At 37.3% G+C, this 54,949-nt stretch overlaps 3 protein-coding genes across 3 annotated transcripts; 1 reads left to right on the plus strand and 2 right to left on the minus strand.

The window, feature by feature from the left end:
- Positions 1-1,824: 1,824 nt before the first annotated feature.
- On the plus strand, positions 1,825-27,724 carry tlcd3a (TLC domain containing 3A). The gene is made up of 5 exons (XM_066657418.1): positions 1,825-2,382; positions 15,472-15,558; positions 17,104-17,323; positions 22,531-22,626; positions 23,868-27,724. The coding sequence occupies exons 1-5, from the start codon at positions 2,261-2,263 to the stop codon at positions 24,177-24,179; spliced, it is 837 nt and encodes a 278-aa protein (XP_066513515.1). The 5' UTR covers positions 1,825-2,260; the 3' UTR covers positions 24,180-27,724.
- Positions 27,725-30,500: 2,776 nt separating this feature from the next.
- Positions 30,501-37,528, minus strand: timm22 (translocase of inner mitochondrial membrane 22 homolog (yeast)). Its single transcript, XM_066657429.1, has 4 exons — positions 37,251-37,528; positions 36,700-36,896; positions 33,426-33,498; positions 30,501-32,520 (listed from the first exon to the last, which is right to left on the minus strand). Exons 1-4 carry the CDS (start codon positions 37,477-37,479, stop codon positions 32,444-32,446), a joined length of 576 nt encoding a protein of 191 aa, XP_066513526.1. The 5' UTR covers positions 37,480-37,528; the 3' UTR covers positions 30,501-32,443.
- Positions 37,529-40,880: 3,352 nt separating this feature from the next.
- ptges (prostaglandin E synthase) lies at positions 40,881-50,028 on the minus strand. The gene is made up of 3 exons (XM_066661200.1): positions 49,849-50,028; positions 49,611-49,693; positions 40,881-42,559 (listed from the first exon to the last, which is right to left on the minus strand). Exons 1-3 carry the CDS (start codon positions 49,954-49,956, stop codon positions 42,310-42,312), a joined length of 441 nt encoding a protein of 146 aa, XP_066517297.1. The 5' UTR covers positions 49,957-50,028; the 3' UTR covers positions 40,881-42,309.
- Positions 50,029-54,949: the final 4,921 nt, after the last annotated feature.

Genomic DNA, 54,949 nt, shown 5'->3' on the forward strand with positions numbered 1-54,949 from the left:
ATAATAGGAAATAAGACAGGAACACGCTCAGTTTGTGTGTGTTTCTGTGGTTGTGTTTGGCTCTACATTAGTTACGTTTCTCTGCTGTTCACAAGCTCAGCATGACGGCTTGGAACTCTGCAACATTTACACACATTATATCTCACAGAGTGAGGAGGACTGCTGAATTTGTCTTATGTAACGTGAGTGTGTGTCTTTGTAGTGGGGAGACATTTTGTGGCGTTAGGGTGTTTATAAAACTTCATATAGCTGCTCACAGCCACATTAAACTTCACATACATTACTTTAACCAGTTACATTACAAAAATAAGTAATTGTAATTCTTAAAATCAACAAAAAGTTCTTGGTCTTCTTTGTTTTTTTGGTGGTATATCGTCTAGTATTTATCTTTAAATGAAATTAAAAAGAAAAACACTAATGCCTGTGTTATATATTATGAACAAATCTTTGTGCTCCTTTTTTCATTTCTGCATTTATTAGCTGCCCTTCTTATTTTCTGTAAAACACACCCACATAATAAAAACCACATGTACGCAGGCTTGCGTAGTTTGACTATAATCTTTTTTTTTTTTTTTTTTTTGTTGTTATTACAGAAAGTAGGCAGATTAATGTGATTATCAACAGTCATGCATGAAGATGAGGATGTTTACAACATTCATTATAACACAGAGCTCAAACTCAGAAACCCCTTATTGCCACCAAAAAGTTATTTATTAACACATTAATTAAATTTCCGTCATTTAAAGCTCACCAATCCTTAACAGCTTTTAACTAGTGTTCACATTAAGTTTATAATATGTAATTAGTTAGGACTTATTTTCTTTATAAGTGTTTGTATTCTACTGTAATTGACTATGCCCTGTGAAGGACTGGCGCCCCCTCCAGGGTGTATTCCCGCCTTGCGCCCAATGATTAGCGGTTACAGATAATGAATGAATGAATGAATGTAATTGACTATACATATTGCTTCAAAATGGCAACATGAATATAGATAGATAGATAGATAGATCATTTACAAATAAAATATGATTGAAAATGATCATTTTAAACATGGTCTGAAATGTACAATTCATTCATTGTCTGTAACCGCTTAACCAGTCCAGGGTCACAGTGGTTCTGGAGCTTTCCTGAAATCACTGGGCACAAGGCACGAACACACTGAGGAGGGAGTGCCGGTCTCGCAGGGCGACACACACTCACACATTCACTAACACCTAGGGACACTTTTGAGTCACTAATCCACCTACCAACGTGTGTTTTTGGAACGTGGGAGGAAACCCACACAGACACAGAGAGATCACACCAAACTCCTCAAAGACAGTCACCTTGAGCAGGATTGAACCCACAACTTCAGGACCCTGGAACTGTGCGACTGCAACACCACCTGCTTCTCATCATTTTATTTAACTGACTTGAACATTTTGGGAACAAATTAAGTAAAATTGTGACCACAAATAAAATAATAGGAGCATATTATATAAAGACAACAAGAGAATGTTTTTTAAATTGTGAAACAGAAATTGTGCACACAAATTTAGAACATTTGTGCAGATTGCTATTTGTTTCCTAAAATGTATGTTTGAAGAGTGCAGAGAACTGACTGAGGGTACTTTCCCAGGCCTTCAGATTTTTCATAACAAAATAGCCTGTGTAAGGTGCCTCGGCCCAAGGTCTGGTCCAAAGGCCCAAAATTCGGTAAGGCCTAAAAGAGGTGGTCTCTGTACGGATGAAAATGAGCCAAGGTATATAGCGTAAAAACAGAGTCCAAGCTGTTTTCCCTATATTTGTGGAGGGCCCTGTATTCTACTTTTTGGGTCATAGATGGTGCTGTCGAGTTAGAACAGTTTCCATTCAATTCGATACAACTCTTTAGAGGAGCCCACAGCAGCTTACGCTCGCTGTTTTCAGTGTACTATTCATCGCTTGCGCCGGCGTGGAAAACAAGTCTCATGTTGCAGCCGGCGTTTAAACCAGCTGTACTCTGCCGGGCCGCGGTTATATCAGTTAAGAGATAGGATGGGTAGCCGGCCGAGGCTTCAATCCGATATTATTTAAAGACAAACTAATCGATCCAACCGATTGTTTTTTGCTAAGAGTGGCGTGATTCTAAGGTAAAATAGGTGAGAGCTTGGAGGCTCTAATGCGCTCTGCTGTGGTGAAACGGCAAGCTCAGGCAAGATAACCACAGATAAACCGACGCTAGCTAACGTTAGGTGAATCACAAGGCTGTCTAACGGGACTCTGCCTCTCGAAGCCTAAGATGTGGCGCTTGCTGGTCTCCGGTGTCGTGCTGTTTCCCGGTTTATTTCTCGCTTTTCGGAAGGTCCTGCCGCGCGCTTTTAAAAGCTGGACCGAGGCGGACGTTGTGCTGGTCAGTGAGAGGTGAGTGTGAACAGTTTTAAAGTTCTTTTCGAGAGGATCTTTATTGAGTTGTATCCGCAAACTCCGTCATGGTATAACCGACGATGTGAGAACAGATTCAGAATCTTTAAAGAGATATAGATAATACAAATAACCTTTTATTGTTTCCCCATCTGAACTGTTCATGGTCAAACCGCTAAGGCGAAGTTAGCTTCTCATTCGATATTTCCCCGTTCCACCTTAAATAGAGTTCTAGTTACATCCATTTAAGGTGGAATGGGAACGCTAAATACCCCTTCGTGGTTTCATAATAACGTTAGTTTATTCAGTCTGTGAACGTTTATCTGGACTGAAAATGCGTCCCCAATACGCTACTCACGAAATAAAATGTTAAATCGCAGTGACACATCTAATCGATTTTTCCCCCCCGATGTCTCGTGATGCTCATGTTATCCATTCAGGTGATAATCTCTCGCTTAAACTCCCCCACTTTCAAATGCACTAAATACCCATTGAGAAACAATGCGATGCCCAAACATGAAATAGTAGTGGTTATTTTTTGGCCTTAATAGTACATAACTGACGCCCCATGTAGAGCTCCCGTACTCAATTGAATGCACCATAGTTTTGTCAGTCGTTTGAATTGGGGTTCTGCTTGTTTGCTAGGTAAATGTGCTTACATAAAAATGTTATCTTGCAGACATTTAAAATATCTCAGTACGTTACACGCCCCTCTCCCATTCAGCGACCACTGAACATGCTGGTGTCTGATTGGTTGAATGTGGTCGAATGACTGTGAGGCGTAAACCAAACGTTCACCCATCGATGATAGTCAACTTCCGAACCAGCGTCCTTATGTAAGTGTGGTCCAGTGACTAGAAAACATGGACAGCACAACGTCTCTAAAAAATGAAGCCATTACAGGTCCCTCGCCTGTGCTGAATGATGGCAGTATGATCTGTAGCTCCGCCTACAACCCCCCCCCCCCCCCCCAAAAAAAAAAAAAAAACATTTTTCTGTTGTAAAGCAGCCCAATTTCAATCTCATTTTTATCCTGTCTTTCCATTATCAATGTTTAATTCCAACAGTCATTTGTCCTTGTGCTGTCATTGGCGCATTTTTTTCTCCTCGAGGATCAGTTTTTAAATATTATTCTGTTATATCATGAGAAGTTGGGGTTACACTCAGAAATTAATTGTTTGACAGCCCTAGTCTGAGACCACTTGCAGGACCCCGCCCCCTTTTTCTAGACGTTTCTGTTCAGAAAGGGAAGTTAGTTGTAGTGGAGTCAGGCACCTAGTTAGTTAATTGTAATGTTATTTATCTTTCGTTATAGCTATTAAATTGAGACATTGACAGCCATGTCATGTTCTGCTTTTAGTTTCATTAAACAAGCTCTGTGTTAGAAATTGCTATTCCATGATAATACCATGCTCATGGGCATATAGGCTTCAGACACAGTACTTTTTAGAACCCTCCTTTCCACCTTAAAAGTTGCAGTAATGACTGGTGTTTGGCAGCTTTCCATTCCAGATTAAATGGGTCAGCAGTGAATTTCTGGCATTGGCAGCAGAATTGTTCTGTTGACTGCAGAATATTCAGTTCCACCTTAAATGCAGCCACATTCTGGCATCTACAGAACTTTTCATTCTACCTTAAATAAAGCAGAAAGGACTGTGGCCCAGGTAGACTTATTCCACCTTTAATGGCTCAAATGATTCTCGCCCCCTGCAGGACATTACATTCGATCTTAAATGGGGCTGAAATTACTGTGGCCCTGTTAGACGTATATGAAAATAATGAGAAATTGTAGTTGTTTAGCATCTGCTCTGCTCCAGCTCTGCTAACATGGCAGTCTGAAACTTAAAGCTCTGTAAGAAAGGGGGCTACCCAAATGAGGAAGTGTCTGTTACTGTCTCTGCTGCTCAGACTCTGCTATTCAATTTGACAACATGGTGGACAATTCTGGCTTAATTAACAGGCACACTGTCAATGTGTTATACAATATGGTAAATATATCATGCATCAATATGTGCGTCGTTATCCTTTTTATAGTACTTGCTGTAGTTTATGTACAACAAACCATTTCATAAAACCATTTTAAAGGACTTTGCTCTCATTTGAAAGATCTACTTATTCAGGAGTACTGAAATACCAGGGGCTGTGATGTCTAGAACTGAAATACAGCCATACTATTGACTACACAAATTATGAGTAACCTATGCTTTTTGTTTTGGTTTTCATTTGAAATGTTGATAATGTTAAAAAAAAAAACTGTTTGAACACAGACTCTTTTGCCTTAAAGCACATTGCATAAACGTCCTCATTACATAAAAACAGAAAATATGCAAAAGTTTCATGCTTCAACTTGTCAGAGCGCTTATAGCACTTCAGATGTCTTGTTTCTATCAACAAAAATGAGAAGAATCTATGGCGTAGATTTATGCAGACACCTTGGAAAATCAGCCGAATGACCCTTTTAAATTTACTTCAAATCTAAAAAAATAAAACAAGTGAACACTGATGTTATTTAACATTTCAGAGACTGCACATGACCTAACCCAGATAAACAGGACTAATTATAGTGATTATATTTATAATGTTATGAAACATGCAGTTGTTTTGTTCAAGTACAAATGATATCCACAATATGCTAAAATTATAATTTATTGTTATCTCTATAATGGCTTTAACATTTTACATTTTCATTGCTTTACTCTGCACTTTATGGTGTAGATTTTAAGTCTGGATTAAATTTTTCTAATAAAGGGATACATATACATTAAAATGGATCAAATGTGTAGTAGTGCACAAATGTTCTGCTCGTCTTACATTACAAAAATATTGTAAGCAAAATTTTGTATTGTTACTGTGAGTGCAGTACCTTGCCCCTTCCTTGTGCTTTCTCTTTTCATGTACTTGGCTTGGATTTGTAACCTTGCAGGGGTGAGCTCTGTGGCTATTGTTAAACCAATTACCACTCACCTTGTGAAAGGCTGTGCTAATACTGTTTCTTGATAGGCAGTTGAATTCTGACTTCCATAACATCCCCACTTTTAACCACGGCTCAGCTGGTAGTGCTTTGGTTTGGAAAGTGTTATAAGTTTCATTTCAGCCTTGCTCAGTCGTCCACAAACTTGCAAGCTTTGCATTTGTTTCACTTTGTGATTTTTAATCTGACACACATCCCATGCACTTTTTCTACTGAAAAACTTCACTTTCTCTAATTGGCTGCAGTTCTGGTTCAGTTGATGAAAATACAAAATGCCAGTGGCTGCTGGGATTGCACAGATATTAAGGATATAAAAAGCACCGATGCATTGATGTGAAGCAGGTGATCCAGCTGTACAGATTTAGAAATATAGAAATGATTTCAATTATATATAAAAAATACCAAACTAAATTCTCCGGGTATATTCCACAAATGTGTATATTCATTTATTTACAAAACAATCTCTAAAATACTAATAGAATTTATACAAGCTGGCATGGTGGTGCAGCAGGTAGTGTCGCAGTCACACAGCTCCAGGGACCTGGAGGTTGTGGGTTCAAGTCCCATTTCAGGTGACTGTCTGTGAGGAGTTTAGTGTGTTCTCCCCGTGTCTGCGTGGGTTTCCTCTGGGTGCTTCCTCCAATGGTCCAAAAACACATGTTGGCAGGTGGTTTGGTGACTCAAAAGTGTCCTTAGGTGTGAGTGTGTGTGTGTGTATAAATGTCTGAGTGTGTGTGTCGCACTGTGAAGGACTGGCGCCCCCTCCTTCATAAAGTGAAACCTCCTTTTCGGTTTATGTTAAAAACAAACAAAAAAAAATGTTTTTGCTTACCCTAGTTTAGTGTATTCTCTCTAGTGACTGTGCAAATAAGGAACTCCTTTTCCAACTGTACATTTTACATGTTACACTTTGGCTGAATTTCCTGCATGGATTTGTCCAAATTTTGTGACTAATCTTGACAACATAGCGCACAAATTTTACCAGGGTTGCTAAGTTATGTGCATTTCTTTGGCCCCTGAAGGCACATGGTGAACACCAGGATTCAAATATCTAATTTAAGCCTCCTATTGGCCTAAGACTAATTTTGAAAGCTTAATTCTTTCTGATTCTGTTTTCTTTACTTACTGGTTGCTCATTCTCCCTAACAGTTTTTTAAATTAAATGTCTTTCCGCTTAGTTCTGTAGGTTTATTGAAAATAAGCCTTCTCTTAAAATTCCACTTTGCCATAAAGTCATTTTTTATTTGAAATCTATAAATGTAATTAATACAGTAGCTTTTTATCAAGAGACCCATTTTCCTATTGCAGAATGAGGCAGGGGAAATTTCTTTATGCATTTGTTGTATGCAAAGTTGATTACTGACTGCTCCTTTAACAGTGCTACCTAAGAACTTTACGTCCTCTGCACTTTGGCTGGACCTATCTTGTTTAACTGAATGTCTGGTCTCTTTGTCACTCCCAGTGGTTTACGACCTATTTTACTGATGCTGCCTGCGGATTGTATACTCTGTTATCAGAGGATTGTTCACCGTTTGTTGTACAGCTCTTCATTCAGGTGCTTGCTTTTAGACATCTGATCTGCTGCGTTCGCATGCTGACCGACTAAATCATTGGTTTTGGGTTGTGGTGTCTGTCTAAAATAGAACTAGCTTTGCGTTGGTGTCTGAGACTTGATGGTAAATATGTGCCCCAGGCTTTCGGCCGGAAATTTGCTGGTTCAATGCCTTAAGCAACTGGGGGTTGGCTGCCCGCTGTGCGTGCTGGTGTGTATGCACTCATTGCCATGTATGGGTTAAATGAAGAGGTCATGTTTTGTTGTACTCTTGTACAATGACCATAAAGCATGATTTCACCTTTAATGTTTTTCACTTGAGCTAAATTCTGTATTTAACTCTTGTTGTAGCCTCGAATCCTCTACCTACAACTACTTCCTCTCCATTGGGATCACTCCTTCCATGAGCTGATGCCCTGCTACAGTCTTCTGGTTCACCAACATTGGCCTCACCCTGCTTGCTTAACTTAGCACTAGTTAACTGCTGTTCACTTACTGATAAAGCCATGCTGCTCAGTGACCTTATCGGACTGAAACATCTGGATTTACTGTTTTTAACTGAAACCTGGCCAGTGCTAGGGGAGTTTATGCATCTAAATGCAGCTGCTTCACCCAGTTTTAAATATCTCCTTGGTTAACTGGTAAGGATGGTGGCCTGGCTGTCATCTTTTGTGAAGGTGTGAGAGTCAGCCTATTTAAATTACACAAGGTTTTCTGAATTGAATATATGGCGTTAATGTTTTCTAGCTTCATTTCCACAATAATTTTACTTGTGTTGCATACAAAAACGTTCATCCTCTGAATTTTGGTTGCGTGACATGCTAAATATCACTAATTCTATGCCTACATCCCTGCAAGTGCTTAGTAATTTTAACATTCACTTTTACTCAGTATTCTCCTTATTTTTACATTTTTTAAAAATTCCTTTGTCATTGCTAATTTGTTTTGGTTTAATGCAAGATGTTTATATTCCTACCAATGATCAGGGACATGTTCTGGATCTAATCAGCACTATTTGTTATATAGTAAATGCTGTGTCAAGGCTAAGTATCGGTATTTTAGACCACAAATGTATTATATCTCTCTCTCTTACTCTAAATTTGGTTCCAATACTTCACTCTCCTTCTGTAACGTCTCTGATGTTGAACCTATGTCCTTCTCTGCCCATCTAAAATCATTCTCTGTCTAAAGTTAATGTTCTTGCATCTTCATACCATCTAACTTTACAGTCAGTCTCTTTCTGCTATCCTTGATACTTTAGCTCCTCTGAAGACCAAGTCTTCTGTCCACTCATCTCCCTGAGCTTTATGCTCTGAAAACAGAGGCAAGAGTGTTTGTGTGTATATATATATATATATATATATATAAAACTCTATTACACATGCATTCCCTTCTTTCTCAGATCATATGGTTAAATATAAAGCTATATTAAATGCAGCTGCTTCTTCCTGTATCTCAAATATAATTAACAATTCAGGTCACAATCCCAAGCAACGTTTTTCCACTATTAGAAAACTTCTTCATCCTTTGACTGAAGTAGTTGCTAGCTTGGTCATGACAACTTGACCCTGCCCCCACCTCATGCTTAGAGCACTGTCTCTCTGATATTGCCTCACCTACCACAACAATCTTTCCTTTACATCTGGTTCCGCTCCCCCTCCTATGAATGCAGAGGCTTTTATACCCCTCCTCCAAATTCTCAAGAAACCAGGTCTTGACTGTTCACTTATAGAAATGTTTACACCTAATTCTAACCTGCATTTTGTCTCCAAATTCTTTGAAAGTGTTGTTGCTCCCAGTTTGAGACCTTTCACTCAGGCTTTCACTCCCATTATATCATTGAGACAGCTCTTCTCTCTTTTCTTATCAACCTCTTACTCTCCTCTCATTCTGATTTGCTTGTATTCCACTTGCTTCTATTCTCAGCCTCACCACAGCCACACTATCATAAGTCTAATCTCATGACTTTCTAATATCTGGCTCAGTGGTACCATTCTGTACTGGTTCATATACCATAAATTAAGACATATTGTAAAAATAGATTATTTATTTGCTTTTTTATAAAATCCTGCTACATTTAAGTTAATGTTGAAGTTTATATTGGGTAGGACATCAAATGTTTGTGGTAAAACTGATCCCTTACTCTTTAACCTTGGTAAACTTGACACTTGACTACAGTGCATCTGTTTCAGTTTCAGCTAGAATGCAGCATTTCTAAAATCATCTACAACAGGGTTTTTAAAAAAAGGGTCACAGAAGAAAATAATAATAATTAGGATAAATAACTGAAATTTAACAGGCATATAAATACAAAATGAGCATATACGCAAATGCCCCCTTGTGCAAACTTTTGCCATTTCTTATATTTACACCTTGTAGTGGTACTCTACAAAAAGGTTTGGCTCTTCAAGAGCTTAATCCTCAGACCACAAATGAAAAAACAACAGCACTTTACTCCCAGGCTACTAGCAGCACTCTTAAGGTAGCTCTGCAACGGTTTTCCACAATATCAGAGTACAGCTGAACTTTAGGTAAATTTAAGGCATCATACGCCTTCAGAATTTTCAACAGTCCTATATTATCAGCCACTCCTCCTCTAACTTTATATCTCTTTTAACCATAAATGTTGCAGTAGTAATATCAAGGCAGTTTGTTTCCTCATGTGATTGTTCGTGCTGTTTCATCCATAGTCTGGGGCTTTTGGACTTCTTTATATGTGGGAAATCTGTGGGCACTGCATTACGTTTTAGCAGTTGTGGTCTAATGAATGATTCAAATGCATCAGGAATAAAGTGACGAGAGCAAAGCCGCAGGTCATTTGGTAGCTGTGTTCGCACACACACTGCTTCCCAAATTTATCTCCTGTTTTATCTTTGGGAAAGCTGTGAAGACTAATATCAGTCTTTCAGTGTCCTTTGACTGGAAATAACCAACAGCAGCACAGTGTGGTCTGGTGTTCTTTAAGGTATCTTCACTGCTTCTGAGATGATGACTGCATCCATATGTCAGATATGTAGAATATAGCCACTATTTTTCAAATAAACAAAATAGAATTGTTCATTCTTCATCTGCTTCAGAGGGTTGTTTATTAATTCAGCTCCTCATACAATCATGTATTATTGCCATAATATACCACTGTACACTCATATAACACTATTATTCTTCATTTGTTCTGGTCTCTGTTTATAAAATATAAAAATGTTGTTGTATAAATATTATTATTATTATTATTATTATTATTATTTTCTAAATAATTTTGAAACATGTTAAACATGACTTTCTTAGTGGAAACTAATTTATGGTTAAAAGTGGTTCTGTTGAATTACTTGAATATCTAGATTCATCAAATCACCCAAAGAAAAACCCTCCTGGCACTGTAATTGGTCAGGATGCACTTGCTGGTTGGTTGGGTATATTGAATGCACAAGGTAGTATCAGCATTGCAAAGAACAGTATTGTGAATATGGTTAACAAATTATATATCAGTCAGTCCTGTAACAGATCCTATAAGTGGTCTAAAATCCAACCTTAATGATTATTGTTCTTGAATGTATGTTTAATATTAATGCTGTATGCAGTACTCCTTGTTTTTTCCCCCCTCCTCTGAAGATGTCTGTGCATTAGCAGGGTTCAGAGGAAGGCTGTACTTTCCTGCTTTTATTCAGGAGGCAATAACCAGGAATTATGGAGCTTATTTAGTGCCAAATCTGCAAAGAAAGATTTGGATGAGTTGAGGGGCAGACAACTCTCCCAACTGTTTTGAATTTGGGCTGCAGTACCCACATTAAACGCTTGCTGTCAATATCACACATTAAGCTCCATTAAGTCTTTACTTTGTTAAATGAAATACAATTGGTGCTTTAGGTGATGTTCTGTTTGCTGCAATGGAAAATTCAAGATTAATAGTTATATAACAAGAGAAACAACAGGAATCACATGCATAATCTGTTGTGTGACACACATGCAGGCAAATGGGAGACAGAATTGGGCAAAACAGGCCATTTACTGTTGAGGAATTATGCGTTTTTTACACTACAGTGTGTATTTGTTAGAATATTGCGAAACAATTTTGTATAATAAAAGTGTGCAGAGAGTCACATGACTCACAAAGGGCAAGGTTGTCCCTATGTGCAAATCATGACACATCATGAATATTTAATAATTAGCTGCACGTTATTATAAAAGTGATGTGGAGAGAAGGATTATTGTCTGGGCATTGACAGAAATGTGCTTTCTGGACTGTCTGTGTATGAGGGGATATTTTGGGAGTCTTCTAAATCATTCAAGCTAAAGTGGTTGTGTTATTTTCCTGTGTGTGTGTGTGTGCTCCACTCCATTAGCCAGAGAGAGGCCGTCAAGATCTGTGAGGTCAGCTTCTTCCAACTTTCAGTCGTACTGAAAGAGAAATGAAGAAACAGAATTCTTGTCAATGTTGAGTTAAATTGATAATGTAAGTTTGTAAAAACAATGAAGACTATAGTCAAGTTTATGCTCATGTTACATGGGCTTTGAAGCTGGTGGAGATATTTTTGGATTTTCACTGTATGCCATATTTGTTGTTCAAACAATATAATGGTATTATTTGGCATAATTAATGGCATGTTAAATCTGCATCCTGTCATAGCCCAGTTTTGCATTACAGCGATGCATTGCTACACTGTTATGGTGAAACAAACCTGCCAAAATTTAAATTAAATAATTAATAATAGTGGAATTAAAGAAAAAAGAGGAATGTAAAACCAGATAAAAAATAAATAAAGGATATGAAATATAAAACCAAAAATAAAAAAAATGGATTTATAATTTGTATATTTATGCACATATACAAATTATAATATAATAATATACAATATAATTTATATATATATATATTTATTTTGTGCTTTTCTGTATTATTTACTCTTTTTATTAATTTCTATATACATTTTTATATATTTTATTCTCTGTTTACATTTTTAACTTTTGTTTGATTTACTTATTTAGTTATAATTTTTTTCATTTATTTATTTCTATTTCCACCTCAATGTATGCTAATGAAGGAGGCATGTTTTTCACGTTCATGCTCAAGTCCAGAACCGAGCAGTTGATTCTAATAAAAGTGTCAGAGAGCACAAATGTCGGAGCCAAGGTTGGTGTCGTATCTGCTCAGAGAAGCAGCTGCTCGCCTCAATGAAATGGAGCAATGAATGTATCCGATTGTTAAGTGTGCTGCCACACCATTTCAGTCCTGTCGCATTTTCAGTCCTGTGTCATATATTCATAAACATGTTTACTGTTTGCATAAAGCTGAATGCCTTAATTAATTATGTGATCTCAGTTCAGTAGTTCAGAAAAAAGGGGTAACCTCAATGTAAAAGGAAGCAAACATGTCTTTGGCAGCACTTTTTGCACATTCACAGTTCATTCTGATGTGTTTGAGCTGCTGGGCAGACTGACAGTGCTGCTCCATCTCTGGAAACAGAAGAACCACGTAGGGAGACCAGTGTCTCCCGCAGCTCCATCCTTGGAGCAGAGGGGCTGCATGGAGAGACATGTCTCCCGCAGTTCCATTTCTGGGAGCAGAATAACTGCTGTCTCTCCCACACACGGTCAATACTGGTGTTCCCTCGAGTTGTGCTATGGGTATATCAAGGCAGTCATTACTATACCGCTGATGGAGCAAGACATGTACAGGTGATCTATGGCGTCAGGCAGCAGTTAACTAAATGTTTAGACTCTGTGACATCATTGATGGACAGCTCCCTTATTATCATATAAGAGCAAAGAAAAACTGGAAAAAACAAATCAGGAAATAAATGAATGCAAAAAAATAAATAGTTAGAAACAAATTAATAAACGTCAAAAATTAATACAAAAAAGTGGAAAAAAATAAATAATAAAAATATATAAACATTTTTTGAAAATAAATCGAAAGACAGCAAATTAAATACACAAACATGTAAGCAACTTTTCACACAACTTTTCCTTTCCTCCCTTTCTCACCCCTCCACTCCGAACTAGCTATGAGAGTAAGAGAGAACGAGAACACAAAGAATGGATTGTGGAAATCTGGGTCTTGTGACAGTGTTCAGTCTGCAAGTTTCCATGGACTGATGGTTATTGTGGTGTGTGTGTGTGTGTGTTTGAGGAAGGGGACGCTTATCCGGTGGCTAACTCAAGCGTAAGCTGGCAGGCCCAGGTTATGTGGCTGGCATTGTCAGGGCGGACAAATGTCACCCCTTTCAGAAGCCTCAGCCACTGAGGTTTTGATAACCAGTCAGGAGGCCTTATGCCGACATCTAACCTAATTCACACTGACAGTTTTATAATGGAACAGTTTTGTGATTAATTTACTAATATGGAATGCAGCATAGGGTTTGGTGCTGTTCACATTACATACTTTTTCAATGGGAAATAAAATCTGTATTTTAATGCCAACGGAAGTGGCCATAAACAGCCCCAACGCAGGCGGACAGCTGACAAAATTGTATGCATAATTGTTATGCACTGCTTGACATACAATTTTATAGTCATAGTTATATAATATTATGGAGTTCCACGTTACAAATGTATACATAATGTGTTTTAATCCATAGTATGGTTTAAAGCAGTGTGCACAGTTTATAAGTTACTGAGTAAGTGAAGGTTTCTTACACTAAGGTAGAGTTAGTCTACAATTATAATGTGACTGTGGTACTGTCTGGTCAATGTTCTGCAGAACACTGTATGGCACATGACTCTATAGCATTGTGTGTGTGTGCGTGCGTGCGTGTATAGTGTAAAGTTTCAAAAGAGTGTTATTTGAATATCCTATAAATTTTTACACTTATATCACCCCATTCAAACCTCTTTAAGCTTGTTGCAGGCATCAAATTTTAAGTGTATTTATATGATTAAAAAATAAATAAATGGTAATTTCAAGTTGATCAATAAAGAGAATTGACAAATCAAATACTTTTGATGGCATTTTACAAAAAAATAGGGGTTGTTACTTGCAGCTCCATGACTCTTTTTCTCTCTGTTGCTGTTCTTTTCAAGAATTATTCACAATTTATGTGGCAATAATAAATGCAGAGCTTTGTGTAGGGCTGCTGGTGGTCAAAAGAGACACACACACACACACACACACACACACTGACTGTGTTTCCCTTGGAACTTCAAGAAGGGACATGACTTAGTTTCCTGGTTGACTTTAACGTTAACCCCATTAACCTAGACGTCAGTGAGACTTCTGATTAACACTCAGTTCCACTGAGTTCCTCTACTGTTCCACTGTGCTGAGTCAACTTCACACAACCAGCATCAGTTTTTCTTGAGTCACTCTCTAACAAATATCTCACTTAGAATTCTTAATGGAAAACTTGTATTTTAGTAACATTTAAGAGCTACAGCAGTTATTTGGATTTTACTTAAACACTCTTCAATAGCCCACTGGGTTTATCCAGAGTGCAGAAATGTGCACTGACAACCTGGATTTGAAAATTCAGACTTCTTTCCATAGTATTGAATTTCCTGTCATACAGTGCACTGCAGACATTTTAGGCACCTGAGAAAATGTGATATTAACAAAGCTATTTATATGAGCAATAAGAGTTGACCCCATATTTTTTCAACTCATGAAATCACAACATAGGTGGCCAGAGAACAGCACAGTTAATTGGTGAATTTCAATCTTGGCCAGTGCCGATCCAGCAATGCTAGGTTAGGCTAAACTTTTAGGTAGTGATGATTCAAGATGGCTTGATGCTCCCTTTTTTTCTGATACCAACTATGAAACATTGAGTATCCGCTGATATCCATGTAATTTTTTTTCTCCTTCACTTGATAATATCATGCCAAAACTACTCAACCGTACTAAATAGAAAATTAAATAGAACAACCCCACAACTAACTTTAATATAATAAATAATGTGATAATTTGCAGATACGTACATGAAAATGTACATATGAAATGTGTCTTCCACATTTAACCCATCTGTGGCAGTGAACACACACACACACACACACACACACACACACACACACACACACTTGGGGCTATGCACACTCACCCAGTGCGGCGGGCAGCCATCCCCGGCTCCCAGGGTACATTTAGTCATTACACTGTGTAAAGTCTGGTAAATAATGATATATTTGCTATAGAATTGGATCAGATTCATTTGTTGATATCCATTCTAGAATTTCCTGCTAATGTTAACCTAATAATATTTCTATCAGACCAGTAATGTTCTTAACATCTGTTGATTTATTGCAATTTAATTCCTAGTAATTTTGCATTATGTCCAAGAATCTCACATTTAACAGGTAAAAGCTATTTTTTTTAAATGGTTTTCAAAATCAAAAGACAAAAAGATGTCCACAGTTAGCACGTTTTATTGCATAATTGTATCTTCTGTCCTAACATTAAAAAATGTATGCAGACCTAAGGCAATGCACCTTCATCCCTTTCAAACTTCTACTTGGTAATGCAGAACGTGCACTGTTAAAAAAAAAATAAATAAAAAAAAAAATAATAAATTAAAAAAAAAACACACACATCTGCTTTAAAGAGCCATGTGTTTAAATGTTCTTTTTCTCTTTCTTTCAGGCTGGTCTCCTCTATTCATGCCATTATGGCCACTACAGTCGGAATCATTGTGGTGTCCTCTTGCAGAGGCAATGTGATAATAGACAGGTAAGTCATCCAATACCACACTCCACCTCCATGCACGCCAACTTCAGTCGTGCTGGAGGGTCCAGTAATCTGCTTGTGTTGAAGCAACAAAACCGAATTCAGATATCAAAACCTTAACACGTATCCAATGAATGTTACTCTAAATTGTATTATCAGTAATTCATCAGAAAATCCATTAATCCATATCCATTCTGTAGATTCATGTTTTTTCCCCTCAAGTCCAAATGTTGGTCAGTTCTTTAGTTTTGCCACTTTTGACACGAGTACTGCAAATATTAGAGTAATGCTGATTTCATACTGATCTCATTTGAGAAAACATCCTTCGTTTGTGCCGTTAACTTCTGATTTCACCGTTCTTTTATGAACGAGGTACTTGTTTTGCCATATGAGGTGCGTTATTCTCACAAGCAGATATAGCAATCTTCCAGACTCTGTTTTGAAGACTCTTGAAACACAGCGTACTACACAAAGGAAGGTGTGTGTGTGTGTTGAGAGTTGGTTATATACAAAAAAGCCAGAGTCTCACAGCTGTTACCAATCAGTTATATGCATCACCTTTTGAAACCAAAGAGGCACATCCTCAGTGTTACTTGCCACCTGTCTGGCCTAGAGGGGGCATTTTGTGTGCACGTGTGCTTATGTGTGGTGTAATAGAGAGTAATCCAGCAGGCAAGCGAAAGCTCCCAGCTGCCCCGGTAATCCACTTGAGGGCTTAATCGGGTGCGTGAACAGAAGCGATTTTGTGTGTGTGTGTGTGTCCTTCTTTATGTGCATACTCAGACATGTGTATCACTAGCAAATAATCAAGTATTGTACTTACGATAGTTATTTAACTTGAATACCCTTTTTCCAACTAAAGTCCAGTGCAGCCAACTGTAACTTCACCTAGTCAGTCATTAAAGAGTTTGTCACTTACCACATGTGTGTGTGTGTGTGCATGAATGTTTATTTGAGTAGCAGACAGGCATACAGAAATACCGGACTAGACCTGTGTGTGTGTGTGTGTGTGCTCTCACGCAGGGATCTGTCTGCATAATTAACCTGTGCAGTCGGCTTTTATAAGGGTGTACTCTTCTCATGACCAAGAGCATTATTTCTGTTGCATAAGCCTCCTGTTAAATCCTGTGTTTTAAATTTATTTGTATAGTTAACTCATTAATTATTATTTTATAGTTCAAATAATCAGGCCTTATAAAAATAACTAATAAAAGTTAGGGAATACATTGTTTTAAAGTTCTGAAATCCCCAGACGAAGATAGCTTTACTGTCTCAAATCTATAATGAATATACGATATTATATAATGCCAGTTTCAGAGGCGAAGTGGCTTTTAATGATTTTTATTTATTTAAAGTATCTATGCATAGCAACACATTTACACACATTTTTCTTATAAAATTTATTAGTTTTGTGTTTTCCCATTGTGTAGTTTTAAAGGATTCTGTAAACTGTATTAAAATATTGATCATAATATTTCACAGAATATAAAGGACAGTTTATTTATTTATCTGAATAAATCTGACTGTTGTATGTATTTCTCATTTTAGGCACTGGCTGGCCACTTCTTTTGTCATCTGGTACGGAGTTCCCTACATGTCATATGACATCTTTGCAATGTACCTCAGCCACTACTCCCGTTTCTGGGTCAAAGGCCATGAGGACTACAAAGGCCACTCTCTAAGGACTTTCAACTCATTTGTGAGGAAAGAGTTCCTGCTGGTCCTTCATCACATTGCACTCCTCACCATCCTGCTGCCTATTACACTGGTGAGAGAAGCATGAGTAGACAGGAGAATAAATGTAATGAGGGAAAAGAAAATGACAGTTTGAATTAACAGAAACATTTTTTTTAACTCAAGCTGTTTATTTTTGTAGCATTGTTGGTCGGTATTTGCTTTAATGCAGTAAGTATCAGGACAAATAGCGGGGCACAGATTTTTATTGACAGGGGAAGTGCATCTACCTTATGCACAGCTTCAAATTATGCTAAGAACAAGTATGAGTTTGAAAAGACCACTGTATTCCTGTAAAATGCTGTTTGTGTTTCTTATTGTGTAGCCAGTTCATGACTGTACGTGAAGGGATTATATGATCTACCATAGGTTATGCTCAGCAGCTGCAGTAATGTGTTTGTAAAAACGAGACTGTAGTGGTGAATAGGGAGCTGAACAATAAAGCAACTCTCTCAATTCACCGGTTGATCTACATCCCCACCCTCAGCTAGGATTATGAGCGCTGGGTAATGACTTGAAAAATGTGATTATGGATACAAGCAGCCAAAATGTGTTTTCCCTGGCAGGTTTTGGGCACACACTCCATGATCAGGTGAGGAGCTCTAATTCATGGGGTGGTCAGAATAAAGCCAGTGCTCCTTTCTTTCGAAATAAGCTAGTTGAGGTGGTTTGGGCATCTCAACTGGAAGGAAGTAGACTCAGGAATCACTGGTGAGACTATGTCTGGCTGGTTTGGGACCATGGGTTAAAGCTAGATGTTGTTGTGATGGACAACTTGTTTTCTCTCTCTCTCATGCACTCAAAGTCAGGAATCTAATATTGCTTTAGAGAGCAGAGTGGTGTGGAGGAAACCTGGTCTTTTGTTTTGGGGAAAGCTGTGTTGTCAGTAGTGATATGAGATCACTTTACCTTCGCTTCCATTATTCACATGCAGCTGCTGCTGTAATTCCCTCTCTCACACACACACACACACACACACACACACTCTCTCTCTGTCACACACACACATAGATCTACACATCTATTCTTGTTAGGACTTTCATTAGTCATAAGGTTAAATGCTGTTACTCTTAGTTTTTGGGATGAAAACATATTTGATATAAAAATTTCCACTTTTTACTGACATGTCACCAAAAGTCATGAGAAATTAGTGTGTTTTCTGGAATTTTGTCCTGATATTTCACATAAACCCCAGATGAACAAGCCAAAGTGTTGGATTGAGGTGATGGTTGAGGTTGTCGAGAATGAATTAGACAGAGTCACACACATGTGAAGAGAGTAAAGATGTTTAATTTTAAAGTAGAGATGGAAAAGTTTACAGAGATGTTTCTTGGTCGCAACTTGGTTACTCTCTCTCACCGTCAGTGGGAGCAAACACATATTATAGAAACTCATATCACCCTCAATTGTTCCATAAACAATCCCCCCAAGCATCAAGGTTATAAACCAATGATACACAGGCAGAGGAGAGACAAACAACTCCGAAAGAGTTCACAGTAACAGCGGGAAGGACAAACTCCCTCAAAGCTGGAGGAAGAAACCTTGAGAGGAACCAGAATATCATAATAAATAAAGTTTTTTTTGTTCCTTGTTTCTCTGTCCATTTCTCGCCGCCTTTTGTTGGCCACCAATCCAAGGTACAATTTGTACCTCTTTAAACGGCCATAGCATAATTTTCTGAGCTGCTGTTTTGTGATTGGTAAGAACAAGTAGCTTGGATATTATACAAACTGTGTCTAAACACAAGCAGAGCCATTTCATACAGCCAGACATTGCATAGTCATTATGTGCTTTCTTGCTGGTTAGAATATGATGTATTTAAAAGAAACTATTGAATACTCTGTCGAACATTTTTCTTGTCATTATCAATGACGTGTTTATTGTGATTCATTTTGCTGTCATTTAATTTTTTTAATTTTAGCTTTTATTTTCCCCCCGTCCCACCCTTTTGAGTGTGCTGCATGCATGAAATATAGAATTTGTTTATATTAACCAAACACAATCAAGCTGGTCAATACATTTGTCTTTTTTTTTTTTTTGTCAGTTTAAAGAAAAGAATTTCAAGACAATAAACCAAATCAGATTCGTTGTTTTAATTATGTTTTACAAAATGCCCCAACATTTCTGCAAAAAGGGGTTTGTGTTTATAAACTGATTTTAATTTTGTTAGCCCTACTTACAATTTGTATGTACTTTGTAGTTATATAATTACAGCCTATAGTTTGTTGCTCTGCATATTTTGTTAGCCCCTTTAACCCTGCTCTTTAATGGTCAGAACCTCCAAAGGACCACTAAGGAGCAGATGATTTTTGGATGGTGTGCCATTGTCATCTTTACATTTATACTGATGTAGTGGTGGTTTGTTAGTATGTGTGGCACATGTACAGGTGAATCAGACACACTAGTCCTGCAGGAGCTTTTTGAATATCTGTAGAGAGAATAGTCCACCCACAAAAAATATCCATCAATTAGGGTCCTGTGGACAAAGTCCTGTAACCACTGATGAAAAACTAGTGGGTCTCTAACACAAACTATACAGCTACAGATAATTTTACATTTATAAAGTAGATTAACAATGTAGGCTGAGGCTGGCCCTCCACATGAATAATACCTGCTGTGTGGGGTTCCTGGCCTGAAGAACAGGATGAAATAGGGATTGCAAATTATGCAGCAACAGATTTACTAAAGTCTGTAGATGTAAAACTAATGTTCATCTGTAAGTTAAGTGCACATAATAAAATGGACAAGGGGGTAATTTTAATGTTATGGCTGATTGGTGTTTGCGCTGTATAGGGTGGTGTTTGGACTATGCAGTCTGGTGTTATAAGGTTTCATTGTGGGTGGCCACTATGTGTTCCAGTGACGGCTCCAGCTCCTATTTTATTCATCATCCCTTCTTTGCTACTGGCAGACAAGTGCATGAACTGTCTATTCACAGATGAGTTCTGTCTTAATCTGTTGTAACATTTATTGGTCATTTAGAACAAAGGAAACATTCAAACTGTTTGTCTACATATGTTTAATGAAAAACAGCTGTAAATTTGGAAATTTATGCAGATATCTTGATGTTCCTCATGCTGATAAACTTATAAAATGTAACTAAATCCATAAAAATTATGAATCTAACCAGTATAGGAAGCCTGTTTCCACATCAATTTAAAATCCAACAAACGGCACTGTTTCCACATGGCAAATGTGGAGAGAAAAGAACAAAAATAGAAAGGCCTTCAAAAATCATGGGTTGGTACTTAAAATAATTAATTATCAAGAAAGATAAATGGTGCAAATATGCAGGGATACCAAGTACAAGTTAAACCCTCTTGAAAACTGTGTCCTAGTATCGACTTTAATTTTTAAATCAGTATTGGTGGCACTTTTCTCCAGTAACCTGTTTAAAATTGACAAGAATTTGAACCCAAAAAAAAGCTGCTGTGTTTACAAACATTGTTAATTTGGCTAATTTAAGGTAATTTCAGGTATTTTGGAAAAAGGCAAACAATTGCGTATGCACCTCTTGACTAATTTCCAAAGAAAATCATGAGATAAAATGTTACACTCTGCAGCAGCTGCACATGAGCTGTTGTGGTGGTGATGCGTTAGGTTGTGTTGGTATGAGAGGATCAGACACAGCATGGCTGCTAGAGATACTCAAAATAAGACAATGAGTATTTTAAATTTTCAATGATAATTGAAATCAAATTGTTAAATTATATTATAATGTCTATATAATAATAATAATAATAATAATAATAATAATATTACTAGTAGTAGTAATAATACCAGGATAATGTAAGCTGCTCATGGCAACTAAAATATGCAAATGTGTTCACATCACATTTTACTTTATATAAAGAAAAATAACTTTCACTATAGAATGCTGAAATAGCTTAAAACAAACAGACCTTTAACAGAATTGGAAGGGAATGTTCCTGGGCTGTTTTGTGTTGTCAGTCTAAAATTTCTCATGTGGAGAGATTTTAGACTGACAGACAAAGACCAGTAAACTGTGTGTGTAAACTTCAGTACAATTAGCTTTATCACCAATTATTGTCATTTAATGAATTTGAAGCCAACTGTTCTCATTTATATTTAATTCAAAACAGTTCATGCCAACTTCCACAAATTTTATGTTTTCTCATTAATGAGTGAAAAGAACCCGAATTTACAAATTTCAAATATTTTTAATTTCCAATTATTTTTAGAAAACAAAAAATGTTTTTGTTCCATCTGCTAAACACCTCAGATGTAAACCTTCAAAAGCATCCTGAGCAGCCGCATCACTGCCTGGGGAATTGCACCATTTAGAATCGCAAGTCCTTGCAGGGGATAGTGAAAACAGCTGAGAAGATCATTGAATCCATAAAGCAACAGCATTAAGAACAATCTCACACCTCACAAACGGACATACTTCACACTCCTACTGTATTGAAAACGATATCATTTGGACCCTCACATCCAGGCAATTCAACAGCTTCTCCCCCAAGTTATCAGACTCTTCAGTTAGAGACTGGACTGAATTTCTTCATTTATTCATTTTAAATTTACTTATTTTAACTAAATAGCTAACTAAATAACTGTCAAAACTGAGCCACTGTGTTCCATATTTTACATTTCTGTTCCCCTCCAACAATATCATTATAGTATAACGCACTTCATTTCACCTACATCACCTCCCATGTGATGGGAAATGTGACTGGTCAGACTACATTGTCTCCCATCCTTATTGGACCTGTCTTGCATGATTGCACGTTTGCACTCATGCTTCTTATGTAGTCTTGTGTGAGTTGTTTTATATAGGATCTAGTTCCTAGAGGAATGTTGATTTGTTTCACTGTGTACTGGTGAAATGACAGTAAATCCACTTTAACCTGTATTTGTTTCCATGGGAAATGACAGGGATGTCCACAGACTGCTGTAAGAGTGGCTTGAAATCTGATTTTGGCTGTTCAGTTTGAAATCATATTCAATGGGTAAATAATGTCTAGAATTATATCCCTGTGGTTTGTATATAGCCCCTGGAGTGGAACTCATTACAATTACAGAGCTCAGGGTTTTTTGTTTTGTTTTTTTATTTCCTGTCAGAAAATCCACTGCATTTGCCAAAAAAAAGTATAATTATTTGTGAGAAAATGTTAAGCTTTTAGCTTGTTCAAATTAATTTATCCAGAATAATTGTAACAACAAATTCTTCTGTTTTTAGGCATTGTTTTCTTATGAGGTGTTTTTCCCTGTGTTTTTCAGTTTTTTAGGAAGGATCAGGGGGATTACTTCATTGGTTGTCTCTTCCTCACAGAGTTCAGCACACCTTTTGTCTCCTTGGGCAAAATCCTCATTCAGGTAACACACAAACACATATCCATAATGACTTGCTTAACAGCTTACAGATTTGCTGACCTTTGTGGAAATCTCAGTCATTAATGGATTACTGTTCTTACAGCAGTTGCAGTGGAACGAACACACACACACACACACACACACACACACACACAAGGACTGCATCCCAGGATGCTCTTTCTGCACGTGTGAAAGTGTTTTTTTTTTTTCCTGACAACTAACAATGTAGTTGGGTTGTGTGCAATCCAGCACTTTCTTTTCACACTTGGCTTGTTTTTGTCTCATTCCTTGTGATCCCTCTTTTCCTCTTCCTTCCACTCCTGTTTTCTCAATGTTTTAATCCATGTTTTTCCTTTAGCATTTGACACATTAACGTCTATATTTACCTCTTGTGGCTCTTCTCAGCGGTTTGGCCAGTGCTAACTTCTACTGAATATTGTAATAAAGTATTTATTCATCTCTGTCTCTTCTCACTTAAGTCATAGCTACACTTGAAAGACAGGACAAGTTTTACAGATCATTGACAAAAAATGTAGGGCACTTTTTTTTAAAGAAGTGATATACTATCTTAGCTAATTGAAACTAAAGAAGTTGGCAACAATGCTAAATTACTCCCAATTCTGATGCAAACCTACTGTTAAAAATATATCTTTGCTGTCCATCCCTCTGCAATTCCCAAATCCCCCTTTCCATAAAGTAGACTGGAAAAATGTTAAAAACAGCAGTGTAACTGTATCTGACAACTTTTTGTGTGTGTAATAGAGAGAGCACACAATGCCTTTCTACTAGTAAGAAACGGAACAGCATATTATTATTGTGTGAAATAAACTGCCAAACCCACAATATTAAAATGAGTATATACTTTATAGTATTAGTGTGTAGTGCACAGTTGGGACATAACATATTTTGACTTTACACTTTTAGTCAGTTTTTCAAATTCATAATTACACTTACATTACATAAATGACTATTTGGCAGACACTCTAAGCTAGAGCAGCTTACGGTTTTATTCATGTCAGAGATATAGGCTACTCTAGGGTTATATATAAATATATAGGTTTAATATGGTGTGGTTACCTGGGTTGAGAAGTGAATACCAGCCTTTTCTCATCAAAAGCAGCAGCATGAAAATAATCTATACTACCCTACACTACCCCAAACAATTGAATATTTACATATTAGTAGTTAGCAAACATTGAATAATAAGCATGCATTTTAAGACATTTCTCTCTTTCCCTCTCTAGCTGAGCATGCAGGACGGCTGGCTACACAAGGTGAATGGAGGCATGGTGCTGCTCAGCTTCTTCCTGTGTCGCATTGTGCTTTTCCCCTACATGTACTGGGTGTACGGCACTCACTACGGCATCCCTGTCTACAGCGTGCCCTTCCACATCCCACTCTCAACCAATCTGGGAAGCCTCTGCATCCTTGCGCCTCAAGTCTATTGGTTTATTCTGCTCTGCCGAAAGGGCTATAGGCTTTACAAGCGTCAGCGCAGTGCCAAGGGCCAGGAGTCACCCTTGTCTTCAACAGAGCCACTCTACAAAGCAGAGTAGAGCAAGCAGAGCTTGCAAGGCTAGGAGAAAACAACCCATGTCAACACAAATCACTCATCTAGTACTGCAACCGCTTCCACTATCACTTATACTATGAAAGAACTACTGGTATTTTTCTCTAGTCTGCTCATACATGTATTACAGTTACTGTTACAGTGCTGCTCTCTTTCAATTTATCTGAGCAGGCACACAGGTCGACCTCTCACCCTATGCGCAGCTCCTTTATGCCCAACAGTGGGTGTGATCTGAAGCTCTGCCCATTTTATCTGCCTTTGAAAGACAGCTATGTGGATGCAAGGGGCTAAAATGCAGCAGTGATAGTGAAATCAGAGTCTACCCGAATAAGCGATATAGGTCAAAAGGCATGTGCCCTCTCATTGCTGTTACATACTGAAGGCTGGAAGATTGTTCACAGTTTGGAGTGATGTTAATAGAACTGCATTCTGGTTTTTTTTTTTGGTTTTTTTTCCCTCTTCTTTTTTTTAAACCTTCCTTTGTTTTTGAAGTCATTAGGTCATATTCCACTCTCCTCAGATATTCTTAAGGGGTCTGTTTACGTATTATTGAATTGCGTGTGGATGCTAGAGTTTAGGTTTATGAGTGAATTTAATTTCAACTTTTACTAATCCTTTTGCACCAGCACTGATTTCCATGGGGAAAATGATCTCAGATCACTCCTTTCTTTGCAATATATTACATTTCCTGTCCCCATCTTCATTCAGCACTGCTTGGCCATAACACTCCAGTTACATTCTTAAAGCCTCAGCAGTTCCAACAGTAAGCATATCCTCACCTAACCGTGTACTGTTTTCGTCTTTGCAGCTTATCGCTGTAGTCAGTCTTAAACTGCTGCATCATACCTGCTGCCCCATATTTTGAAGGGCTTCCTAAAAATGTAGCACTTCTTGAGTCGGCAATTGGGCAGTAGAATATCGGGCCGCATGTTTACATTACGGACTACAAGAGCCCACAACTTGGAGGATATTTGCAAATCAAGATTTCTTAGTTAAATGGCTTCTTTAGACCGATATCAACAGCTATAACACATTTTCCGTATGACAGTTAGCGCTTTGACCTTAATGTTCACATTCACTGAGAAATCATTCGTTGTGGAATATCACTCCAGTGATTTCAGAGCTTTTGCTCTGTTGCCATGGTGACTAACACTTATATGACTGTTACATAGTGGGGGTAGGCTTCTTGTATAAAAGAAAAGGGGGCATGCAGAACTTGGCATATATTTTTTTCAGGTCACTTAACTCCTGGGGGCATCTCTGGGCAACAGATAAAGCAAAACCACTGTAATAACATGAAAGGCAGGGATTAAGCGTAGTTAGTGTAATAGTGCTGTCAGACTGAAACGCTATATTGCACTGTGCTTTTAACTTGAGTTTATTTTTCCATCAAGAAAAAAAGAAAGACCACGTGGCTGTAATCAACTGCTTCTAGTTCCTTTCTTGAAATCATTTGTTTAGATGACAATTAGTTCAGAAATTTACTGCGTGAGCCAGAAAATGTTGTGATGTCATGAGGTAGTTTAATCTCTGAACTGAAGGTAGATTACATTAGAAATGTTCATGCTCCACCCACTAATGTATTCTTTCATAGCAATAGTTGCAAGGTTAAACTAGCTTTACAAAACATTTCAGAAAAAATATATTGAGGAATTATAGTGCCCAAATATGACCAAAGTCAGTCAAATTGTTTTACTACAAAACATTTACATCTGATAGTAACACAGCGCCTCTTCCCTGTGTACTGTATATACGTATTGTTTGCTGTCCAATGAAAAACATGTATCTCCATTTTTCTCCACATTTTACTTTACAACTGCTTCAAAATGACTTGCAATAAAATCTTTTTACATTGACTTCCATTGAAAATAAAGAAGTGTTTTTTTCCCTTCTGTAAAGTTGCTATTTTGGAGAAACATTTTATTCACTGGGCAGTGACGATATAATATTTGGGTAAAAGTACTTTAAATGTCTGCATTTTGAATAGCATTTGAAAACCATATTGTCAACATTCTGTAACGTTTGTTGAAGCATGCAGCGTTTAATTCTCAACAGCACATTTACAAGCGGAGCATGGATATTTATTTAGGCTTGGTTTTCCAAAAGACTAAGGCTATAAGTATTTTTTTTTACTTAAAAACAAACTGCTTTGAAAGCCAGCGCTAAGAGAAATAATACCTCGTGGTGCACAAATAGTGAGGAAGCAGCTGCTAACCAGTTTTCTGTACAAATAATTTTGTGCAAATCAGCTTTAATAATAGCGTCGTAACTTGGAGACATCCTTCAAAGGGCATTAGCATTCTGCACATTTGTTGTTTAGAACATATTTTTGGTGAATGCAAATACATGAATATGCTCTATTATTTCAATAACATCTACATTCTGTTGAAGTACTTTCTGTAGCACATATTTAAAAATTCTGAATTCTCTAGAAAAATGACTTGCATCTTAGATCCAACACATTTCTAAGCTAAGCTCAATCTAGTTGTCGCCTAGGTGTTGTTTGTAAAAACAGGAGTTAAGTGTGAATCTAGAAATTGCTTTTTCCTCTGGATTGAATACTGAATGCTTCTGGCATAAATGGTTTAGTGAATATATCAACAGCCAACACAACACAACACCTTTTACACTACAACTAAAGCTTTGTTTCTCCCTTCAGGATTACATTAGCTAGACCATAAAAGTGAAGTACAACATATTTGCATGCTCAGTAACTTCCTAATAATTGGTCAGATTCACTCCGTTTAAGAGTCCAGCCTAAGCCCCTGTTTGGTTTCTACCTGTCAATGTCTCTGTCTCACAGGGCATTGGACCTCATTACAATTTTCCCACTCGTTATACTCAGACGTAAAGTAATACTTATAGGGGTAAGAGTGGGGATGAGAATATCACTCCTGCAGTCATATATCAGTCTCTAATGGATGGCTTTTGGTGCTTATCCCACTTTTGATTTTTGATTCTTGAAGAGGAAAGGGTGTCCCACAGTGACTGAGGTTTATACACCATAGTTAAATCTTTGTCTTTTTTGGACATTGCTACTCAAATATCAGCTTCAGTGAGCTTACTGCAGACATGTAAACATATCCAGAAAATCATCTTATTATATTGAGATATATTTAACCGAAATATGAGTCTTATGAGTCTAGTCTGAAAAAGACTTCCTCTCTGCTCAGGGTTTGATAAAGATGTTAAATGCTGTCTATAGAGATTTATTTTAGATACGAAATTATGAAACTGTGAGTTTAAATCCATTAAAAATACACAAAACCTGAGATTGAAAACAGCCAGGATAACGTGATTAAATATTTTGCTATTGATTTGTGCTGTTCATTTGTGTTTTTGCTGGCTGGCTTTCTGCCATTTCTTTCTGATATTGCAACACTAGGATTTGTATAAAAATACTTGTCAGGCACTTTACTCAATAATAACAAACAAATTACAACAGCATTTGTCCTGTAGTACTATAACTTAGTTTGTATATGAATCACATTCTAGGTCACTGCTTCTACAGTTTCAAGTGCACTTCCTGTGCCTGATTAAAAAAAAAATATATATATATATATAGTTGGGGAAAATTTATTATTTGCACAATTACCATTGTACTTCATATGTAGCTGTTTTAGTGCTAACTAACTGTTCTGATTTGAGAAACAAACATCCACCCATCCGCAGCTCAGTTTTTTCATATTAAAAAAAAAAAAAAAAAAAAAAGCCCTGATCCAGAAAAAAGCTTACTCCAAAAGCTTCAGGTTTATTTGAGAGCTGTTAACTGGCATTAACCGGGTTTCTGGGGGTTTTTATTATTATTATTATTATTATTATTTAGCAGGCTAGAGACTCCTTAAAGGCTCAGTGTCCGGTGGTGGAGTATAGAGTTCAGTCATGAGACCTTAAGAGAAAGAGTAACTGTATAAAAGATACTTGTCCTTCATTAGTGATTTTTAGAGATTTCTCAATTAATTGAATAATCGTGTCCAACATATTAGCATTTCAGTGATTTGATCCGACCAAAACACCCCAACCACGAATCTAATAAAAGCATGCTTTCATGTAATGCACACAATGTGCTTTTAAATAGTTACAATTACTACATATGCATATATCTCCACAACTACGCAGGGCTTTTCCCAGTTGTGGCCAATTTGCTATTTTTTTTTTATTGAAGGTTGCGATCTTGTGCAAGCAGTTGTATTTTTTGAGTGAGGTGTCTTTTTTTTTTTTTTTTTGCGCACTATGTACTTTGGTCTATTTCTCTATACAACAGAAATAACATTTTTGTCTCTCTAAAATAGTAACTACATTAACTTTGAAAGGATGTTGATGGATCAGGTTTTGGTTTATTTGTGTTAGTCTGATGTTTATGAAATTATGAGCAAGAGTTAAGTGCAGCTAGCTTTTTCAAATCATGTAAAAAAAAATTAAAACCCTCTATAAAAATACATTAAAAAAAAAAAAGGAAAATCTGTTTGATGATTCAGCCATACAGCAATACAGTACACAGCTTGTGAAATATTCTTGGTAAGCTACATTAGCCTCATGGTTTCAGTGCAAAGCTAAATGATATTAAACAATTCTTGGCTAATCGATTGCTGGTCAAGACTGAGAATGAAAAGTACAGAGATTAAGACTAAGAATATTTGTGGTTCCATTGAATTCTTGTGCATTTAATGGTACTCTGGAGCTTTCATTCAGGTTAAGCTGATTCGTTATCAGTGATTTAAGTGCTGTATACACATTGATCTAAGTGAAGTTCTACACTGATTACATATGCTGACAACCATGAAGATAGAATTTCCCCCAGTTTTCACCATAGATACAGCAGCTTATATATAGACGGGGCAAATTATAATTTCATGCCATTATTTGAAAATACCATTTGGCTTTTACATTGTATGAAATTGTATGTTCAATGGAATAGAAATAGTCTGAAATTTCTTGGCATTAAACTTTATACATTTGTACATTACATATACAAGAAACAAGTTAAGAATGATTTTGTCGTGTAAAGCTACCATTAGCGGTTTCGGTCCAAATGCAGCAGCAGCTCTTTAGATTCAAATTGAAAATCTAAATTGGCTGAAAATTGAAGAAAAATTTCAAAACATAATCACTTACATTGTCTGACCAATGTTTCACTTTTGAACAGCTGATTTATCCAGTTGGAAGAATCTGGACTTGTAACAAATTTAAAATCTAGTGCCTTGTGCAAAGCAGCTGGTCAGGTAGTGTTCACACTTAAAGGGAAAGTTCATGAATTTTTCAACATTTCTGATTTCTCGCCTTTCTTGCCCCGAGATTAACAAATGGGTGAGTGCAATAACTTTCCTAAGGCCATTTCACACATGCACGGTAACCCAGAACATTCCCGGACATTGCCTTGAGAAGCTGTATATTTGAATGCAAATGTCCGTAACAGTCATACATGCCAGTGCCCAGACAAAGTCCAGGTATTGTCTGCGTAACCCCCATATGTGAATAACGCTGATATGTTTCTGAAATTATGTGGAGCATTTCCAGCTGTGAGAATTCATCTGACATGGAAAATATCTGGATATGAAAACATCTCTGGAGCTTTAACTTGACTTTGACTGTTAACGTTGCAGGTTATAAAGCATTACATTTCCAACGGCAAAATAAACTTGGTTCACATGGTGAATGTTTTGTGAAAAATTGTTGAACCTTTTCTTTAAGGAATGGCTAAAACAAAAAGGATATCACTGTCCGTCTTTCATGTTAACAAATATCAACTTAGCATCCCACATACCTCCCAGTTCTCTGAACTTGTTTGCTGTAGCAGGACCCGAAATTATTAGTGCATGATTACTGTAGCTATGCAGCCTGTTTGCCGTGACTGAAAGTTTTCACGGCCCTGTCGTTACTTGAACTAGTGTAGCAGCTTCTTACTATGCAAGAGGAAGACGATCACATTATTCAGCACTTCTTCAAACACATTCCCCTGCTCCTTGATCTTCACATTCAGCTCTTTTGAGACCACAATACAAAGCTCAGAAGCAAGTATGGGAGGAAGGAAATTGTTTGGAGCATTGCAACACAACTGGAGCATGGTGGCATTCTTCCATTTCTTGGAGTGTTTGAATCCTTTGAGTTACTTCATATTTGGTTGCAAATTTTACATATAGATTTTTCACATTTATTACAGTCCATGCCTCATTTTTGATAACATCCTTATTTTTCAAATATATTTCTATATCAAATTTGATGTACACTGATCAGCAATAACATTAAAGCTACCTTTTTTTTCTAAATTCATTGTGAATTTAATCTGCTTCACATGTAGGTGCACAACTCTCACGGGATGCAGTTGGCCAAATATTTTTGGCTGATGGATGGTGCGAAAAATCCACAGAATCACTGCTGTGTCCGATCCACTGTGTCTGATACCAAAGCAAAACATAGTGAGAAGCCACTACCACATCAATGCCACTTCTGCATTGTGAATAATGATCCATCACACCCAAATAATACCTGCTCTGTGGGGGGTAGGGACCATTGAAAAAGAGGGTGAAAAGGGGCTTGCAGTATATCCAGAGCAACAAAATACTGTACCTTTATGATGATTGGAGCAGAGAAAATGAACAGTGAATGTAGAATCAACAGGGTTATCTTAATGGGGTGGCTGATCTGTATTAAAGTTTTGTTTATAGTGTTTGACATTTAATGAGTTTGAAAGAGAATGAACTACTGCACAAAAATAATCTACAGCTAATGGAGACAAATATATTTTTTGAATATTGTGAATTCAGAAACCCTTTTCAGAGAAGTAAAATCTTATTTGTTGAAACTTTGAATGAGTGTGATTTTTGCTTGATTATGTGTGCTTAAGACAATGTAATTCATTTCCAAAGTTAGAGAGACACTCTGGCCAAACTAAAATGTTTCTCGTCTGTATCTGCTGTAAATATGCTCAATTTAATTTAACATTGGTGACATAGTAGTCTCTAGAGCAAGGTTTTTGAGTTTAAAGATTAGGAATTCATCAGATGATCTGTCAAGTGTCAAAATGTTGAAAGTTTTGTTTAAATATGCCTTGGGGCAAAATCATTTAGCAGCAGGCACTTGAGGGTGGGATGTTTTGGTTGGTCAATGATATTTATTAATTCATTTAAACTAATAATACTATTATCTGAATGCTGCCTTAACAATTCACAAAACTACAAACCTCTCAAACCAACAAATGACGGCCATGACCATATCTTCCCTTATCTGTTAGCCACAATAGCATTCTTGCTCATTTTCAGACATAATAAACAAGGATGGCAAACATCTTAGCGAACAAAATTTCTCTTGCCAAAGCCCAGAAAGTATTCATACCATTTCCCTTCATTGGGAATGTCCTCCACAGCTGTGACCTTTTGTGACATTCATTAACATATAGTTTTGGCATCACCAATCTCTTCCAGTAACATTGCTTCAAATTGGTGCTTTCAGCTTCTTAACGGTGCACTATTAGACATTCCACTGTGCGCACATAGATTTCAGTTGCAACTTCTAGCAAAAGCACCACAGACAGAACAGGAAGCTCTGAAGCAACAATACCTGAGCCTAATGTTACCAAACTCAATGAAACTCTTGGGCTAGAAGGGTATAAAACCAGAAACGTAGAAGCTTATCCATACCTTTATCCAAATCATTCAAAGGAAATTATGTTTAAAAACAGTAGTCATTTGTATATCCTTTATTGCTATTACTTTTCTACTGCTGGAAGAATCACAAATAAATTATGGTTTCTCTTTTACTGATCAGCATTTACATCACCAGCCAACCTAAAAATTCTTAAATATATTTTATGGGTCAATTGGTTGTGTACAACAACAATTCAGGGTTGTTTCTGGCTCCTAATGATCAGAACTCAGAGTAAGTATTCACTGACACATTATGAATGCCATTTCTCACTTTCATGATATAGCTTTTGTTCTTTTTTTCTTCATAATGGTGTTAAACTTCATCTTGTACTCCCTTTGATTCCTTGCAAAAAGGGTGTGAGCTGTTAGATGGTTTGTGCATTCAGTTTACTTTAGCAAGGATCAGCCTGTACCAACACTTCCAAAACAAAAACACTTGTCGACCCCAGGTCCACTCAGGAAAATGCATTTGAAAGTTAGTTTTCCATGAGAAAAATCACAAGCCAGTAAAGCCTGCCTTATTTTCAGTCACCACTGTCGACTGGGTGAGCTCCTGTGTGTCCTGACAGGCTGAGGTCCAAACCGACTTAGGTCTTGAAGCATACACTCATCGTAGGTAGTACTCAATGGCAGCAGAGAAAGCAGCAAAACCTCCACATCCAAGAACTCCAGCCTTAAGACCAGCTAGACAGAGAACAATAGGCAGATATCGGTGACTGAGTAAAGCAAAGACATCGATTACCAAATTATCCAATATATTCATAACCTTGCTAAATTTTTGTTAATAGAAAATATTTATTAGACTTGTATGTGTATTTTGGCTGGAACCAGGTCAAAGATAATATACTAGAAATATTATGAAATTAAACTTTTTGTTTTAATGTAAAAATTATTTTTAACGATAACCAAGTAGGGCTGTTGATTAAAATAAATTAAGTCATTAATGGCACAGTTTGCTTTAATTAATCTCAATTAATCAAGCTGTCTCTTCTTAAACATGGAGGTTCTAATAATGGATATTAAAATGTAAAATTAAAGAATGTCAGTTGAACACAATGGAATTATATTTATAATAGTATAATCTGTTAATATTTTTAACATTATACTTAATATCTTTAAGCTCAATTGCACGATATATCTGGGAAATCTATGCTGGGCCTTGACGTGAGAGTACTCAAAAATAATGCTTCTGTATAGACTATAGTATCAAAACTTAATGAAAACCAAATTAAAATGCTTCAAGCCTTTGACACAAAGTATCTTTATGCTTTAGGATGTCATGGACACAGTAGGGTCCAATCTACTGATTTAACCTATTTGTGGAGTGCCCATTGGGCTCCCTGTGGTGAAACATTTCATTACGAGTGGCATAACAGTTTGGAAATACTGGTCTGTCAAATATTCTCATTTTTAGACGATGTCCAGACATTTGTCAAACAAACTGAGCAGTACTGTTTTTGAATCCAAAATTCTGATCTTTTTTTGCAACCTGGTAAAAAATTTCTTTAAACCTGTAATATAATATGTTCCAATGGACTTACAAACTAATTAGGGTCACTCTAATAGAATAAATTTAAGATGAGTCATACCTCTGAATCCAATTAAACCTCCTGTGACACAGCCACTGTACACTGCATTTTTCCAGTCAGATTTACCACGGTGCTGAAAGAGAAATACATCACATTTCTATAAATCCACCTTATATGCATCAGGGGAATTAATTAATCAAACAAATACATCAAGAAGTTAAAAAATTGGTTAATAATAAAAATTATTCAACCCCCAATGCAAATTAGGTTTATTAACAAAATTTCCAAACTTTCAGCTGTTTGCAATAAACTAATCAAACAAACAAATTGAAGTGTCCAACTCAACTAATATAACAAGTGGTTTCTCCAAATTCAACTCCAAATGCCACTTTTAACAGAACAGCTCATAAGAGCACACATTTCTGAATCACGTGTGGTAACAAAGCATTCATTAGTTGCATCAGGTGTGTTTGAGATCAAATAAATCAATCACATGGACTGGATGGGGCTTTTTTGACTGCAACTCAATGGCAGCAATGCATCTCAAAAAAGGTGGGTCATGGATGTCTACCCTTGCGTAGCATTCCCTCATCTTTTAACAAATGTCTGTAAACTTCTGGGATGTGAAAATAACAATTGCTGGAGTTTTGGGAGAGGAATGTTGCTCCACTCTTGTCTGATGTAGGATTCTAACAGCTCAACACTCCTGGGTTTTCATTGCCAGATCTTTCATTTCATGATGTGCTAAATGTTTTGTATTGGGGAAAGGTCTGGACTGCAGACTCTTCTACAGAATCCTAGTATACCTGGTTTTAATGCATTGCTGTGTGAGGGCCCAAAATCACAAGCATCTAATACTGACCATCAACCTTGTCCACAGGGATACTCGGAATCAATCATTATGATTTTATCCCGTGTAAGTGGTGATATATGGCTTCTGAGAGACCCTGCCTCTCTAAAATGCTCTTTTTATACCAAGTCGTGTGACTTAGAAATAAAAAAGAGCTGGAGAAGCATGTTGCAACTAAGCCTTTTGTTGCCTCTGTCCTAATTTTGAGAGGTGCTGCTGCCTTTAAGATCTAAATGAGTTGATGAAACTATAAGCTACAGGTTTTTGGAATCTGTTCTATGAAGCATTAAAAACAGTACGTTTCAGGCCTATGGATGTGCAGTTTGTCTGGACAATGAAGAATGAAGCATCATGCGAACGGCAAAATGAATTCAATCCAACATCAAGAAATCCCAGCAGAAAACTTCATGCCTTCTGTGAGTTGAATGTCATTAATCCTTCAAACAGGACAATGATCCCAAGCATACCTCAAAGTTCACCAAGGCTTGGTAGCAGTACTCCTGGAAGATTCAGGAATGGCTGTCACAGTCAGCTGACTTGAACCCCATAAAAAAATATTTGGTGGCATTGAAGAAGGCTGTTGCAGCACACAAACCTAAGAATATTAATGAAATGCTCATGAGGAATGGGCTAAGGTTCCTCAGGGACTCTGCTAGAAGAAGGTGTCTGGTTATGTATCATGTCTGCAGCAGGTCATAAGAGCAAATGTGTGCTCTACTGCAGTAGTAATTTAAAGTGGAATTTTGTGTTAAATTTGTAGAAAATGTCTTGTTACATTAACTGTGCTTAGATATTTAAATTGTTGTTTTTTTGGATTAGTGCAAACAGCCGAATGTTAAAAAGAAATTGCTAATAAACCTACAAACACCATTTCCAACTAACATAGTTGTGTAACACATGCAACATGAGTGTATATGAGGGACTAATATTTTAGAATTTCAAAGGCATTTCTGAATCCATTTTACATATTCATTCATTCATTATCTGTAACAGATTATCCAGTTCAGGGTTGCGGCAGGTCCAGAGCCTACCTGGAATCATTGGGCGCAAGGTGGGAATACACCCTGGAGGGGGCGCCAGTCCTTCACAGGGCAACACAGACACACACACGTTCACTCATACCTACGGACAATTTTGAGTCGCCAATCCACCTACCAACGTGTGTTTTTGGACTGTGGGAGGAAACCGGAGCACCCGGAGGAAACCCACGCGGACATGGGGAGAACACACCAACTCCTCACAGACAGTCACCCGGAGCGGGAATCGAACCCACAACCTCCAGGCCCCTGGAGCTGTGTGACTGCGACACTACCTGCTGCACCACCGTGCCGCCCCCATTTTATATATGTGTGATATAATCTTAACCTGTGGATGTAACAATAAACCGTTCAAAGACAATGGTTGCCAGAGATATTACCGAGCCTATGCAGTCATTACCAGTACAGAAACATGTCTGCTTTAACATAGTTCCACCTGAGGGTGCAAAAGACAACAACCAGCCAATACTGGTCTTGTGCCTTGCAAGTAGAGAGTTCTGGGGATTCTCCTAAGCTTTTAATAATATTATGTACTGTACATTATAAACCATCCAAGTTTACTATTTTAAGTTTAGAAATGTAATTCTAAAACTGTTATAAAATTTGCCCACAGCAATCTTTCACAGAATGATGAACCCCTCCCTATCTTCATTTCTGAAAGACTAAGCCTCACTGAGATGCTCATTTAACACCCAGCCATGTCACTGACCTGTTGCAGATTAACGTAATTATTTTTTCATCTAGAATTGCATGATTATAATAACCTTGTGTTGCCACTTTGCAGCTGTTATGGAATGTGTCACTGGCATCAAATTACAAACATACATATTTCTGAAAACATTTAAATTGATTTTGCCCCAGTTCTGAAAACACTGACATTTCTTCAGTGTATTCTCTTTCATTTACATTTTATACAGCATCCAAACTTTTGAAACAGGGACAGCAAATTGTAATGGAGCTTGAATAGTTTTTACTGCAACTACAGCTATTTTCCTCTTCAGAGTCCTCCTAAATAGTGCTGCTGTATGGTCAGTGGAGAGGATAAATTGGACAGTGGGTGTAGATACGAGGTTGGTGATCATAAGGCAGTGATCCGTGTTATAACGTAGGTAAAACTAAGTATTGGGGATAACCTCAAATAATACTGGATTCTTTGGAGTAAAGGTTTGGAAAAAGATAAACCAACACATGCACAATATAACTACTTATAGTAGTAATGTTGTCTTTATTCTAATATAATGATTTTTTGGGGGTTGTTTATTAATTTTTTGTTTGATTTTTAGCAACAAACAAACTCCTACTGCTCAAATAAATAGCCTTTCAAATCTCATTTTCTCTGGTGCCTAAAACTTTATATATATATATATATAAATTAATGTCATGAACATCCCATGAGACTCCACAAAGTGAAACTGCGAAGGAAAAATAAATAATGCGTGAAACTTACAGATTCTATGATGCACTCTGTACATGAGAACATGGCACCGACAATAGCAAAATTTTTAGCGTAGGACATTCCTCTCTGTCCCATATCTCTTAAAACTTCTCTTGCTGTTGGTGTTTTGAGTGGATCTTTGGGATCAAACCCAACATTGCTGTCAATTCCTGCTGTGAACACTCCAAAAGCACCTCCCAACACAAAACCTAGCAACAAAAAAAAAACAACACACTCAAAATCCGAGTACAGTGCAGATGAGCATAAATTATAGTTAGACAGAATATCTTGATTACAGTGTAGTCGAAAGTTAAGAGTAGTATAGACTAGTAAATACTGCTATGTGAATATAATTAAATTAAAACTGAACTGAAAGCATGCTCTGCAGCTGAGAGTATGACTGGTGTATCTGAGTGTCTAAACAGTGGTTACTGAGAGCAAAGTAGTTAAGAGTATTTTAGTACAGTGAAGTTAATATCTTTATTCAGTTATCTGAGAGTGTTTGAGGACAGTGTAGTTCATTTAACACAACGTAGTTGAGAGTATCTGAGTAAAGTACGTACCTCCTACACAGGCCAGGGCTGCTTTAAAGGCGCAGCTCTCCATTGCGCGCTCAATCATCTTCTGCTCCTCTGTTTTATGGGGGCTCGGTAAGCCCCCCATCACGCTAGAGTTGAGTTCTTTAACCTGCCTCTTGCTCCCGATGAGGTGCTCCAATAAAAGGCTGTACTGTAAGTGTTCATTCTGCTGTTCTCCTCGCGGAGCGGTGTCTCCTGCGGGGGCCGCCATCATACAACAGTCACCAGGTAAACGTAGCTGCAGAATGTAACCACAGATTCGACTAAACCCATGAGCCGTATTTATTATTCGAAAGTCGTTTTTTTGGCCGGTTAACCAGTAAAAACAGAAGTCTTAACTTGAGGAGTTGCAACATATACAATTTATAAATTTGCATATTTTTACACGTTTTGGCGCATAAATACGTTACATTTGACCGCCTCAGATTCGACAATTTTGACGGGTACTGTCTATGGTTTGACCTTCTGTAGATATATCACTAACCGCAACGATAGTGTTGTGTTTTAAATGTCTGTATTGGAATGAAATAATTATAGAGGATTATTCCCATTACCAAGCTTTCCGTATGTTTATATTCAGTGTTAAACGAGACAATATAAAGTCGACACTAGATCGTTTAAATGTGTTTTTTTGTCTCTGCATTTTATTACACAACATATATTTATTTGACAAAGTGGTGGAAATAATAATTTAAAAAATATTGTGACGATGACCACGGACTATTGTGGGTGACTTCCATCACTGTCCTTGTCCTTCAGGCTTAACAGTAATTCCACTTTCGACCAGCAGAGGGCACGATTTTACTTAGCAGAGAGTTGAGTCTTATCCAGCGCCTTATATAACAAAATTTCCACAGTCAACATTCTCTTTAGAAATCTTAATTAAGTGATTGTGAATTAAAAATCTTAGCAACGTGTACAGACACATTTCAAAGTTCCCGTGGATTCTCTATTTTATTTTTCTCTACCACTGGCCTCCTGTCTCCCATATTTTCCCGTAATTCTCACATATTTTTAACCTTCCTAAAATTCAGCAGTAGCATTGTAGGCATGCAGCAATAACCACGTTTTATGTGTTTGCTACATTCCCTATTCATTACTCAAACACTCAAAAACTTTAATAATGCCGTTTCAGAAGCTTGTATATAACCTGTGTATGAATAACAAATCCGGTCAGAAGTGCAGAGAATGCATTTGAGACGTGCAAAATTTTCCATTTGATCCTATCACGAAAATGCTAATGTAGCTAACAGATTTTATCAGTGTTTTTCTCCTCTTTAACCACACTGATGCAAAATTGTGGTGGATATCTGTACTTCTGATTGTTGTAAGATAAATTTATCTGTTATTCCCAGCTGTATAGCATAAGTGCTGCACTCAATTACTTTTTTTTTTACTAAAGAAACAAATATGAGCGTGTTGTGTGCAAGATTGCAGTACTTTAGGGAAGATATATTTGTATCTATTTGTATATACATGTGTGCAGTTCCAGGGTAAGTCCTAGTAATCCTCACCCAAGCAGGGTTGGCACTAGCTGTACAAAATGGCTGTACAACAAAAAAGGTTTGTTGTAGCATTCACCTTCAAACTATTTTAATTTCATGACCTTTCTCTTACTCTTTCTATTGCACTTTCCCTCCCTCCCAATCCCTCACTCTCTTATGCACTCCTTTCATCCATTGTTTCCTCCTTAGTCTCTACCATTACCCTTCACTCTGGCTTATTCCTTCCATCACACTCCTCCTTTTTCCCCACTATCCAACCCCTTACTCCCTTTCTTAATACCTAATTTCCTCACTTCCTCCTTCTCTCCCTCTCAGTCATAATTCCTAACTGCTTGTCCCTCCTTCCCTCCCTTTGGTGTTCCTTTCATTTATTCCCTTTCTCCCTCCTTCCCCTTTCATCTCATTCTCTCCTTTTCATTTCTCACGCACTGCCACCTTCTCTTCCTCTCTCCCTCACTCACTTCTTCTTTTTCTCCCTCAACACTCCCTCTATCCCTTGCTTAATCATAGTCTCATTCTATCCCTCATACTACTCACTCCCCCCCACCACCCCTTTCTCTATTACTCACTTCCTCAGTGTATTACCTCAACTTTGGTACATTTTGCTCATGTACATTTTTTTTAGAAATTCTGCTGATACAATGGCACCGGGCATCTCAGTAAGCTTGGAAAACATTTGAATTGTCCAGATCATCTTTGCCAGCTTACAAAAGCCTGTGTTGGCTAACTGTGCTTGTGATCAGGAGAAAACAAGGACGTTCTGAAAAATATGTTGGATTTCCCTTTAACAGGGCAACGTAATGGCTGGCTTTCACCAGTACAGGTGCTCCACAGTGTTGTATACTCTGCCCACTGCTCTTCTCCCTGTACACCAATGCCTGTACCTCCACTGACCCCTCTGTCAAAATTTTGAAGTTCACAGAAGACACCGCTATAATCGGCCTCATTCATGACAGTGATGTGTCTGCTTACAGATGGTTGGTTGATCAGTTGTCCACTGGAGCAGCCACAACCATCTTGAGCTGAAATAATGAAGATGAGAGTGGACTTCAGGAGAAGCCGCTCAGCCATGCCAACCCTCATCATCCTTGACAGAACCGTGATGACTGTGGAGTCCCGTAAATTCCTGGGCACAATGATCACCAGGGACCTGAAGTGGGACAACAGCATCAGCTCCATCATCAAGTGAGCTCAGCAGAGGTTGTACTTCCAGAGTCAGCTGAGGAAGTTCAACCTGCCCCAGGAGCTAATAGTGCAGTTTTATACAGCCATTGTAGAGTCTGTCATCACATCCATCACAGTATGGAGCAGCTCATCCACCAAACAGGACATTCATAGACTGCAACGCACCATCAGGTCTGCGGAGAAGACCACTAGTGTTAAGCTGCCAAAACTGCTGGCAAATCATCTCCAGTCCCTCACACACTGGGCACCACCTGTTCCAGCACTTTTCCTCAGGCTGGCACTTTAGCAAAATTAGGATAAGGACAACCAGGCTACAGAGAAGCTTCTTCCCACATGCCATCATACTCCTGAACAGCTGACATTACTATTACACAAAACACTATATCTTCTGGTCTCTTCTTTCCTCTGCACTTTAAAATTCTTGGTGTATAACACAAACTATACACTCCATCCTCTGTACTTAAACTCTCCATCTAGTGCAACTTCAGGATCTTCTCTCGCCTGCCCTTGTCACTTTGTCACTATTGCACATAAATGCTGCACCCAGCACTTGAATATAAAACATGCACAATGTAAAGTTTACAGATATGACTGAATGCATGTATGTGATAGTATTTTTAGTACTATTTTTGTACTGCTGTGAAATTTTGTCAATCTATGTGCACTGTGAGATACTGTAACCTAAACCAAATTCTTTGTATATGTGAACATATGTGGCCAATAAAGCTTGATTCTGATTCTGAGGTGTATGTGCCATGGTGGGTCATCTCCATCCTATCTTCCATCTCTCCTACTTTGATTGTTCTTGCATAACTCTATTGAATGTTGGTATTCAGCACTTGGTTTAGTCCAGTGGGCCATTACCATATTCCAAGGAAATTAGATAATAAACAAGGGATTCATGAGCACTGTCACATAGCTCTTTAGAAAATGCCTTTATTATAAAAACGTGCATCTTTTTGATTACACTGGCAACAATATGACACCAAGAGGAGTAAAATAATAAAAACAGCCATAATAATTTAATACACAATATAGTCTTTAGAATACTGACCAAGTAGAAAGATTCATATTGCAATAATATGCTGCAGTGTTGAATATTTACAGAACTTTACTGGATCTAACTTTCCAAGATAATACCAAAATGACAATTCTTACCAGCACTGTTAACCTTACTTGTTTGATAAACATTGTTCATTTGATTCTGGAGATTTCTTTTGATTTTGTTCATACTAAGCACACTCACGATGAGTTTTAAACCACAAAGTGAGACACTGTGTTTGTGTAACATTGCTTGTTTAACGCTACATTACCTCTGAAAGAGCTGGACTTTGCCAGGCTGAGACAGAAGGTTTGTTTCAAAACTAGGAAGCCTTTGCAGGCCAGGCCAAAATGACCTTGAATATGTGGCATATTTTGATGGTGGATACTGCTTTGTAAATTGAGTGGAGGTTCTTTCAGGTCTACAAACTTGATGAAGGTGGATCTCAGAAGGTTTTCGAGTGTGTTAATAATATTCTAAAACATTAAAGCTGAGAGGACATTAAATAACCTTCATTTGAATTTCAAAACTTCAGTTTCATACATACAATTTATCATAAAATATGCAACATTATATTTATAGTATATTAGTAGTGTTAATTATATAATGTAATCACAACAATAATGTTAAAATGCTAATACTTCCTTGTATTTTTGGGAGGAAGTGTAAAATGTATGAAAACCTAGAGAATTGTCTATGTTTTTGAATTAGAATTAGAATCTCTTAATTTGCTGTGTAAAAGCTTCAGGGATAGCATCAGAAACACGTTTTAATAGTGATAATTAACACTACATCACAGCTCAAGGCTCAAAAACAGAACAGGAGATGTGTGTGTGTTTGTGTGTGCACATGTGAAAAAGAAAGAGTGAGAAAGGAGGAAGGGTAAGAGAGAGTGTTATATTTAATACATATTTTAGCATAAATATGAAATATACCTTCTGAAGTCAACAGTAGCGATGCTGTGTTTACATCACTAGGTAAAACCACTTATACGCTCTCTAAAAAGAGTGAATTAAGGGAGGAATTTGTGGCCAAATTTGTTGAATTGCTTAATTAATGTAAAAAAAAATGACGTGTTAATGTCCTGCATGCGTTAATATGCTACATTAACATGTTATTTCTGACAGCACTAAAAAAAAAAAAAAACACATGTTAAAAATAAATGATTCACTTTGCTTATTGAGGAGTATGTCTTACTGATTAGAAGCCTCCAAAGCACTCCTAATCAGTCATCATTCCACCACGACCCTCAAGGTCATCGTTTTCAAGCAGTAGCCAAAGATCAATTCTTCTTACAGTGATGTGAAAACCGTCAAGCATATGAGGCCACAGATATAAGTATCTGGACAAGCATGGAGAAACAGGGCACTTGAGCGATGATGTATGCTAGTGACCGTGTTGGTGCTTTTAAGGCTAAAAGGTAAGCCACACTGTGAACCACTCGACCCAAGAAGAAGACCAGAAAGTGACCCCGTGCCACTGCCAATGAGGGTTCAGTCAAAGTGTAGATGGCCCCCAGGAACAAGAAGGGAAAGATGTTCTCCATGTCATTGATATGAGCTCTGAAAAACAAACAGAAATAGAACAATGTTACCATAATTCCAAAACAATAATTTATAGCCCAAATTATGCATATCTTTGTTGAAAAAACCCCCACAGAAAATGTATTTACTTCTTGTGCCCTAAACGTTAAAAGGGTCAGTAACAAATAATCAAAAACAAAAGGTAAATCACCTGGCTAAAGACAAGAGCAACTACTTTAAAGGCGCGTAGAATTTTGTTCATTTTTACAGTCAGTATGACATACAGTTCCAGAAAACACAAAACCAAACCTTTCTGCGATTGTTTAATATCTTTCTTAGGAACAGAAACTTCATTGTTCCAGCACAAAATTAAGAAGCAAACTTTATTCACCAAATTATTTTGGCTGAGCCATTGTATAAATTTTAGAAGAGATCTGGTTGTGTATATAAATATATACACCGGTCAACCATAACATTAGTTTTTATCTTTAGCATTGTTGTGGAAAGCGTTCATTTTTAAGCTATGAGGAGATTGTTAAGCTTGATGATCAAATGACAGAAAGGCCATTCTCTTTAAAAGAGAACCTGGACTGTGTCGTAATCTGAAACCACTCTACTTCAATAGTTTAACTGTTGGTTCAAACACATCCCAAAATGAATGGGAGTAAATGAATATTGAATGGCCCTCTCGTAGCTCCACCACTCACTTACTGTTGCACGCATTGGAAGACAAATCCTGGGGGACTGGAAAGATACCTCTATCCCCATCTCTATCTCTTTCCTTTATGTAATTGATTTGGGACAAATCCCTTTTCATTTTTGCCGCGTCATCATCCATGAGCGTGATATTGGTGAACAAAGTCAACAGAGCAGTGCAGCGTGGCTTTAGGGGTTTAGAGGTAGCCTTCAGTGAGTTTAAAATCCTGGTTTATAACAGAAGAGTGACAACATGCAACAAACGTTTGAAACAAACAAGACACTGATGTCTTTGGACCCTAAAAGCCATGTTCCATTTTGAACCAATACTTTATTCCATATATTTGAGCTTAGACTGTTAAGAAGGGAGGGCCAGATACTCCACAGCTCCCAAACTCCTAAACAGAGAATGTGGTCTTCACTTTTACTAGGTCAATCAGAGTTCGCTGTCTATCATTAGTACTGTAGTCAATGGAGTCACAGGGCCTCCAACAGACGTTTGTTTTGCAGCGGCGCTGAGAGCAGCAGGTCAGAGCTGGGAACTTACAGCTCTGATTTTAGATAAAACTAATGTTAGCACTGTGTCCTGGAGGAACTACATTTCATTTTTCTCTCAACACGTCTTTGATGAAAATAAAGCTAACAGACTTTTAGTATCAAAGTAATTCTTTATACATAAAAATCACATCAACAATTTTGACATTCCTACATTCAGTTGAGGAAGTTGGCAAATGAATATCTGATGGAAACACAAGATATATGAGCAGGAGACGCTGCATAAAGCACACAACCACCCCTATACACAATACAACAATTGTGCCCACCCACGTTTCCCCAGGCGCACATAAAAAGGTCGTTTTCTCACTACGCCACTGATAAGGAGTCTGTAAACACTCCCAAATAAGTCTGTTTAGTTTACACTAGGTGCTTATAGACTTCATTCCAGTGATATAGAGTACATTTCATTTCCTGCTACTATACAAATGACTTAGTGAAGTATATACCACAGAGAACCAGAAGTAATATTGCATCTAGCTTCATTTATCTGACAGTTATTACATTACAATTTTATTATGTATTACTGGCTGGAGAAATAAACTAAAGATATCATCACTATTATTAATAATATTATTTAATAACAGCTTCTATCTTCATCTGACTTGTTTGTTAATGTTCTTTACAATATGCATTTAAAATTTGCAGAGATTTGTTTTCTGTATATCCAAAGTTAATTGGTTGCTTATCCTTTTTCTCTTGATCTAACAATTCCAATTTGTTCATCAACTGGCTCTTGCATAAATTAAAAGTCCCACTATATAGTGTTTAATGTTATTGGGTTATTTTTACTTCAACTTAAAAATTCCTGCATTTGTACTTTTTTTTGTTTGTTTGTCTTTCCCCTTGCTCACCTTATAAAGGTCTCCTGAAAGTCAATGATTTATACTCAGTTGCTGTATTGACTGGGAGTTGCTTTTGGATTTTGCACACTGTTGGTTTCATTTACAGTCTTCGTGACATTGTTCGTGACATACATGCACACACAAGAAAGTCCTGACATCTGGTTTAGATCAGGGGATTGAGATAGAAGTTATGAGTCAGACTCTTTGGCCCCATGCCAAGACACTGAATCTTTACAATCTGTGACTAAATATTCAATCTTGGAGCATAGGAAGTTTTCTTGTGTAACTATTTGAACGTCACTTTCTCCAAGCAGGGAATAACACTGGATGGTGTTGCCAAAGCGCTCAGAAGTGGTAAAATTCATGCTGGCTCATAACTGTGACGTCTCACTGGGGATTTTCCCTTCTTGCAGAGCGTAAGTCAATACCACTAAATCCTGCATTAGCCAACTACCTCTGCTCAGCAAAGCCACAAGCACTTTCCTTTATGAACCATTTCCTCCTAAATTCTACCAATGGCTTCTATTTACTTTCTATTTATTCACTTTACACATTGCTTCTATTAATATTTTTTTAAACACTAAATCGATAGATCTATGTGTGGATGACAGCCATATCTGGATATATTCAATCATACATTGTCTGTAACCGCTTATCCAGTTCAGGGTCACGGTGGGTCCGGAGCCTACCCGGAATCATTGGACTCAAGGCAGGAACACACCCTGAAGGGGGCGCCAGTCCTTCAGAGGGTGACACACATAGACACACATACTCATATTCCCTCACATCAATGAACACTTTTGGGAGGAAACACACTTAACTCCTGACCGACAGTCACCCAGAGCAGGTCCCTGGAGTTGTGTGACTGCCCCACTACCTGCTGTGCCACCGTGCCTTATCTTGGATATATGTTACCTTTGTTAAATTGTTAAATGTATTCACTTCAGAAGTCCACTTAAACATTGAATAATACCACAAAACAGAAATGTAATAATGAGGTTACTTGTTATGGGGCCATCTATCCTTCTTCACTGCAGATTTTGTATAATTTAAAATACTAGAGGAAGAGATTTGGATAGAGGCTATTTTTTTTCTTTTTTTTAGCAGCCATCAATGATAAATACACTGGTGTCAGTTACTTGCTGAAGTGGCATCATATATATATGCTGAGTCTTCCGGTTTTACTTCCCTTTTTAAGCATTGGCACGCTGCAGCCTGAACAAATACTAGAAATTGCTTTGTACTTGTTGGCCATTACAAGTTTGAAATCTGAGCTGGAAATCTGATAACGGCAATCTAAATTCTGCAATTTCCTATGGGAGTAATAAAGTGGTATTTCATCTTACCTTTTATAGTATATTAAATGTAAACTAATACATTATCAATGGGCTTGATTATGCTATATATTATACAAAATAACTGGTCACATTTTGCCAGTGCTTATGTTTGACTGACAGTTTTATCACATTTTTAACAGCTCTAAACTTAAGTTACCTTTAGGGTTAAAGATGGATAGCATTAATATTAAGATTACATTAAAGAGTAGATATGTGTGATATTCAAACTATACTTTCATTAAAGTCTTTAAGTTAAAAGTATTTTTAAAGACCTTTAACTTCTGTGCATTTCAGCCTTTTCATCTGGATTCCATTTGTATTTCGCAGTTTCTGTCAGTGTTTGGTGTAAGGGTATTGACAAGAGCAAAGCAGTGAGCATATGTTGCTTTTTGTTTGATGAGACATACAAACAAGTGGCATAGCCAGAAACTGACCTTTAGGTGGCCCAAAATTGGGCAAGCACAATTATTCTCCCTAGAATAAAAGACAAATGTAAACCTCAGAGGTGCAGAGGAAATAATTTTGATAATGCTTTTGGTTTTGGCTGAGCCATTGCACCTATGTTCTTGATAGGAGAGGGGTGAGGGATGCACTTTACGCAGCATATCATGTGCTCTCATCACATGAGAAGGGTATCTCTGCAGGCTGAAGGCACCTCCAAATGGGAGGTACAGCTCCCAGGGGGAGATACAACCTAACAGTAAACCTATCCCTAACCATAACCTCCCACTTGCTAGTATCCACCTACTTACTGTGTATGTCCCTTCCACTTGCTGGTCTCCGGCCTGCAGAAATATATATTTCATCCACTCGCGCTCAAGCTCTAGTGCTAGAATTCGATATGCCACAATAAATGATGGGATTTACAGGCTGTTCTATTTAGCAAGTGAACAAATGAATCCTCATTATTTTGAGCAAAGGGAGAACAGCATCCTGGTAATTTAACTGTTCTTGAATACTGGAATGTAACTTCAGCAGTGAAACGTGAAATCAAGCAAGAACACAAGAAGGTAAATACACAAGAATTCATATTGAAAAACAGCAGTGAGTCCATGCACGTAAATTCGCACACAGGGAAATAGCTCTGGCTGAATAAGTGGGCCATAGTTCAATTTGGGATGACCTGGCTTTGATCTTGAATCTAACAGCTCTTGGAGGTCTAAAACCAAAAGATGACGGATCCTCTTTCAGAAACTGCCTTTGTTACATATGTATGCAAAGAACTGTGACTTAGACATAAACATTTCCAGTGAAAACCTATCATCACCCTCTATATTAGAATAAATACATATAGCTTTGCAGGGATGGTCCAACTGACACAATTAATTATATTTCCCCTCCACACATACAAATATTACTGATTTGAATTTTAAAGTAAAATATTACAGAATTCAGGTTCAATATTAAAGCTACTTAAAGGTAATAGTACTATAAGCAATGTGTCATTAGTATATTAGTAATATGTTGTAATTAAGGATATGTTGTTACCACCACCACAACCAGACAACCAAGTTTAAAGTCTAAAGATGGTTAATACCAACAGACACTTTCTGGTCCCAGCAAGTCTTCTATGACACACCTCATGAATGCCATATTAGTTAGATCCCTGTCAAGCTAACAGATGATATCAGAAACTGAAATTTGGTTTCTTCATGATACTTATTATTATATTACATTCATACATATAATGCAGACACTATTTTAAATGGTGCAACAAATGGTAGCTTGGCAACAATGCAGCGAAGACAAGGAGTGGAGCTTTTGAAAAATGGATTTTATGATATGTTTCTCAATCAGCTCAAATCCTCTGTTCGGTAGGAAGGAAGAATGTGTTTAATGGGCTTGTTACTCTATGGTGGAGTTTCCTGAGTTTGGAACTGAGTCAAAAGAAGCATTAGGCTTAGTTTAAAGAGGCCTGTTTTCTTCTCTACTTTTGAAGTCTGAACAGTGTGCCAAAAGATTATAATCCAATTTAAACAATATATGTAGCATATCAAAAGGCTCAACTGTGCAAATGATCGTACAAATATCTTTAAATGGAGACCTTCCTTCCAGGATATCTGACCTGGTTTTATAAATATGGTTTTAAGACTTCTTTCTCCCATCATGTACACATACATGTATACATTTCCCTTTTACACACACAAGAATGGCCTAGAATACATTTGAGTGTTAATAGCAACTGCACCACTGCAGAGATTTTTCAGCCTACTAAACATGACTGAGTGAGTTACAAGCCTGATTCTTGAAGTCTGTAACATCTAAATAATAACAGAATCTGAAAAAGTTATTGCTTGCAATATTTCTGCTAACCTTTTAAATGTTAACCTTTTAATTCCTTTGATTGTTCAAAATAAAAATAATGAGATACAATTTTTTATGACACATTAGTCAGATCAGATCAAACTGATTACAACATGCTGACTTTCATTGTGTGCCATAATGTGAATTTGTGTTGTGTGGCTAGAACGTAATGAGAGATTAAATGGGAGGGGTGCGACCACAGATTTAAAAACAACTTACTACTCTCCACTAATGCAGTCATGATGAAATAAACAGGATAGCACAACTACAGCGTTCTTAATCTCAAAAAAATCATGTCACAACAGTATAACAATATGTAAACACACTGCTTGGTCACCAGTGGTTTCATAATTATTTAAAAAAAATGTGGATAGTGAAAACAACAAAAAGAAATAATACTACTAATAATAGCAATTAAAAAACAACCTCCAAAAAAGGTGGAAATTGCTTTTAATGCTGTTAAAAATGTTAAACTGCGAAGGTTGATTAATGTGAAAATGCTCTGTAAATGCTACACATGTTCAACACGACGAAGTCTTTCCATTATGACCATGTTTTAGTGAAGGTGATGTGCATGTATACCTCAAATGTAAACAAACTTGACCAAATACTTTATAATTTCTTAATTTGAAGTGGAAAAAATTTGACTGAGCTGCGCTGTGTTAATATATGTGCTAGCTGATTTAGCAGAAGCAGCTCTGAGAGTTAAATGCTCACAGTGCTTACTTAAATCCTGTTGATGGAATCTAATACATAGTTCATTACTTATTTTAAAGATATGTAATTTGAGTTGTAAGTTCAATTTACATAGTTTAGTATTATGTAGCCTGAAAACAGGTTCTTGAGTAAATGTAGCTCAACTACTTTAGAATTCTTGTAACAGTTCAAACAACATATTGTCTACAAACACTGCAAGATTCAGCATTAAAAAACACCTGAATCAAAATTCAGTACGCCCTTTTTCTCTCTGCATCCATACATTACTCTGAGTCAGAAAAATAGTAGTGAAAGTAAGAGATGGAACAGATAAGGGGAAAAATGCGGGTGAAGAAAAAACTTTCCCCCAGGGCATATGTATCACTTCCCAGCAAGCTTCAACAGTAACCCACCAGCCCTCTCACTACTGAGCAGAACACTGGCTGTGAAAGGTATTACGTTTTGTATAAATAACGCACTTAAAGCCAAAGTGAATTAAAGTTAAGTAAGACTTGCTTTTCTTTTTTTAACAGCAACCTATTAAGTATTTTCAGTAAGTAAACCAATAAAACTCTAGATTGGTCAAATCATAAAATGACAATGTCATATATTTATGCGCAACATGTAAAGTTTTCAGTGCTATGTTAGCTTTCTTACCGTCTGCACCTCTCTACGTATGGATCTGTACGGCAGAACTGCTCGCCTCCGTGCCGAATCGCGTCTTCCACATTGGCGAAACTCTGAAAAGAACGCATATTTTACGTAAAACACACCTTTTGCATGCAATAGCAACTGTTTGCAACTGAATACACAATGTAACGCAAGATGGAGCTCGAGCATGTAAACTTTAATATTCTGGCAAACATTAAAAAAAAGCCAGTTTTCACACTCTAACCTTTTTTCGCAGTCTCACTTGGCCGGTGATGATGGCAATGATGTACATCTTGAGGATTAAAAGCGTGCCGTAGAACGTAAAGCACGAGAAAACCGGGTTCCCCAGCATGGCTTCGTCCTGCTCTTGACTCAGTAAAGGAGCTGACTGCTCTGCTCTGATTCACCACAGAACTCAACTGTGCTTTCAAAGGAGAACAAATACATATTTCGCGAGGCTGGAGAATAAAAGTAGGCGGACACCAGCAAGTGGGAGGGATATGGTAGAGACAGGCTCCGGGTGGTGATAGGTTAGTATTAGTTTGTACGTCCCACTTGGACCTGCCTCCAGCCCTGCAGACACTGTGACGTCACTTTCCTGCTGGAACAAGATCCCTTGATCTTATTTATGTAGGGATAAGGCATTTCCTAACATAGGAATACTTCAAAGATGAAGAAAAGCTGTCCCTTTTTACACAATATAATCATTAGCAGCATTTCTCATTTGCTGCACAGAGTCACAGAGAATTAGTTGTTGCTCTTAGCTAGGAGTTAGCTATCTGATTTTTTTGAGACAGAAGCTAGGTGTTGAGCCATTGGTAGACCTATGGTGTGCAGATATTAAACCTAAGGAGCTAGATGTTTCACCTAAAAGAGGACGTCTGGGCACCCTAGATGACTTTATTGTTTAGAGTATGGGGAGCAGATGCCCAGAATAATCCAGAACAGTCCCAAGTTTAAAGTGGTTGTCTCGTTTTCCCTAAAAAAGTAACTGATTTAGCTTTAGATGTACAGGTACTGGTCACAAAATTAGAATATCATGAAAAAGTTGATTTATTTCAGCAATTCCATTCAAAAAGTGAAACTTTTTTATATTATACTCATTCATTACACACAGACTGATATATTTCAAGTTTTTATTTTTCCTTTAATTTGATGATTATAACTGACAACTAATGAATTACTGAAATAAATCAACTTTTTCATGATATTCTAATTTTATGACCAGCACCTGTAGATAATATATAATGCAAGATGGTTGTCTGTATACTGTATCAAACGATCTTTTACATAACTGAGTCCTGCTTTTAGTTATTTATATCAAACCAGATCATGGAGAAAGCAGCTGCTACAGTGGATTTTTTTTTTTACAGTATCTAAACAACTTTAGTGTGCTAAACATATATACTACTATATCTGCTAAAATATTTTAAATGAAAGTTACACAACTGTCACCTGTGCGTAACAGTTTGTGTCAGAATCTATATATATATATATATATATATATATATATATATATATATATATATAAAATTTGTGTTAGTACATGCTTATGTATTAGTTTGCTTATGCTCCATTTGCCTCTTGTTTTAAATGAAACATGGCTAGTCACTATTCTCAGACATTCTCATTCTCTAGTTAAAACACATTGTCATAATACAAAATAAGATGTTAAATATGCTATGCTGTGCTTCACACAGGGAACAACCTACTTTTCCTCTACCAACAACCATAACATTGCAAGTTCTTCTCAAGGGTCTTCAGGTATGCCCTTTGTCAGTGTTTACTGAATTAAGCCTGCAATACCTCCAGAAGGTTCAACAGCATAATTGATTTTTCCCTTTTTATATTAAAGCGACATAAAAAGTCAGCGTGTTACATTTATGTTATTTCTAAACTGTATAGGAAAAGCTTGTCCAGTTAACATAGGCAAACCATGTGATAATCCCTAACTCACATAAGATGTGATAAGGGGTACTAACATACTAACATGTTCCTGTGAAGATCTAAGTTATAGATCTTTTTGTATATTCGAAACCTTTTTTTACACCAAGTGAAATTTCTTAGATATCAAGCTGTTTTGCATAAATACTCGTCTTCAGCTCTTATAGACTGGCAGAAGAAATGGCCTATTGTGACTGCATGACGTTTTGTTTACAATTAGGAAAAGAAATCTTAAGTTTTAGTTGTTTGGCTCAAAATCAATACCATTAGAATAACAGTTATAGCTTCCCATGTTAAATTATGCCCACAAAATACATCATTAAACAATGAGCATGTGTACCCAGTTTGGCAAATATTTGCCACTGTATTCTAGTCATCTCACTACTTTACTGAAATTATTTGCAAATTGAATTTAATAAACAAATATATTGACAAAATGTTTAAATAAACCATATATCAAATGCTGCTGAGTTCTCTGGGGTCAAGCTCATATCAGATGGTCTGAAAGACAGCGGAAACCTACTGGGGTCAGATGAATCCATGTTTCAGCTTGTTTTCTAGATATTTGAGCCTAAGGCAGAAGGAACCATGCATGATTGCTATTAGCAAAGGCCAACATCTGCCATGGGTGACTATTTGTGATGGTATTGATGATATAGAGGTGTATACTGGCAGAGAGACATGCTGCATCCAAGACAAATTTCCTGGAAAAGTCATGTGTAACTCAGCAAGCAAATGCCATTCCTCTTTCTGCACAAGTTACTACAGCATAGAATTGTGTAAATAGATAATGTGTCCTGATTGGCCTGCCTACAGCCCAGAGCTTTATTCCATGGTACATTATGAACAATTGCTAACAAAGCAAAAATGATTTCCCTCATTCATTTTCTGTAACCTCTTCATTCTTTTCATGATCAGAGTTGGTCCTGAAGCTATGCAGAAGCAGGAAGCTAGTCCATTACAAGGTATATCATATTCACAGACTCTTATAGACACTTTTGAATAGCCAATTTACCATACAGCACATGCTTTTTGGATTGTGGGAAACCACAAATCACAGCGGCTAAAGGAAATTCACAACGACATGTGGAAAACACACAAAATTCCTCAGACACAGTGACACATGTTTGTTTAAATCCAGAAACCCAGGGCCCTGAAGCTTTGTTACTGTGACACTACCTAATGCCTCACTCTGCATTACTAACTGCTTGTATCATCAGTTATAATGTGTAATTAAAATGAAACCATGTGACCAAAAAAAACTAGTTCTGTGTTGCAAACATGAAGATAAAGCTTCAAAATAATTAACAAACTACAGATTTTTATTCTTTTAAACTCTACATATTGTCCCAACATTTTTGGAAATGGCATTCTGACTGTGATGTGTGTTTGTTGCATCTCAATGAACTCCTATTTAGTTTTTTGGGGTTTTTTTCCAGCTCTAAATGTCATACAGCATTACTATAGAGATGCGTCTGATATTTCTCCTAGTAAAGCTGTAACCACAGACACCTAACTATAAACCATTAAAAATGTCAGTCGTCAATAATGTTCTACTTACACTACAACTGGGGTAGCAGGCTAGCATGCTGGTGCATGTTTGGCCTGAAGAATGTTTTGTGGAAAGGAAGGCTAAAAAAACTTGGAATGTGTTATTATGCCTAGAAAATACTTGCCTGAATAAAATGGAGAGAGAAAATGTCAGGGAGTTAAGCTGCTATTGCATTATGCTTGGATGTCTTTTATACACAAATATGTGAGAAAAATAGTCCAAAAATGGCACCTCTTCCACTTTCCCAGTTCAGATGTACACACTCAGACCAAATGTAAATATTTATGTTCTCTTTCTTTTTGGAATTTTTTTCAATCAAAGTTTCTTTTCCAGGATCAGCAAAATAAAGTTAATTTGTTATTTTTGCTTTTACCATTGATTAGAGAATGGGCTCGAAGGGGTAGATTACAATTAAGAATATATTATTGAGCTACATTCAGTCCTTCATTTTTGTAACCGCTTCTCTAATTCACGTTTACAGTGGGTCTGGATCCTACCTGGAATCACTGGGCCCAAAGCGGGAGCATAACCCTGGAGGGGGTGCCAGTCCATTGCAGGGCCACCCACACTCACACCTATGGACACATTTGAGTAGCCAAGCCACCTACCAATGTGTGTTTTTGGACTGTGGGAGGAAATTGGAGCACTTGGAGGAAACCCATGTGGACACAGGGAAAGCACGCCAAACTTCTCACAGACAGTCACCTAGAGAAGGGCTTGAACCATTATATATATATATATTATATACATAAAATGTATAGTATATATAAACTGGACCCAGTGATGCCGCTGTTGTCAGTGGGGAAACCTGTGGTCAGTGGTGTCACTTCCTAATTGGCTTCTAGTGCAATGAATACAGACAAAGTGATAGACGCGAATTTCTCACCCCTCCCCCACCAACAAAAAAAAAATTAAACTCTTACCAAGAATGGAGAAGCATGGACTAGTTAGTGAGAGCGTGTTACTGTGCTGAGTTTGACATTAGTTATCAGCATTACTGAAGAATATATATGTTCTAGTCGTAAACTATCTGTAAAATGTGCATTCTAAAAGTTTGTTAAACTTGTAGATCAAATTACCATTCAAAACATTCAAAAGTCTACTCTCTGCAGAAGATAACCTGGGCTGTGTCGTAATCTGAAACCGGCTCAGAGATACCTTTATTACTGGTGCAAAGACACCGTGAAATGTATAGAAGAGAATGGAGAGCAACTATCGAACAGTCCTCTCGTAGCTCCTGCCCTTACGTCCCGCGGCAAGTTTGAACCCACAACTTCAGGAACTTTGAGCTGTGTGAACGTGACACTACCTGTTGTACCACCATTTTGCCCTTGGGCTATATGGTTAATATTACAAAGTAGCTGAAAGGACTAGTCAGTGGTTGTGGATAAAGTGAGTGCAAAGTAGCTGAGTAAATATAAAGTAAATGTGAAATGGCTGAGGTTTGTTTTAGGAACATGAAGGACAGGGCAAGCGAATGGGGGTTTTGTCAAGTTATTGTGTTTGTTGATGGTGTATTATGTAAAGCTCACATGAAACTGGTAGTACTGAGAAAGCATTAATGATTAACTTCTCTCACTTATTATAGCTCACAAGTATTTTTTGTCTCATTCTTCCCCGGTTTTAGGGCAGATAATCGAATCCCAATTTCCCTGTGCTCCTAATGTGAAACAGCTTCTTGGAGGATAATATTTTATTGCAACTGACTAAACTACCTCTGATTTGACTTAAAGTATAATAAATTCCTATATATATATATATATAGAAATTCCTAAAGTATAATAACTCTCCTTGTCTGAAAATATGAGAACGATGAGAATTTCCACGCTGCAGCGTGGGCCCAAACGGT

The sequence above is a fragment of the Hoplias malabaricus genome, chromosome 2 (assembly GCF_029633855.1).
Source record: "Hoplias malabaricus isolate fHopMal1 chromosome 2, fHopMal1.hap1, whole genome shotgun sequence".
Taxonomy (NCBI): domain Eukaryota; kingdom Metazoa; phylum Chordata; class Actinopteri; order Characiformes; family Erythrinidae; genus Hoplias; species Hoplias malabaricus.

Excerpts from the sequence above, each read along its gene's own strand:
- tlcd3a (XM_066657418.1), top strand. The coding sequence starts at position 2,261 with ATGTGGCGCTTGCTGGTCTCCGGTGTCGTGCTGTTTCCCGGTTTATTT. Across the intron at positions 17,324-22,530 it reads TCCTGCTGCCTATTACACTG|TTTTTTAGGAAGGATCAGGG; the intron begins GTGAGAGAAGCA and ends TGTGTTTTTCAG. Across the intron at positions 22,627-23,867 it reads TGGGCAAAATCCTCATTCAG|CTGAGCATGCAGGACGGCTG; the intron begins GTAACACACAAA and ends TTCCCTCTCTAG.
- timm22 (XM_066657429.1), bottom strand. The coding sequence starts at position 37,479 with ATGATGGCGGCCCCCGCAGGAGACACCGCTCCGCGAGGAGAACAGCAG. Across the intron at positions 36,897-37,250 it reads AGCCCTGGCCTGTGTAGGAG|GTTTTGTGTTGGGAGGTGCT; the intron begins GTACGTACTTTA and ends TTTTGTTGCTAG. Across the intron at positions 33,499-36,699 it reads CAGAGTGCATCATAGAATCT|CACCGTGGTAAATCTGACTG; the intron begins GTAAGTTTCACG and ends TTTCTCTTTCAG.
- ptges (XM_066661200.1), bottom strand. The coding sequence starts at position 49,956 with ATGCTGGGGAACCCGGTTTTCTCGTGCTTTACGTTCTACGGCACGCTT. Across the intron at positions 49,694-49,848 it reads AAGTGAGACTGCGAAAAAAG|AGTTTCGCCAATGTGGAAGA; the intron begins GTTAGAGTGTGA and ends CGTTCTTTTCAG. Across the intron at positions 42,560-49,610 it reads TACGTAGAGAGGTGCAGACG|AGCTCATATCAATGACATGG; the intron begins GTAAGAAAGCTA and ends TTTGTTTTTCAG.